We start from the raw sequence: 72,089 nt of genomic DNA, 5'->3' as shown, positions 1-72,089 counted from the left end.
CGCAAGGTGTATCTTTGTTATATGAAGGCTTTTATTCTTCCTTGACGAATGAGGAATAACCCAAAATAGTTTTGGTGTGTGTACGTGTGATTATTCTTTGAAACCTTGCCCACCCATGTAGTTGTGTCGCCTTTTTTATGGCTTTAGCTATTCTTTGCGTTCCTAAAACTCATTTGGTTAAGGGTTGTTTTACAATATAACACATGAATCAAGGGGCCACCTCAACCAAATGCACACGAGTAACATTAGAGGTTACTTTTTGCCTTCATAGTACTCCTATATAGAGAGAGGTTGTTTGGTATGTGAACGTAAGGTTTTTCTGTCGTACCTAGAGACCCAAAGATGACTCTTTGTCCTGTGTGAGGTAGTGGAAAATGGGTCCTCTTCACTTGTGTGAGGTAGTGGAAGAGGATAGGTTCAAGTGTTGCACTCTCTCACCTGTGCGAGATAATGGGGAGGGGAAAAATGTTTCGATTTAGTTTGGGCTCGTTACTAAATATAGTGCCTGGTGTGCGATGGATCAAAGTTGTTACGCATAAGTCCTTGAGGAATAAGGGAGATATCCGGTGCTGCGATGGTAGGACGACTCGAACCTGTTGGTTATAAGAAACTAGATGATGTGATAGGGTAAAAGGTGACAGGAAAATCAAAGCATGGTTTGATTGCTGTGCTTAAGTATTTTACTTGGATGTGATGCTGAGTATTACGTAATTTATATTTTGTTGAAATTCGTTTCTATATCATTATTTATGGTTAGCTTACCCCTATTTGTTTGTTTGTTGTGTGTGAGATGATTGTATGACATGTGTGTTATATGAGAGCAGGTGATAATGTAGATGTCTCTAGCGTGGAGTAGATAGACGAGAGGATGTGATGAGCTTGTGATTTTATTCATTTTTATTAAGTTCTTTTAAAATAAGGGCTAAAGATGATGTGATTTCTTTTACTTGATGTTGTTATTTGGAAAGTTTTAGACAATTCATGTTTTGAACTACGCAATCTTATAATTAAATTTGAAATTTTCACTCAAGTACATTTTGTTGATAATCTTTTTCTACTAAAAGTGTACGTTTTATAACTTTCCATGATATCCCAATATGGGGTGTTACATTTTGGTATCAGAGTCAGGTTTTTGAAAAAAAACTTTGGGATTGTGGGGAGTGATGTCGTTTAGTTAATGTTGTGTGACTTTGAATTATGTTATGATTGTACTAATTTGTTGTTGTTGTTGTATTATATGAAATATAAATTTGATAGTTTGTTTAGTTAGTAGTAGTTGTTGGATCTATGAGGTTTGTAGTTGGAAATATGGGTCACACAGAGTTGTTGTTTTGCTGATTTTCTTTGGTTTGACTTTTTTATTTGTTTGGTAATATTTACATGGTAGGTAAAGTATGATTGGTGATGTTGGTATGATGCATGTTGGAATGGAATTATAGTATTAGTTCTCTCATATATGTAAAACCAGGTTGAACTTTTACCCATAGTGTTGACATGAGAAGCCAAGGTGGTTTGCTTCTTGAAGATTTGATGAAGATTGAATGAAGCTCTTTTGAACTATCTTGAAGCCATAAACATTGAGATGAAGCCTACATTGATGAAGGAAAGGAGATTTGATGATATCCATGGTGATCAAGGCTGAAACATGTGCTCTCCATGTAGTTACATCATTAAGAAAGTGTACTTGTAGTTTGTAATTCATGTTGTAGACCTTAAAACATTAATTAGATGTAGTTTGGTCTTTGGTGTGTTTTTAATCTGTTGAATGGTTTTTCAACAGGTTAAAATGTCTCTTTTAATCTGTTGAATGACTTTTTAACAGGTTAAAAGGTTGGCTGCAGTAGTCTTAAACTGCAACAAATTCAATCAGTAGATTTAGTTTTTAATCGACTGATTTCACTTAAGTCAAGTGAAATCAACCGATTGATTTGAAAATCAACCTGTTGAATTTCATAACAGTTTGACTATAAAAGCCATGATTTTCGAAAGAGAGGTATGTTGATCATTTTAGAGCACGAATTGGTTATGGAAACTTGTGGAAACTCTTTCCTTCGTGATCATAGGTGTTGCAGCTGTTGAAGATTGATCTTGGATCAATTCTTGAAGCTTTTGGCTTGGTTTAAAGCTTGGAGAAAGTGGTTTGTGGTAGGCAAGGTTGTGCTATCACTGAGGTTTGATCTTTCTCAAGCTTTGTGTGTGTGCCTGGTGGTTTTCCAGGTCTGCAAGAGGGTTCTTGCTGTGCTGGTGTGATTCTTCTGTGATTCAAGAGTCTTTTGTGGTGTTTTTGCATATTTTGGAAGTGTAAGGGTGAAGTCTTTGTAAAACTTTTGAAATAGTGCAAAGTCAAGCTCAGGTTGCCTTGACAAACTGGATGTAGCTTAGGTTTGAGTGAACCAGTATAAAAATTCGTGGTGTCCTCTCTTCTCTAACCTTTCTCTCTTGCATTTTCATTTTAAAGTTTCAAGAACTTGTGCTTTAATAATCTTTTTCATGTTCTTGGATTTTTCATAGCATTTGAAGCATTGAGCATGTTTGTATAATCATTTGGAATTGATCTTGATCATTCTTGAGCATTGTTTCTGGTTTAAAATTCAAATTCACATTTCTGCATTTTTCCCAGTATTTCAGTCGACTATTTTTCAGTTTCAATCGATTGATTATACCAGAACAAAATCTGTTTAGTAAAATCAATATGTTGACTCTGTTTTTGATCGATTGAAAGTGTATAGTTCAGTACTGTTTGCATCCTAACTTGGTGATCTATTTGATTCAATTAAAGGAGGTTTTTAGCTTGTAAAAATAGCCTAAAGTTTTAACTAGCCAATTCAACCCCCCCTTCTTGGCTTTTCAACCATTTCAAAACTAACACAGTACTTTGGTAAGTTGGGTAAAAGGGGAATTTTGGTCTACTGTAAGACTTTGGCCTAATCTTACCAAGAGTGCTTTTACCTAAAGCTTTGGTCAGCAGGTAAGGATTGTTGCTTGTAAGTCTTAGGGAAAATAGATGAGGAGTTCTTTTCAAGAGGCATTGGTGCGTAGGAAAGGAAGTGGTTGGGTATGAGAGAATGGTATGTGTTATGTTTTTTCATGGTAATATAAGTTGGGTTAATTAGGTATTACGTCATGATCATGATTTAAGTTGTATGATATCAAAACATTGTTGTATATCGGTAAGGTAGTGAGACTGCAAGGAGTACCCTTATTGTTTTCGGAATAGAACAATTTTCGAGGACAAAAATTTTTGAAGTTAGGGAATAATGGCTTGGGTGAATTTCTAAGAAAAATAATTAGAATAAAGAGAAACACATGAAAGAAAAATAACGACTTGATTAATATTATTGGTTTATTTAATTATTTTAATGAACTATGAAATATGGAATAATTATTTGAGTGAGTGAAGTTATTTTTTTATTTATTTTAATTATTTAATTATGAAATATAGAATATATATGTGTTATAAATTTGTGGTGCGCATATGAACATGAGAAAAGTGTATGTATGCATACATTGTGTTTTGGACACATTTGGTTTAATAAATATATGATTTATTATTGAAAAATTATACTCTGTATATTAAGGTTAGTATATTGATCTCATTGAGATAAAGTAAAGATCAGTTGAAAAATAGACGTGTACATGTCACCTTCACGTAATTTTTCACACTACACATTTCATGATGAGTCTGTGTCATTTGGTTCTGTCAGCATTAGTGATCATTGTCATGTTTAGTTATGTTTAGTGCAATTAAAACTGTTTTGGTTCTATATGTGGATGTAATCAATGGACGAGATCTTTTGAATATACTCAAGGTATATGTAACGCCCTTACCGAATATTACTTATTTAGAATTAAAATAACAAAAATATTAACAAAATGCATTTATTAATGAAGTACTTTCCCAAAAATGTGGGAAAAATTAAAACTTTAGTTTATAAGTGCCAAAAGATAAAATCTATAAATGTGTTCAACGCTTACAAATATAAAACCGCATTAAAAGGTACATTATAATAACAATTTGAAACCCCTAACACTTCTCTACACTAAAACCTCAGACCCAAACTTTCACATTTTCCTTTGGACGCCTCTTAATTCTACACTATTTGATGATTACATTGGCCGATACTTACTTCCACGAGTGTTTACTTGCCCCTCCGACTACAGGCCACCAACTATAGTCCACATGTGAGAATGATCTTGTCACGACCACAATCCGCAACACCAAGTCGAGTTCCCCAATACGAATCGCAATCTGTATTTGTCCCAAGACTACCAAACTCGTCGGATAATACCGATGAGGGTAATCTTTCAGAACCCATTTGTACGAGCCACAATCTCGCACACTCCACTGGACTTCCAAAACCACCAGGTTACAACCTCGAACGACCATGTGTTACCTCAATACAAGCTACACTCGTAATTGGATCCCCAACAAATCATCGCCTCAAGACCTCAATCCAAAGCCTCGTAGAATCCTCCTCACTATCCAATTCTGCGCATGGAACTGCCTAGCGCATCGCTCTCATCGCTTGGCAAAAACTAGTTCTAGACCGCTTGGCGGAACTCACATGCCGCCAGGCACCAACACCTTCCAGTGCCTCTACTAGACCATTTCTGCCTGACGGGACCTGCCCTTCCACCAGGTGCCATACTAGTAGCACAAGTGCTACTAGTTTTGGCACTTTTGGCAGGTTCTAATGAACCCCAATAACTCAACACACAATTCATAGAACAATTACAATTATCCAGTCATATCTTATGACTGAATCACAATGCACACATTCATGGTTTTACAATTGAGGTCATGCCCTAAATCAATTATGATGCAATTCACCATGCACTCATCATTTTACCAAATAATACATACCACATTTAACTTTTACCAACATCACAATTTGCACATAAGGACAATCTCCAAATAAGTACTGGACAACATCGCAATCAAGGTAGAACATTGCTTTTACATTCATTTAATCCCAACTACCACCTATTCATACATATAATTAATTATCTTACATGCAATTGTGTCCTTTCCATACCCTTTACAAAATTAATCAATTTTAAGCACAATATTTCCTAGATAATCCACCCAGAACACCCTACACATAACAAAATCACAATGCACCCACAAATTGATGCGTCGCTTGGCATCAGATTACGTACCACCAAGCGGTGCGTGCAAATTTTGGGAAAATACCAGATTTTCTTGCACCTACGTGAATCCTGAAAACCCCAATCAGTTAGTTCTAACATGCAATTCGGCCCTCCTTCAGTGTTCACTCAAGCTTATAGAGTTCATGATTATTCAGTTTGAGATTATTATCATCGAATGTCATTCATACACAAAATCATGCATCTTAATCCCCATCCCATCATGAATCCTAACTCCCAATTATACCAAGATTCATACCCTTCATCATTTAATACAATCCCAAACATAAAATCATGATGTCAATCATACAGTTATACACAAATAGTCAATTCCAAGTATCGCAATCAACACAGAACTCAGGGAAAACCAGCAAACTGGACAAGCCAGTTCATGTCGCCTGGCGGACAACACAGCCATCAGGCGATTCATAGGGAAAACCTAGAAAATGGATTCTAAAGCATTAGTCGCTTGGCGGGCATTCAATGCCGCCAGGTGGTTTCTAGAAATTTCCAAAAACATGAAGAAACTCAAAATGAATTGGCAGGAAAAGGCATCCCAATCCTCAAGCATAACACACAATCATATAATTAACATTTACATAACAGAGTGGAACTCCCCTAACCTAGATTGCTCATTAAAATATGTGTCTAGTTTTTCCTTGCTCTAAGTTGCCCTCTCTTTGATCTCCCACTATCTCTTCCTTCCAATTCACCCTCAATTTCGTTCTACTATGCAGATTGATGGCTAATACTCTTCACTTTTCCCTTTTCCTATCCCTAAACTAATTTAATTAAATTTAAAATGCAATTAAATTAAATATCCACTTTAATTTGGTCTTTAATGTCTAATTAAGTCCAATTAACCACTTTGTCTATGTCCAGATTCGTAGAACCTACCACCAACTCTTCATCTACTCAATTCGTTCCTAAGGCAAAAAAAGAAGAAGAAGAAGATATTATGATTTTACTCTAGCCAAGGTTTGAACACACCACCACCCAATTACCAAGCCAATGCACCACCAACAATCCAATTCATGTTTCTTGACAATTCATACTTATATATTATTTTATCACAATACTCTAGTTTAAAGCACATATGCAAAACAATAAAACTATTCAATTAACAAATAATTAGCATACACAAGACTTGAACCCAAGTCTTCTCAAGATGAATAAGTACTCTCAACCATTTGAGCTAGTATTATTTCTTGTCTTCTATCTCCACATTTATTAACTTAGGGGGTTCCTGCCCCCGCATTAGTTAAATAAACATTTATTTATTTAATTTTATCGGGTCTTATAATATATATAGCATTTTTGAGCTCATAAAGTCCAACACATTTACAAGGATTTATAAGGATATATAATTGTGACTAGTGGGAGATTTTTAGCAATTTTGGTCATGCATATATATGATAAATAATTACATATGTTAGGATCGTTATATTTTATTAGCCATGGTGCTCAATAGTTGGAGGACCAGATACAAAAATTTATTATCTATTGTTTCCAATGGCCAATCCAGGCACGCTTGCGCACTTAGTTCTTTGGATATTGGGAACTGTTTAATTAACTGTGCGATTTATTGCTCTATTTTATGTCTTCATAAACCAACACACCTTTAAGGGTTCAATAATATATTTATTTCTAACTAATTATGTTATTATGAAATTTAATTGATCTCACTTTTTACACACACACGTGTGTGTGTGTAAGTGTGAAAAATATACTGATTTTACTTGAGAAATAAATTGAATTAGTAAACACTTTGATTTTTTTTAACATAACTTAATTAATTCAAATTTGTAATGAACTAATTAACTTAAGAAGATGTTTTTTAGTAAAAACTTTGAAATGTATCACCAATTTTTTTCTTCTTTATATTCAAGCTTACCAAGGAATAATTGTTGTATTAATTCAAGTATAGGACATTTATAGTTTTCATTATGTTTCTTTTTTGTAAGAAGACAACTTTGTATAAGAGTTATGTTTCCGATGTAAAGTGTTAGTAATCAATAATACTCTCTCAGAAGCATTGATACAAAAATATAATGTGCATATTTATGTGTGTAGATTCTCTTACCTATTTGTGTTAAAAGAGTGTCTTCTCCCTTTCTCTACCAACAAGTGGTATCTAGAGCAATGTTGAGGCTCTATAAAACTCTACTATAGTATCTACAATGGCTAGCAATGGCACTAGAAATTTCTTCTCAAATCTACCAATTCTTGATGGAAGAAATAATAACCACTAGATTATAAGAACGGAAGCCATTCTTGGCTATTAAGAACTAAGGGAAAATATGATAGAAGGTGCTAAAGAGAAGGATGAAGCCGCAAAAAAGAAGACGGACTGTAAGGCCCGATGTCTCTTGCATCAATATGGGGGCATAGTGAATTTTGAGAAGATTTCAAAAGCAAGAACAACAAAGGAGGCATGGGATATACCGTAACGAGTAGTCTAAGGTGTAGAAAAAATTAAGAAGGTAAGATTGCACTCTTTGAGGAGGAAGTATGGACTGTTGTTCATGGAAGAATCTGAGAGTGTAGCAGAGTATTTCGTTAGGTTGTTGTTACTTGTTGATCAGATAAAGGCTTGTGGAGAGTCAGTAATAGATTTGAGTATAATGGAGAAGATTCTCCGTACTCTTCCAAAGAAATTTGACTACATTGTGGTAGCCATTGAAGAATCACAAGACACGGGAAAATTGTCAGTGGAAAAGTTGCAAGGCTCGTTAGAAGCGCATGAGTTTAAACTTCTATCAAGAAATTCAGAGAAGGTTAGTGAGGAGCAAGCCTTGAAGGCCTAAGTTACAAAAAGAGGAGGAGGATTTTCATGAGAGAAGTAGAAGAATAAATCTGGTGAAAAGATTTAACAAAGAAAGTGGTTCTTTGATCTATCAAGTATTTATTCAAATATATCAACAAGGGTTAAGACAAAATAACAGCAACTATCGCACCTAATTCTGATGAATCCAATATGAATGAAGAATTTATTGATGAGATTAAGAAATATTTAGACTGCAGGTATATCTCCCCATGTGAAGCATGTTGGAGAATTTTTTTTCTTTTCTTATCCATGGAAGAAATCCTGCTGTTAAAAGACTATATTTCCATCTCCCTGGTGACCAATGTGTATACTTTAAAGATGATGATTGCATTGATGATATTAAGGGTAAAACAATAGTTGCAAAATCAATGTTTATAAGTTGGATGAAGTGTAACAAGGATTACCAAGAAGCAAGATGTTTAACTTATTCACAAATTGTGTCCAAATTTGTCTATGAAAAAAAAGAAAGATGTTGGAAACCTAGAAAGATGGGAAACACTATCGGAAGACTTATTTGGGTTCCTCTAAGTTCAGGAGAACTGTACTATTTGAGGAGAATGCTAACTCATGTAAAGGGTCCTTTAATATTTGAAGACATTAGGATAGTGAAAAATATAGTGTACCCTACCTTTAGGGAAGCATGTTTAACTTTTGGAGTCCTATCAGATGATACAGAGTATGTGGTAGCAATCAAAGAAGCCAAGGATTGGGGTTCAGGCCATTTTTTAATAAATTTGTTTCTAACATTCTTATTGTCTAATAGTGTCAACAGACTAGATGACCTATGGAACAAAACCTGGGAATGGTTATCCAATGGAATTCTATACAATGAAAGAAATATAGTTGGTCGTCTAGGTACTATACACAAATTATTTGTTATTGAATTTCAATATTGGTATTGTACAATAACAAAAAGTTAAAATGATGTAGAATTACAACTTAGCACTGAGATCCTGCAAAATTAAACTTTACTAGAGATAGAGAAACTGATGCAACTAAACAGGAGCTCATTAAAAAAGTTCCCATCCATCCCTTACCCAATTTCGTTTGTTGATATGTATAATAAAAACATATTGATATATGTAGACCTTGACTATGACATTCAAAAAGAACGAAGTTTATTCAAATCTAATTTCAGTTCAATGACAAGTAAATAACATATTTCTTTGTTGGTAAATTTTTTCAAAGTTCTATTATTCATTGTATACTCTCCTTAATAATAATTATGTAGGTGAAGAAAAAGAAATATTCAACAAAATAAACAATGTTGTTGTAGAAAGAGTAGGAGGTGTATTCTTCCTTTATGGATACGGTGGAACATGAAAAACATTCATGTGGAAAACAATAGCATCTGCCATAAGATCTCAGGGAAAAATTGTGCTAACAGTAACATCAAGTGGAATAACATCTCTTCTTTTGCTTGGAGGTAGGACAACACATTCAAAATTTAAGATACCAATCCCAACACTTGAGAACTCTGTTTGTAACATTGAACAAAGTTCATAAACTACAAAAATTTTAAAACAAACATAGTTGATTATCTAGGATGAAGCTCCAATGGATCACAAATATTGTTTTGAAGCTTTAAATAGATCAATGAGAGATATAATGAAAGGACAGTCCAATGACCAATTAGTATTTGGAGGAAAGGTAATAGTCTTTGGTGGTGATTTTAGACAAATTTTACCTGTTATTTCTGGTGGTACACGATTTAATATTGTACATTCAACAATAAATTCTTCCTACTTATGGGACTATTGTCAAGTTTTAAGGTTGACAAAAAATATGCATCTGTTACAAAAGGGACTACAAAGCCAGTAGTAGAAATTGAGCATTTTTCTCAATGGATTGTTAAGCTAGGGGATGGGTTGTTGGGAGAAGCTAATGATGGTTTGGTTGAAATCAATATTCCTAAAGAATTATTGATTTCAGATTTTATTGACCCAGTACAGGCAATAATTTCAATGACCTATCCATCAATAATGTCAAATTACAACAATGATACTTTTATACAACATAGAGTAATACTGACCAGTAGAATACAGACAGTAAATGAAATCAACGAATACATACTATCTATAATACCAAGTAATAATAATATAACCCTTACCAGCATATAACTATGTTTGGTTCTAATACAAATGTGGATTCATTGTAGGTGAAGCAAAGGAATATCATAGTTCAGAGTCAATTGAAGAATGTGAAGATGGTCAAACTGATTCTTATAATCTTATTACTTATGAATTTCTCAATTCATTGACAACATCAGGAATTCCAAGTCACACAATTAAACTGAAAATTGGAGCACTTATAATGTTGTTGAGAAACATAGATCAATCTGAAAGGTTGTGCAACGTAAGCAGGTTAATAGTAACAAAGCTTGCAGACCATGTCATAAGAGCAAGAATGATTAATAGCAACAACAATGGCAATGAGATTTATATCCCTAGGATGTCTAGTCACCATCCCAGTCTCCTTAGCCATTTCAGCTAATAAGAAGACATTTTCCAATCATTTTGTCGTATACAATGACAATAAACAAATATTAAGGGCAATCTTTATCTTCTGTGGGTTTATACTTACCAAAACTTGTCTTTAGCCATGGTCAACTTTATGTAGCAGTGTCTAGGGTGTAGAGTAAATGTGCTCTAAAGATCTTAATTCATGATAAGGAACAAAAATCTATGTCAATAACAACAAATGTTGTTTTCAAATAAGTTTTTGACAATCTTTAGACAAATTTGTACTAAAAAATATATATAGTTTTTTGTAATACGTCGACAGAAATTATAAACTGAATTAACTATTGTGTCTTGGTGTAAGAAAAACAATTGTTTAACATTTTAATGTATTAAAACCGATAAACATACATGACTTCTTCATGTGTACCAGGTATTAACATTTTTTTGTAAATCAAGCACAACACATCATAGAGATGACAATTCATGATTGTAGAGCGAATCTATTCTGTATAGGTAGGGAGACTGTTCCATATCTACTTTAGGTCCTTCAAAACCTTTATTGAATACCAATAGAGAGATACACATACCACCCAATTTGCTATTTTTATTGACAACCCTTAATGTACTACATACACCTCCATGTTTTAGTACAAATAAAATAATAATGATATAATAACTTTACTTATCATAAAACCGATTTTAATTGTTTCGCAGTAGATTTAACCATATGATTAGTAAAGACTTAAACGTGATTCACAATTAAAGCGTTGGTCCTTAAAAATTATAACTTCTTATAAACTACCATTTTTTCTAACTACAAAGCATTATATTAACCACAAAATCCAAATGGCTATGTACATTATACTTTTTTCTTGTGAATTTAGTACATAGGAATATCAAAATAAAAAACCGAACAATGTAATAATAGCACGTGACCAATTATGATACAAAAGCACTTTACTATTTTACTAAATAGAAGTCAACAATAGAATAATATGAAAAAAGTTAACCAACATCATATATGTCTGTAAAGTGAAATGTACACATACATCTTATGTTTTTAAATTAAATTTTACAAAACAGACCTGCTAGTAAATTTCCATCAGTTAACTTTGATTATTGTAATGAAACCATCCTTCTTGGATGAAACTCCAATCTTGATGGTATCTCCTTCTTCAAAACCATTGCTCATGCAGAACAGTTTCCATCCAGGACCTAAGTAACATTATGTTTTGGATGGACCAGCCTACCTTATATTGCAAAACCAAACCCCTCCCTTCTCATTGTATAAATATATCTTAATCATGTTCTTCTTAAGGGCTTGCCTTGCAAAGTCTGCTTCCAAATATTGACATGAAAAACTAAAATAGTTACATATTACTTATAGTTCTACAAAACTACTACACTAAACATATGTGATATCACAAAATTATTTACCAATGATGATGACTTGACATCATTTGCAGACAAAGTTTTATCTGCTGAATAAAAGAAATCCGCAGGATCGTACTCCTCATTAAAATAACGTCGTTGAACTTCCTGGTGGATTAGAGCAGTAAAAAATATCTTCGTATACATCAAAATATATTCTAAACTAAAAACTATTATCTCCTATATATTTCAAATGAATAATATGAGGATTTTTCAACTTATAATAACCAGCCATTTGCAAAACACCTCTGCCAATCTGTAAGGATCCAAATTCATTTTCTTCTACCATCACAGTCAGATCTATCATTCTTCCTTCTCCTACTACCACTTCATCTTTCCAAAAATGAAGAAACAGATCATTCAGAGCAATGAAATCCTGTAAACAAGTCATCAACGTTAATCAAATCATCTATATAACAGTGAAATGAGCAATATATAACATATTCGATAAATTTTTACCTCCTTTAGTTTGAGGGCACTTCCAAAACAGTTGAAGAAGTTTATGGAAAAAGCAACAGACACTCCAAAACTGACACCTTTTCTGGCAGGACATTGTATCCCTTCCAAAATCACACTAAAAATTCTAAACTCAAATAAACTACTCCCCACGTATCTAGTAACTATGAAATGATCGCCTCTTAGATTATACATTTTAAGTATATCTTTACCTCTGGCAAATGACTTGCTACCCACGTTATTGTCATGCACTCTGATAGTAACAATGTTTCCATATCTATCCATTAATTTATAACAGCCCATTTTAAGATATGTACCCCAATACAAAATAAAGTTATCCTCGAAAATGACATCATCATATTACAAGACATATTTACATGTTACATTTTCCATTAAAAAAAGATGTATCATAAAGACAAGACCTTTGGCAACAACAGAGATACACCCAATGTAGTTATTCCGAAAAACAACAGATGTCAAAGAACATCCAATATCCAATTAAACAACAAATAAAAATGTATAAAACCCTAACCCATCAATATACAACACTGATAAAACTTTTTTTGTTTCCAAACAAACCCTAAAAAGATTAACATATATACCAGTACAAAGTATAAAAAAACATGTGAAGGACCACATAAAGACCAATAACCCTAGACAACTAATTTAAACATTCACAGTAGATGATGAAAGAAGATGGTGACAAAACGCATTTTCAACAAAAAAATAGAAACTTATTTCATCAAGACGAACAACTCCAATAGAGGTGTGGAACCAATCTTTGAAGTAATGAGGATTGCTGGACACCATGGTTGAGAGAGGATATCAGAATATCAAGAGACCTCTTCTTAGATTATGTTTAATGTAAGACCCGAGAAAATTAAATAGTTAATTAAATAATTATTTAATAAATACAGGTAGTAGAAGCCTTTAAGACATTTAATGCAGAGTGTTATGATGTGGGAAAGTACTAGCTCAAGTGGTTGAGAGTACTTGGTTGTGTGAGAGGACTTGTGTTCGAGTCCTATGTATGCCATTTGTGTTATTTTAAATTTGTGCATTCTTTTAATGATATGTTTGGATGTGGGTAGTGATAATATAATCCTAAAATTATAGGAATTATCACTAAACATTAATTGGTTGAATGGTTGTGTATTAATTTGGCATGGGCAGAGTTATGGGTTTGAACCTTCGTGGTACCAAATTAAACATTCTTTTTGCCAATTTTCCTTTGGGCACGAATGAGAGGGTCAGAAAACCCTAGCCACCAACAAGGGAAATCAGAAGGATTGTGAAACCACCAGGTTAATGAGAATTGATGCTCATTAACTCCCATTATTGATAAATTCGTTTTTTTATTTAAACCCATGGAATCAAGCTGGAAAAAGTTTGGTTAGAAGAATCTGGAATAATCATTGAGCAAAGGGTGTTGAGAGTGAGGGAAGGAGTGATTCGTGCACGTGAGAAGAAAGAAGGAAAGTTGAAATCGTGGAGCAAGGAAGGAAGGCTTTTGGACATCATCAAGGAAGGATTGAAATACCAATTGGAGCACGAATTTCCAAGTAAGAGGAGTTGTTTCTATATGTGTTTGAATGGTATTTAATATACCATGCCTTGCTTTGATCGAATTGCTTGAAAAACCACTTCTCGCACTATTTTTCGATGTTTTTGGGTTTTTGCCCAGAAACCGCCTGACAATAAGAATGGTGCCGCCAAGCGACACATCAACTGTAACCCAATTTCTGGGTTCTATCACGAGTTGCCTGACGGTGGGTTGGAATCCGCCGGGTGATGCATGAGGTTTGATGCTATTTTTGTTGGTTTTGTGAATTTCTTAATATGTTGGTATTCCTTATTGTTTTTTTTTTGTATGTTCCATAAAATTAAGCTATTATGTTGTTCGTGTTATGTGTTGGTGATTACCATGGAAATGTGAACATGAAGGGTTCATGTTAGAATTATTAATTCCTTTAATGGCGGAAAAATTTGTGGTCTTTTGAGTGTTGTTAGAAGGGTTTGACTATAGGAATATTGCATTCAGAAGTCGAGTTATAGTATTCGAGACAACAGAACCCGTGAGGAGTGGAAGAGGATTCATAAACGTGTAGATGACCTGGGTTTTTTACCCATGAACTGATGTTCCGCTTGGCGGCACATGTGTATGTGCCAGACGATAGGCAATCAGGGAGGTGCTCTACAATGAGTGGCGCCTGGCGGCAAGGCGTGTTCCGCCAGGCGGCAGACCCTACAACAATGGCTCTGGAAGTGACTTGCGCTCGACGGCATAGAGTGAACCGCCAGGCATTCTGTGCAGGATTTGCCTGGCGACACTTAGGCTACGCCAGGCGATAACGTTGTGGTTGTGACTTGCGTGCGTTGCTTTTAAGCGGTAATGCTATACTTGGATCAGGGGATGTTGTGTCATGAACGGGTAGGTTCATGGATGGTGGTGAACATGTGATGATATGAGGGGAGAGGTTCATATCCAGTTACTCTCGTGTGGGGATACGAATGAGGTAGGTTCGTATGTTCCGTGCTCACACTTGAGAGATGCTACGTGCGGGGAGGTACGTAGCTGGTTGATCATATGTGTTGGACTATGGGCGGGCAGGTCCGTAGAGTAGGACTACGAGCGGGGAGTTTCGTAGAGCAGGACTACGAGTGGGGAGATTCGTAAAGGTAAGACCACGAGCGGGCAGGTTCGTGTGAGCATTATAAATCCTAAGTACAAGGCTAACTATTGGCCTGTTATGAAGGCTAAAAAGCTTTGGGGAGTAAGGTTTGGGCTAAGAACTAACTAGGATGAATAAAATGGGTGTCTTGCTTATATTCTGTTATTTTATATGTTGCTTCTAAATTTTATAAGCTCACCATTTCTGTTTGTGATTGGCGATGATCGTGTGATTCGTTACACGAGAGTAGATGATGATACAGGTGATGATGTGGACGCGCAAACGACGGAGTGAGGGCTAGCTTGGGATTAGAGCTAGGGGATTGATCATGTTTTCATTTATTTTATTTGGACCTTGGAATTTGTAATAACTTTTGGTTTAATTTCATTTGAATTTTGTCGCATTGGATATTAATTTAAATTTCCCGCATTTGGGAATAATAATATTGCGACGTTTGAACTTCATTTTATATATTTATTCATTTAATTAAGTAATATTCCTTAGGGATGTTACATTTAACAATGAAGATAGAAAGTTAGTTGTCATTCCTTAAATATATCAGTTGCCCGTTTTGTTTTGTCGAATTCTTTTTTTGAAATTTTAACTTTTTAAATTCTTTCAATATTTTCATTACTTGAATTAAGTTATTTAAAAATTATTTAAAAAGACGGGTATTGACTTAATAAAACTGACAAATATATAACGAGCACTACTTTCAAATTTTACCTAAATTCCATAAAACAATTATAGCAAATTAAAAATGTTAATGAAAACTAATTATTATTGTTACATCATTAAAAATTAAAAATAACTACAACAAATTATAGATAATGATTCAAATAATCCTTATAATTTTTAATAATTAACAAATACTAGCTTTGTAATTAATCTGTTTTGGGATGTAATATATATATATTTTAAACCAACTTCATTGTTAAACTGGACATATCATATACGTAGTTTTCTATAAATATTGAAGAAAAGGACAATGTTAAAATATTTTATCAAATAATTTATTACACAAACAAATTTATATCTAAGCTAGTTCAATTTTTATATATTATATTAATTATTATAACTTATATAATATCTAGAGGAAGTTTGTAAATGTAGATAAAGACTCTCATTAATAAATTGTTTTATATGTTAACCTTGACAACGTATATAATAACATTAAAAAAATATACATAATATTCATAATTTATCAAATCAACATTACATGAGTGGGTTACAAAATAGATGTTCCCACTAACATCATAGCAGAAATAGAAATACTAATGTTCAACAAAAGTAAAAGGTGCAAATACTACATAGATATTCAAATACGTATTACATTGATATACTTAGTCCTTTTCCTAGAAATACAAAATTTTAGAACATCTCCAACTTGATAGCCATTATCAAAACAAAATTTCTTCCACCCACTTGTGAGATAGCATTATGTCCTACTTCTACATGCCCATTTGATCTGGCACGATGAACAAAACTTCTAGCACTATTGACTAGATAAATATATTTTGTACGATGATCCAAACCACCAACAACAAAAAAAAGCTTCCAAATACTAATTCAATGGACAACAAATCAAACGAGAAAAGAGTCAATATCCAAAGGACAAAAAAGGTCATATAGAAATACTAAACAACACTTAATTGTTGACAGATACTTACAAGTTTTGAACTACTAATATCATTCTGAGTAAGTGTCTTCACCATTGCAAAGTAGTAGTCCTCTTCATCATGTGCCTCTTCATCATCAGACTGATTAAAATGTGAACTACTACTATAACTCAAATCTTTACTATAGTCCACCTCTTCGCTAGACAAAGAAAATCCTATAAACTCAAACTTATATGACATAGTGAACATGCAGGATGTGATTTGTTTCCAATTCATAAAAATCCATTAGTCCAATACCAAATTTATATAAACATCATTCACAGTTCTTTCAATAGAAAGCGTATGATTTTCCTTTTTCAATACCAAATATTATGGTTTAGAAAGAAAAAATAATGATTTTCCTTAACACTTTGTTATAACTTGTTACCAAAAACTTAGTTAAAATATCAAAATCTATATAAATTATTTGAAATTTAATGATGCAATATTCTTAATAGTTCTAACAAATATATAATCCAAACTCACCATTCCAAATGGTAAAATCACACGACGCACGAGTCTAAAACTAGTTAACTATAATAGATATAGGGGTGGCAATTACGGTTTGGCCCGTCGGGTCGGCCCCCAAGCCTACAAGAAAAAATGCAGGACGGGTCAGGGTAGTGAGCCCGCAGACCCACAGTGGCCGACCCGCAAGTCCAAAGGTGTTGTCATGCATGTGTTTCATATTTTTTAATTTTTATAGAAATTTGAATTGTTATCAATAAAAAATATATAATTAATTTTTAAAATAGTTATTAAATGTAATAGAAAAATAAGATATGTACACCAGAATAAGATTTTAAATAACTGATAAGGCAAAATAGGTTAAAGGTAAATTATTTATAAAATAATTAATTTTAAAATTATAATTAAAGACAAAACTAGAATAACGAAATGTGGATATAAAACATAATATTTTCTTTTTTATATATTGTTAAAGATAGATATATTGTTATAGATACTACAAATGTCAAATTTATGTCAAATTTTAATAAGTTAATTTATATATTGGCTCACTACAAATAACTTCTTATTTAATATGATAATCTCATATAAAAGAAACTATAATTTTTTTCCTTAAGAATTTCCAATCAAGGTCATAAGTTATTATTAATCATCGGGTCACATTTGTACTTTGTTACGAGAATAATGTAAGGAATCTATATTCAACACCTATTTCTAAATATTCTAAATATAGTTTGGGCCAATAATAGAGATATGACAAAACTATATAAAGACAAAGGTAAAACAGTTTTTTATAACAATGAATTAGAATTACTATGGCAAGCTATTATTCGAACATATAAAATTTAAGCAGCAGTTTAAACAAAAAATTGACAACACAACGTTAGAATTAAGTTTCGAAATCAATTAGAGTCAACAATTGATAATTATATCTAAGTTTAGAACAACTTGGAATAACATTTAACTCTCTTTAATTTCAACTTTAACTTAATTTTGGTTGTTAGATGACCTTTAGTTTTTTATCTTTTCCTTCATGTATTTGCGGATTCTGATAAAACTTACATACGATATTTCTATATGATTCAAATAAGAAATGAACATTTGATTCTTCTGTTTAAGTCAATTCATTGTTTCAAACTAGAAATAACATCAGACTTACACGTTAAATGGGGTTTGTTGTTACAGAAACTATTCTTTTTACAAAAAAAAAAAATGTATGAATAGAATAAAAGGAAAGATAACTTCAAAATAATAAAAGAAAATGAGCATTCGTCTGAAAGAAACGTAGATAAAAAAAAAAAAGTGATTATCGAGTGGCTGAATTAGATGTAAGAAAAAAAAACAAGCATAATTTGTAATTCAAAACAAACTGTTTGAGTACTACATGACTGAACTCATGAGTCAACACAGTAACAATATACGAGTCAAAGTACACAGAAAAACAAGAAGAAGCGAACCTAGTTGCTACCTCAGCCACCACATTGAGCACCGCCTCTGCCTCTTCCCGGTGCAAGAACATTGTCGTTGGTAGGATCAAGATTAACTATAGCCCCGAGGGGAGTCTGGACCATATATTTCTTGAATTATCAGCAACGATTCAAGATCAGAAACAGTGGCATCTTCACGTGAATGAATGATGCTTCGCAAATACTGATACTCCTCCGGCATCCCATCCAAGATGGCGTCAATTTGTTCTCGTTCAGGCACATCATCTCCCAACTCAACCAACGTGTCAATGTAATAACCGATCCTGCAAATGTAATCTCTGACATTTAGATCTCCTTTCTTTGTGTTCTTCATCTCTTTCCTAAGGGCAATCTTGATCTTCTCTACCAACTCACTCCGACAGATTTCGTGCACTCCACTCCAAACCTCCCATGCGTGTTCCCATCCCGTCACAAAAGAACGCATGAATTCAGATAAAGAAGATAGCAGCCACATGCGTATCGTTCGATCTTTATCAGCCCATAGCCAATACTCCCTCGTTACGAAATCAACCGAACGAGCCACTTCGCTTCCATATTTTCTAGGGGGCACAGTTTTTGTGATGAACATTGTTAAATTTTCTAAGATCAAGACACACTCAACTTGTTCTTTCCATGGAACTAAATTGCTCACTCCTTCCAGTTTTATCGGTAACTCGTCTTTGAGTGTCCGTGGCATCGACGATGACGTGGATGCTGATGCTAATCCTGATAACAACGCCAACGCTGACGACGCAAATATCGACTTAAAAGATGAGGTGGAAGACGACGCGGGTACCGGATCAGAAGGAGAAGTGCAAGAGGGGGTGGAAGACGACGCCGAAGCTCCTTCCTCGACTTGGACTTTCTTTTCCGCCATGAAAATACTGAGAAGGTTCTATTTTGAATTGAAGGAAGACTGGTTATGGTGAGTGTGAGGTTAGAAATGTTAATATATAGACTATACAAACCTAATTGTAACCGTTATCACAGAAAACTTCACAATTAACTGCTAACTGCCCACAGTTATATTATTCAACCAAAAAGATATTTTTGCACCAGCATTTATTTTTAAGCCAGCTTTCTTCTATTTTTTTTTAATGAAGTCGTGCTTTCATTTCCCGCCTCTTGTTTAAAAAAAACCAAGTTTTTTATGAAAAAAAACATGAGTTAATGAATGTATACACTAAAAAAAATATCAATGACAAGATGTATATATTCTTCCTTATTTTGAACTCGTGTGCTTTCTTAAAATTATATAAAAATTACATTATTTTTTAAGAATGATTACATTCAAACACCTCATTACTAAAAAAAAGTGAACATATGTGACTATTAAAATTACAAGTTTTAAAAATTAAAAATAGCCACAAATAAAATTTTTGATGATTTAAAAAACCATCAGAATTACACGTGTCAAAAATCATTTTTGACAAGAAAAAATTAATCGCTGATATTGATTTCAAAAAAGAAAATAGAAATTATTAGTGGTTAAAAACCGCTACAAATTTTTATTTTATTTTATGATATTTTATCATATTTTGACAATTAAAAACTAGCACAAAATGTATCATATTTTAACAGTCAAACACCGCTACAAAATATATCATATTTTAATGGTTAAAAACCCCCACAAAATATATCATATTTTGACGATTAAAAACTGCCACAAAATATATCATATTTTGATAATTAAAAATCATAAAAAAATATATCATAATTTTACAATTAAAATCCATAACAAAATGCCTAAAATATTTTTAAATTTTTTAAATATTCTAAAAGTATTTATTAATTGTATTTCATTCATATGTTGTTGTAAATAACTGACAAATCACGAACAAAAGGTACTTCCTGAGGCATGTAAAATCACTACCCTTAAGCGCAAGCCCCCCAAGATACAACAGGAACTTCTCGGATCTTCCGAAGATCTCAGAACTAGCAAGAAAGTACTCTTGAAAGAGTAAATAATTAGATCCAGAATAAGGAGGGAAAAGAAGAACTAGAAAATATAGTAGAAGATATAGAAGAGAAGAAAGAAAGCTCAAGTGGTGTGTCTTTGGAAGAGGCAAATGACATCTATTTATAGATGGGGGAGGAGCATGCAAACCCATGGCCAGTTGAGAAAGCAACGGTAATCTTTTAAAACCACAATCAAAACGGTTCTTAACATTATGGCCAAATCCAAACTGAAAAATGCAAATTTATGAGTGCAGTAACATAACATTAAAATGTTGTTTCACATCTTTTGAAATGGAATAATAACGTTTGTATACAACAATCCCCTACACATTGCAAAAGATAAGAAAAGAAAGATTGAAAGAAGAAAATTCTGGGTCTCATAAGATGTAATGCATCGGAGCTGGTATAGCAAGCTATATGAACCAACAACACTTGATGTGTGTTAGTGGTTTATTAATCACAATACACCCCCACAATCCTTGTTGTTAACGCTGTGTTGTGCTTATTAGGCCATGTGCTTGTTCGGTATTCATGAGTGCTCTAAAGATCATGCCAAGATCTCATACAAGCGGCCCCACTTAACACTCATATAGGTGATTTCATCAAGTGTATGATGCAAATCATACACCACTCGTAAGGGATATGAAAAACATTAAAACTTTGTTTAGACTAAAATTCTTACACCACATAGAATTTTAATTTACAAAGTTTAACCTCTAAAAAATGTAGCCTTTAGCACTTTCACGCACAGCATAGGAATGGACATAATTGATTTAAAAATCGATTTAGTGCTATCAGAACTAACAAGTGACTTGTTTTTACCCATATGAACCTTATTCATGGGATCTCCAATCACAAAGGTTGGGTTACCATCACTTGTTTGTTTGCAAGTGGCTTAAGTCCCATTCCCCTTGATGTTTCCAAAATCATATTTCTTCCCAGGGGTTTTGTCAGAGGATCTGCTAGATTCCGTTCTGACTTCACATAATCAATGAAAATAGTTCCACTCTTTAGCAGCTGCTTAACCAGATTATGTCTCAATAGTATATGTCTATTCTTTCCATTATAGTTTTTGTTTTTAGCTATAGCTATTGCCGATTGGCAATCACAATGTATAGATACAGATGGGGTTGGTTTCATTCCTAAAAGAATGTTTGCTAAGAAGTTTTTCAACCACTCAGCCTCACTACCAGCCATTTCGAGAGCAACAAACTCAGATTCCATTGTTGATCTTGCAATAATTATTTTCCTGGTTGATTTCCATGTAATCGCACCACCCCCAAGTGTGAATACATAACAACTAATGTACTTTGTCTCATCTGAATCAGAGATCCAGTTAGCATCATTGTACCCTTCTAGCACAGCGGAAAATCCACTATATTCAATGGCATAATCCATTAAACCTCTTAAGTATCTCATAAGCCTTCCAAGTGCATCCCAATGCTCTTGATTAGGACATCGAGTGTATCTACTCAGTCTACCTACTGCATAAGCAATATCAGGTCTTGAAAAGCTCATTAAATGCAGTAAGCTCCCAATTCTCTGGGCATACTGAGGTTGAGAAATAGATTCTCCTCTATTTTTCATTAATTTAGAGTTAGCATCATAAGGGGTACTCATAGGTTTAAAGTCATAATATCCAAACTTCCTAAGAAGTTTCTCAATGTATTGTTCCTAGGATAGTAATATACTATCTCCCTTCCTTATGATTCTAACACCTAAAATCACATTGGCTTCACCCATGTCTTTCATTTCAAACTTAGATCCTAGAAACAATTTAGTTTTAGAGACTATATCAATGCATGTACCAAAAATTAACATATCATCCACATACAAACATATAATGACACATTCACCATTTTCAGATTTAGAGTACACACATTTATCAGCATCATTAGGTGAAAAACCATCACAAAGTAACACATTATCTAGTTTTTCATGCCATTGTTTTGGTGCTTGTTTTAACCCATACAAAGATTTTAAAAGTTTGCACACTTTATTTTCTTGACCAGGGATAACACACCCTTCAGGTTGAGTCATATAAATTTCCTCCTCTAATTCACCATTCAGAAAAGCAGTCTTAACATCCATCTGATGTATCACTAGCTTATGGGTAGCTGTTAGAGCTAAAAAAACTTGAATAGAGGAAATCCTAGTCACAGGGGCAAAGGTATCAAAGTAATCTATGTTGGGTTTCTGAGTAAAACTTTTCGCTACTAATCTTGCCTTATATTTATCTATGGATCCATCAGGGTGATACTTTTTCTTAAAGATCCACTTACAACCAATGAGTTTTGCTCCTTTAGGCAAATCTACTAAGGTCCAAGTATTATTTTTCTCAATTGATTCAATTTCAGTCTTAATAGCCTTATTCCATTGTTTTGCATCAAGAGCACTAGTAGCCTCTAAAAAACTTGTTGGATCATTTTCAACTAGATAAGTATAAAAGTCATCTCCAAAAGAAGTTTCTTTCCTTCGCCTTTTACTTCATCTGAAACCCTCACTCATGGCATTACTATGAGTATCTATAGGTTGTTCAGATGTATCACTAACCTTTAAAGGAAATATATGTTCAAAAAACTCAACATTTTTTGTCTCCACAATAGTATTATGTTCAATCACATCACTTTTAAGAACAAGAAACCTATAGGCAGCAGTATGTTCAGCATAACCCAAGAACATACAATCAGAGGTTTTAGAGCCTATTTTCCTTTTCTTAGGATCGGGTAACATTACTTTAGCTAGGCACCCCACTACAAGAAAATTTCTATTTTGCTAGGAAAATTAGCGAGAATTTTTTTTTGTAGCTAATCCCTCACAAATTTGCGAGGAAATAGCGAAAGAATAAATTTGTAGCGTGTTTGTAGCAAAATAGCTACATATTTATTAGAACATATATTTGTAACTAATCTCTAACTAATTTGTGAGAGAGTAATGAATGAAAAAATTTGTAGCTTCTTCGTAGCTAAATAACTACAAATTTACTAGAATATATATATATGTAGCTAATCCCTCTCTAATTTGCAATGAAATAGCGAAGGAATAAAAATGTAGCTAGTTTGTAGCAAAATAGCTACAAATTTACTAGAAAATATAATATATTTGTAGCTAATCCTTCTCAATTAAATTCATACTAAAATTATTTTTAATTTTAGTATAAATATATAATGTTTTAATTTAGATATTCTATTTTTTTTATAATTTAAATATCTAAAAAATATTTATAATATAAATATTTTTAATTTATTTTTAATTTAAATATTTTAAAATTATCTTAAATTTAAATATTTTAAATTTATTTTTAACATTAATATTTTAAAATTACTTTTATTTTAAATATTTTAAAATTACTTTTAATTTAAATATTTTTAATTTGAAATATTTTTAATTTTAAAATTTAAAAAATATTTTTAAATATAATTGTATATATTAAAATATAAATATAGATATTAATAAATTAATTAAAATATATAATAAATAAAAGAGGAAATTAGATATATAAATTTTAATTTTAGTAAAAAAATTATAAGTTTAATAAAAATATAAATCAAAGAAGGAGATAGCTTATGTATACTTTAACAGTGATATTTTTTATTTACTAAGATAGTTTAAAATGAAAATTAGTAAAGCGGTTTTCCTTTTTTTTTTTATAGATTTTTTCTATTTAGAAACTATCTTTTTTAATTTTTTGAAAGAGACCAACGGGCTACTTTTTCACATCTTCAACTTTTGTCTCGTTTCCGTGCTTCTCGTTCACATTTACAAACCCTCAAATGTTCACTTTCTTCTTCACTCACACTTTGGTCGTTCTTTTCCTCACTCATACTCTGAATCCTTCGTCTTTGTGTTCTTAGTTCAGCTGTGCTCATAGGTACGTGGTTTCCTCCATTTTTTTTTCAATTTTCGATTTTCCTGTTTCATATACTCTCTTTCATCGTCTCAATCTTCCAAGGATAACACTCTTCTCGGTAAATGGTCTAGATTTTTAGAGATTGAAAGTGAAAAAAGCTGACATAAGGTATTTTAAGTTTTAGGATTTTGATTGATTAAACTATTTTAGGGTTTTAGGATTTGAATAGCAAATTCCATTCAAGAACAAATTGGATGTTTCCATCAAATATATTTCAATGCAGTGCTTTCGATGTTACAAGTTTATTAAGAAGATATGCAATGCTTAATTTGGTTGGTATAAAGAAAACCAATGCTTAGAATGTTGTCAACAGTGTACATGCTATAGCTAGGCATATGAGCTTCTGGAATCCATTTCATGTTCATTTGAGTATATGTTATATGGCTGTCGAAGAATTTTCAACAATACCTCTATGTTTTGAATGAAACTATTTTTAAAATTTGACATTAGAATTACAGATTTATTATTTAATTTCACTCTATTATTTATTTCATGTTAAAATATATAAACCACATTTCATCCTTTAAAGATGTGACCATGCTCACAATGAAGAAGGTAGCACATATATGTTCGTCAAAATCTCTTACACTTGGTATAGGTTTCTTTTCTATAGTTTTAATCAAATGTTATTATCTTATATTTTATTTTTAAAAGTGTATTTTATACATTAAACGAGAGGAGCAGTGAGAAAACTATGTTCACATTCTAATTTCCATTTATATACAACAAATCATTTGACACATTAAAGGAATCATTGGATAGGAATTGTACACTTTCAATTCAGATTAAGTATGATTTACATTATTGAATATATTGATAATTGTTTGTATTTGTTTTTTCCTTACTTTCTGGTGGATGTCCCTCCCTGCAGGTGCTATCAAATAAGCAATCAATACATTACGGATAATGTTAATGCATTTGTTTTGGACCTAAGAGATAATAGGTGATTCGACAATGAACATTTCCCATTATGTACTTTCAATCACTAGCTTTCTGAAGTCTTTTATTTGTTGCAGTGGTGGTTTTTTCATATAAAGAATTGAGATTGCCAAACTTGGTAAGATAGGATTATTAACTATTGGCAAATTTACACCTATTATGTATCATTTTTCTTTGGTGGCACTTGAAAATATGCTTGATGGTACGAGTTATAGACATTCCATGTCTGCATAGGTCACTCCATCATTCTTATCTTTTATATATCAGAAATGTTAAAAACCATACTATTAGAAAGAACTCCCAATATTTCAATAAATATAAAAAACACCTATTCAAGCTTTCCATGATAGGTTTTGATTTTTCAATAAATATATTGGAAAGGTTTAGTTTCACTGTAATGCAAATTTGCATTTTTTTAAAACAATAAAAATGTAGTTACATGAATTATTTTGTTTCTTTTTCCTATTATTTTGTCCCATTCCCGTTTTATTTTAGTTTGTTTTGAGACCCATTCTCATTGCTATGTTATCAAATATTATTTATTCTTTTACAGGTAGATTAAATAAAATGCATAAGTATACATTTTGGGATTTTGAACTTGTAGGAAACTTCCGTTTTGTTTTGAACTTGAGTGGTACTTCTACGTCAATTCTATGATATTTATTCTTTCTCTTATGGCTACTAAATAATAGCATGTAAAAAATGTTGGTTTTAGTTTTTATAGTCATCATGATTCTTATTGTTGGAGTGTTTTAGCTTTGAAGAGAGTTTTCCATACAACTTATTTGACATACAAAGTCTGTTCTAATGCTCGAATTTTGTGAGTGTAGGAGTTTTTAGCTTTGCCTAGGGGTGATGCCATACATTTGCTTGCACAATACAACAGAAATGTCGTGACAGTCATTCAATTGATATTTTCCTAGGTAAAGTTATTTTTTAAATATTATTTTATTCAAATTTGTGATTTTTTTTATACCCTTGTACATATAGCTGCAAAAGAGAAGTCATTGTAATGTTTGAAATCTTAATTGATGGAAGCTATTCTCATCTACAGAATATCTTGATTATTACCTCTTAGTTTTAATATGAGAAATTTGTAATTAATAAAAAAATCATTTGTGTGATAAGAGTCATATACTTTCATTTTATCCTTTATCATTTTAACATGTTACATTGATTAACTCTGATTGTATTTATCTCCTATTATCTAAATTTTATGACGTGTGGCATCAATTTGGAGTAACTTGTATCTCTCTACTGAATTTTTTGATACAATTCTTTGGAGTAGATTTTTATTTTGAGACCAACTATAAGGACAATGAGACCTGATAGAGGATGGATGTTGCGAAGAAAAGATCAATTTGGTAGTGTTACTGAGGAGTTCAGAAATGGCATTGATGGCTTTATTCAAGTAGCTAAAAGAGATCCAAAATTTGCTGATGTAACAGGACGCATTCCTTGTCCATGTGGAAAATGTAGGAATCGTTATTGGGATATATCATTTAATGTTGAAAAACACTTGTATCACCATGGATTTATGGATGGTTACACAAATTGGACCCTTCATGGTGAAGAAAGATGGGCAGATGTTGTGTCTTCTGGCCAAGATCGTGTTGAAGAGAATACAAATCCATATCATGATATGGTTATGAATGCCTTTTCCATTAGATCAAATCCAGAAGTACAAGAAGTGGAAGAGGATCCAAATCCATCAGCTAAGAAGTTTTTTAACTTATTAAAGAATGCTGATGAACCTTTATGGGATGGTTGTAAGAATCATACAAGATTGTCTGCAGTAACACAACTCCTAAACTTGAAGTCAGAGTTTAACATGAGTGTTAGTTGTTATGATCGAATGATTGCTATAATCAAAAGCATGCTTCCAGAGTCAGAAAGGTTGCCTGAAAATTTGTACAGATCAAAGAGAATGGTGAGTGAATTGGGATTAGGATATGAGAAGATAGATGCATGTCCTAATCATTGTATGCTATATTACAAAGAAAACAGTGACAAGAATGTTTGTTTGGTGTGTAAAGAACCACGATTTAAACCCAAGACAACAACAAAAAACAAGGATGTGCCTTACTCAGTGTTAAGATATTTCCCCATTATTCCAAGACTTCAACGCCTCTTTATGTCTGTTAATACTTCAAAATATATGCGATGGCATGCAGATGGAGTACGCCAACATGAATTAATGATGACACATCCAGCTGATGCAGAGGCTTGGAAAAAATTTAATGCAACTCATCCTAAGTTTGCTTTGGATCCACGAAATGTCAGGCTTGGACTTTGCACGGATGGTTTTAATCCATTTAGTAATTCAAGTAGCCCATACTCATGTTGGCCGGTTTTTTTAACACCTTACAATCTTCCTCCAAGTATGTGTATGAAAAGGGAATACATATTTCTTACTCTTATGATTCCTGGACCCAAATCACCTGGTAAAAGTTTAGATGTTTATCTCCAACCTCTAATCGATGAGTTAAAGATCTTATGGGATATTGGGATTAATACTTTTGATGCATGGAAAAAACAGAATTTCATTATGAAAGCAGCATTAATGTGGACAATAAGTGATTTTCCAGCTTATGGAATGTTGTCTGGATGGAGTACTCATGGAAAATTTGCTTGTCCCTATTGTATGGGGGATATTAATTCATTTACTTTGAAGAATGGTGGTAAACCTTGTTGGTTTGATTGTCATCGTCGATTTTTACCTATCAATCATTCATTTCGTCGTGATCAATGCTCTTTTAAGAAGTCAATAGTTGAGAACTCTTTACTACCACAAGAATTTAGTGGCATAGATGTAATAAATCAAGTAAATCAACTTCAAAAAGTTACGTTTGGCTTGAAATCAAGCAAGCAAAAGCAACCCGACTTTGGTAAAACACATAATTGGGTTAAGAAGAGCATATTTTGGGAATTGCCTTATTGGTCTACTAATATGATTCGTCACAATTTAGATGTCATGCATGTTGAAAAAAATGTTTTTGACAACATCTTCAACACTGTGATGGACATAAAGGCCAAGACAAAAGATACTGCAAATGCAAGACAAGATTTGAGGTTGATATGTAAACGTCCCAAGTTAGAGTTGGTGTTGGAGAATGAGAAGTATAAAAAACCAAAGGCAACATATGTCTTGAATTCTGACCAGAGAAAAATGGTGTGTGAATGGATAAAACAACTAAAGTTTCCAGATGGCTATGCGTCTAACATTTCACGTTGCATTAATGTAGATGAGGGGAAAATATATGGGATGAAAAGTCATGATTGTCATGTTTTTATGCAAAGACTTATTCCTTTAGCATTTCGTGATATGTTGCCAAAGCCTATATGGGGTGTTTTAACAGAGGTCAGCTTGTTTTTTAAAGAGATTTGTGCAAATGCAGTGCATGCTTCTGTCATGGAGCACGCTAAGATTTCTATCATCGAAACAATTTGTAAGCTTGAAAAGATTTTCCCACCAGCATTCTTTGATTCAATGGAACATTTGGTTATACATCTCCCACATGAAGTTAAGGTCGGAGGACCTGTGCAATATAGATGGATGTATCCATTTGAGAGATGCATGTTATATTTGAAAAGAAAGGTTCGAAATAAAGCAAAGGTTGAAGGGTCCATTTGTGAAGCATATGTTTTAGAAGAAATTTCTAATTTTGCTTCTATGTATTTTAATCCATCCATTCAAACAAGGCGTACTCAAGTTTCTCGTAACGATGATGGTGGTGAAGATAAAAATACAGAAAAGTTATCTATTTTTAGACACCCATGTCGTCCTATTGGTAAAGGCCATAATAGATTATTAACAGAGGAGGAACTCCATATTGCTGAGACATACGTCATTGTAAATTGCAAAGAAGTAGGACCATACCTATAGTAAGTTTTTCTTTTTGTTATTTATTTATTCATAATTAACTTAGTTATGATATTAATTGTTGTCTGTATTAGGAAATTTGAGGATTCATTAAAGGAAACAAATCCTAATATCTCTGACGATGAAATATTGATATCTCGAGATAAAGATTTCAATAGGTGGTTGAAGCACCAAGTGAGTTGTTTCTCATTACAGTTTAAATGTTAATTTGATATTTGTTTTATTAAGTGATATAATTATATATTTTCTTTATGTAATCCTCTATAGGTGCTTGCTGGTCAAGTTGAGGATCGATTGATTCGAGAGATAAGTTACGGTCCGATTAAGATTGTAACTTCCTATAATGGTCTAATAGTAAATGGATATAGATTTCATACTAAGGAATACAGAGCTAATAAATCTACCATGAACTATGGGATATGTGTTAGAGGAAATATATACGGTGAAAATGATTTGGACTATTATGGAATTATTGAAGAAATATTAGAATTGTCATATCCTGGATATCAAAACAAAATAATTATCCTACGGTGTCATTGGTTTGATCCTTTCCATGGTGTTAAAGTTGATAAATATGGGTTGGTTGATATTAAGCATAAGTCAAAGCTTCAGTCAAATGAGCCATTTGTATTAACTGGACAAGCTCAACAAGTGTACTATACAAGGTATCCACATAATAAGGGTAGAAATAATGCTGATTGGTGGACAACTTGCAAGGTTAGACCAAAATTATTTATGGTTGAGACATTAAAAAATGATGAGGATTTTTCAAATGAGAAAGTTGTTAATGATTATTTTCAAGATGATGGATCAATGGGAATGACAAATATTGTTCTGGATGACGAGGAAATACAATTGTTTGATGATAATGCCCCAATGGAAGAGGTAAACATGGATGATGTTCATTATCCGATACACAATGTGCATAATGATCAATTTTTCAATGACAATGATGAGCTTCTGGATGAAGACATAAAGTTAAATGATTTAGACGAGGAGTTGGATGATTCAAATTATGATTTAGATAACTCAGACGATGAGTGGCTATGAATGAATGTACGTAAGTTTATTTAATAGTAGTGATATTGTGTTTTCTTATGTGATTACTTATGAAAGTATCTTTTACATTTCATAAGGTAAGTAGATGTGCATCAATCACCAAGCACTTGCGTTTTGAATTATTAAGCTCCATGAAGAAAGACATTCTCAAGTTGGTTTTGACTTAACCCCTGTTCTTTAACGTCATTATCTGAATACGCTTGTGATGAATCGTCTTCAATGTGCTGCTTATGTTATTATGTAAGTTATCTTTTCCTTTGTAGTTTGAGTGTAACAAAGTGGATACATCTAAACTGGGGAGATGGCAGCTTAATTATTTTGTTTTTAGAGATTTGGAAACTGCTCCGACCTGTAAGTATTATCTCCTTTCATCATCCTATTGTTTTTATTTCTACTAAATGTCTTGACCACTGAAACTGAAAAAAGGCATATGATATATTGGGACCTATTTGGTCAGATAAGGTTTTTATGGTGAGATGAACATCATATTAAGGTATATGGTTGCACATGATCTCTTCTGCAAATCTACTCCCACCCCTTCCTTTCTCTTTATCCTTGTAGTCATGGATGTTTTCTTCTACTCTCTTTCTCAAGTTCCATCTCCTCCCTCTACTCCATAGACTTTTTACTTTTCTTTTTGTTCCAGCTTGGATTAATCTTTACTTTTTTATTTAATAATGGACATGATGTAATTATATTTTGTTGTATGTTAAAAATATATTCTTTCTTTTATGCAGGGTAGCATTTTTGTGGTGGAACCTCAACCATGGAAGTCATATGAAAGCAATCGTAATGTCTCAGAGGTGATAATTTGGTAGCCTTTATTTTTGTGAAAGTGGAAAATGTTTTCTTGAAATAAAAAAATCCTTACAAATGAAGCAACAAATCCAAACATTTTAATTTAGCTCTTTGTAACTCATTGGTTGATCAATTTAAATTTCCTTGCTAATGTTGCAAAATGTTCAATTCAGAAAAGCCTAGCTTCACTAAACATGCTTAAAACTAGTTTATTTATTTTCTAAATTTTTTCTGCATGGAGATATGGTTATGGACAGTGAAGATAATATTATAAGAGAGAGAGAGAGAAAGAGAGAGAGAAGTGAGGGAGAGGGTTGAGTTTTGGATTGAGAAATTGTAAGTTGCTGGAGGGACAAGAAAAGGCCATAAATAAACAAACTTTGTATGCATTTGTGTTTTGCTTTTATTTGTTAATTAATAATAATTGAACACAGAAAAATTCAACTAATTTTTTCTGTAATATTCAGGTTTGAAATATTATAACAAACTTATAGTGTGGTTGGTAGAACAGAGAAAGGAGGAGGGTATAGTAGAACATAGTAGGAGGAGGCAAAGCATAGAATTTTTTTCTTGAGTAGTGTAGCATCTGTATGATTCATTGGTCTTCTTTCGACATGTTTAATCAACTTTCTCTCTCTTTTTTATAAGAAATTCATCTGCGGACACAAGGCTTGAATGACATTACTAACTGACAATCCTTGTTACAAGCTAAGTTACATTTGGTTCACTTGATAATCTCAAAATGCCCCGAGGAAGAGGAAGAGGGAGAGGTCGAGGTTTTATTACTCCATTCCATCCTACTCACTCTCTCATTAACTCTTTAGACCCAAATCCTTGTTTGCATTCACCAGGTATAGTACAAATACTTTAATGATGTCTTATTTATTAACTTTTTTTAAAGTTTTTTAAATACAAGGTATTGTTTCATTATTTTTTTTCTTAGGTGCTACTTCAATCCATGAACCATCAGATGATGTTGGCCATTCAACCAATGGTGATCAATCAATAGACACCACCCCACCAATTGATGCTAACCAATCTTGTGTTGCCCCAACATGTGCTAACCCACAATTTCAGGAGGAGCCTTCAAGTGAAAATTCTCACAATGAAGTTCATAGGAGACCTATTATATCTGTGCAAAAAATTACTAACCCGTAAGTTAAACTAAACTTAATTATCAATTCTTTAACTTTTATTACCAAATCATAATTTATATAAACTAAGTGTATGAAATTATAGGAGGAGGTTTGTTCCAGATTCAGTGACTCGAGATATTATATCTGAGTTGCTCATGAGGATGCCTAATCCAGCACCAAATTGAAAAAAATATTCTGTTGATATGAAAGAAATTCTGTTCAATGAGTTTATGGTTAGTAATCATTTAGTTAACGTAATGAAATATTTTTGTATCAATTATTGTATTATAAATTAATCATTATATTGATGTAGGAGAAGTATCGTTTTTCATCAACTTATGATCGTTGTATAGCAAGAAAGGTTTGGAATTTAACATGCATGGATCGATATTCTGACTCTTTATCTAAGGCGAGAAAAAAGGCGAAAGAAAGGACAAATTCAGACAATATTCAAGACTTAAAAGGTTTTGGACCAAGAGGTATTAGGACTGAGATGTGGGATGGATTAGTAGACATATGGGCAACAAAAAAATGGAAAAAAAAGTCTACTGCAGGTAAGAGCAATAGGGCTGCCAAGCCTGATGCCATGATTCACACAGCAGGATCACGAAGCTTTGGACAACACTTGAAAAAAATGGTACTCTTACTTTTCACATTTGAATTTATAAGTCAAATATAATGCATTGTAATTTGTCACATTCAAAATGTAATATCAGATAGCAATTGTCTGTCAGATAGAAATGAGTTGGTCACTTGATAGAAAGAAATAAATATTTTGGAATTGGTTAGCTAATAACTTACTAAAAGGAGATATGATACAGAGAGATGGAGTTATATTGTACATGTTTTGATATAAACCAACTTCCACACTAATATGGCAGAAAGTAAGATGAATATGTCATTTTACTGTCATTAAGGAAAGTAATAAGTTTTTATACATAAATTGCATTATTTTTACAGGAAGAAGAATACAAACGCCCAATTTCTTATGGTGAATTATACAACAAAGTTCACAAACGAAAAGATGGTCAATATGTGTCCAACAAAGCAAAAAGCTTCATTGTAAGAATATGTTTATTTTATAAATGTTAAACTACTTATTTATATAATATTGCTAACATATTGATTTGATGTAGGAATCATATGAAAATGCTATGACTGAAAAATATGGGGAAGACACGTCAAAGCATCCTATAGTTGACTCTGGTATTTGGATAAAAACAGGTGGTGAAAATAGGAAAGGTAGAATTTATGGAATTGGTCACAGTTTGGATCTTGGCATTGGCCCACATGTTTCATCCTCAACAGTTGAAGGTCCCTCTTCCCAAAATCTAAATCCAACAACTGAAGAAATCACTACACTGACTACACAAATATCTAATTTGCAAGAGCAGGTGAGAACACAGTTGCAAGCACAGACTGATATGCAAGCCTTAATGCAAGCACAAATGAAGGCACAAGCAGAAATGCAAGCAACTATGCAACAACAGATGCAAGAGCAAATGCAATCTTTTAAGAGAGAATTATTGTCTGCTTTGAAGAAACAAGAATGAAGACATGTCTTAAAGAATCCAAAACTTTGTTTGTGTTTTAATTGTGTTGATGCATTACTTTTTGTTGATACCCTCCAATGCTTTTGTGTCCTAAAACTATTATACATTGGTGGAAACTTTTATCTTGTTTTGTACTGTTGGATGGATATACTTTGATCATTGTAGGATTGATTATCTATCCTTTTTAAATAGGTATTGCAAATATTGGAGGTATTTAGACACATTTTGTGAATAATTTATTTTCTTTGTCTTCTTTTTTTATTATACGCATAAGTTTATGGACATGACTCATAATAGAGAGTGAATAACAATTAAGTAATTGCAATTAACAAAATAATATTTATAGGAGATTAATAGAATTGCAATAAATTAACTAATCAATTGTGATACAAATTAGTGATAAAAGAATTGCGACAAATTAGCTACGGATTAGCGAGAAACAAATTGAAACAAATTAGTTACAGATTAGCTACGGATTATCGGGGAAAAAATCGCGACAGATTAGCTACCGATTAGCGAGAACAAAATTGCGACAGATTAGCTACAGATTAGCGACAACAAAATTGTGACAGATTAACTACGGATTAGCGAGAACAAAATTGTGACAGATTAGCTACAGATTAGTGACAACAGAATTGCGACAGATTAGCTACGGATTAGCGACAACAAAATTGCGACAGATTAGCTACGGATTAGCGACAATAGATTTGCGACAGATTAGCTACGGATTAGCGACAATAGAATTGCGACAGATTCGCTACGGATTAGCTAGAAATTTTAAAACTTTTTCACTTCAATTAAAGATGGAATAGAGAGGGATTAGCTATGAATTAGCTACGAATTAGCTAGAAATTTTAAAACTTTTTCACTTCAATTAAAGATGGAATAGAGAGGGATTAGCTATGAATTAGCTACAAATTAGCTAGAAATTGTAAAACTTGTTTACTTCAATTAGAGAGGGAATAGAGAGGGATTAACTATGAATTAGCTACAGATTAGCTACGAATTTTATCCCTCTCTAATTAGCTACATGTATTTAGCTACGGAAAATTTCCTAGCAATTTGATAGTTAATCTGTCGCAAAATGGTTTAGCTACGGATTAGCTACGGATCAGCTACGAAATTTTCTGTAGCTAATATATAAAATTTTTGTAGTGCCCCCACACTCTCAAATATTTAAGATTAGGTTGATACCTTCTCCATAACTCATAGGGAGTTTTACTTGTTTTCTTATGAGGTATCCTATTTTGTAAAAAGCATGCAGTAAGAAGGGCTTCTCCCCAAAGGTTATCTAGTGCATTAGAACTAATAAGCATGGCATTCATCATTTCCTTAAGAGTTCTATTTTTCTTCTCAATTACTCCATTAGACTCTGGTGAATATGGTGGGGTTACTTCATGGATAATACCTTCTTTCACACAAAAGTCATTAAATAAAACATATTCACCACCTCTATCTGATCTAATCCTCTTAATTTTCTTATTCAATTGATTTTCTACTTCTACTTTATAAGTTAAAAACACATCAAAGGCTTCATCCTTACGTTTGATTAAGTACACTTTGGTATATCTAGAATAATCATCTATAAAGGTTACAAAATAATTTTTACCACCTCTAGACATGGTTTGTTTTAAATCAGCTAGATCAGTATGAATTAACCCTAACAATTATGTTTGACGTTCTACAGGATAACATGTTTTCTTAGTTATTTTGGATTCTACACATACATCACATTTACCACTTTGTTTATCATGCATATTAATTAATCCTAGTCGTTGCAATTTCATAACATACGAGGAATTCACATGTCCTAATCTAGCATGCCACACATCATATGAGTCAACGATATAAGAAGAAGAACATGATTCATTTATAATTTCTAAAATATTGAGTACAAAAAGACCTTGATCACAATATCCCTTCCCCACAAAAATATTATTTTTTGTCATTACAATCTTGTCAGATTTGAATGACACTTTAACCCCCACTTTTCCCAGTAATGCTACAGAGATTAGATTAACTCGGATAGAGGGTACATGTAGAACATCACTCAAGGCCAGAGTCTTCCCAGATGTGAGTTTTAGAAGAACCTTTCCTTTTCCAAGGACTGGAGTTGTCCTAGAATTACTAAGGTAAACATGTTCTTCTCCATCCACTACACTAGTGTAGGAGGTAAAAGCACTCCTGTTTGCACAGATGTGCCTGGTAGCACCAGAGTCTACCACCCACTTGCTCACATTGGTCGTCAGATTTACTTGAGAAATGACCGCAACTATAGTATCTTCCCCTTGGGCTATATTTGCCCTAGGAGGATTGTCGTTTCTTGCTCTGCGCCTACACTAAGGTGCATGATGGCCTGGCTTCCCACATACAAAGCGATTACCCTTTTTCTTAAAGACGGGGTTAGATCCATTGGGACGGGAATTTTGAAAGTTATTTTTTCTTTTGTGATCAGGTTTGTTCTCGTACCTTTTTGAAGTAGGTTTGTCTTCTACCACGTTTGCCTTTGTAGATAGTGCTTTGGCCCTTGCAGTAGCACTCTCTTTCCTGTTGGTGTCTTCTATTATGATGTGTGTAATGAGCTCTTGAAGCGTCATTTGCTTGTGTCTATGTTTCAACTGTTGTTTATAGTCAGTCCAGGATGACGGCAATTTCTCTATCAAAAGTTTTGAAACAAACTCATCAAGCAGAAGTATGTTCTCTACTTTGATATCTTCAAGTAACATGTGATATTTGTTGATTTGAATCTTTATGTCTTTATCTTCGATCATCTACCAACGCTATATTTGAGAATCAACGAATCCCAAAATTTTTTCGCTTCCTTATATGAGCAATACACATCGAATAAATCATTAGACAAGGCACTAAGTAAGGTGTGTCGGCATACCTTGTTTGCATAAGTCCAATCTTCAACTTGTTTGGCACTGGATTCGTCAGGTTTTGAAGTTGAGAGAGCCATAGCTACTCCATACATGTCTAGAAGAGTAGACACACGTTCTTGCCAGCGTCGGAAGTTCTGCACAGAGAATACCTCAGTTTTTGATACATCCGTAAATGGTTTCACAAAGACGGTCGGAGTTCTAGAACTATTTTGATTCTCCAGCGTAGTAGGGTTGTTGTTGTTGTTAGCCATAAGCCCTTAAGATTGTTGTAAATAACTGACAAATCACGAACAAAAGGTACTTCTTGAAGCGTGTAAAATCACTGCCCTTAAGGACTTATCCGCGTTGTGTTGCGCAAGCCCCCCAGGATGCAACAGGAACTTCTCAGATCTTTCGAGGATCTCAGAACTCGCAAGAAAGTACTCTTGAAAGAGTAAATAATTAGACCCAGAATAAGGAAGGAAAAGAAGAACTAGAAAATATAGTAGAAGATATAGAAGAGAAGAAAGAAAGCTCAAGTGGTGTGTCTTTGGAAGAGGTTAATGACATTTATTTATAGATGGGGGAGGAGCATGCAAACCCATGGCCAACTGAGAAAGCAACGGTAATCTTTTAAAACCACAATCAAAACGGTTCTTAACATTATGGCCAAATCCAAACTGAAAAATGCATATTTATGAGTGCAGCAACGTAACATTAAAATGTCGTTTCACATCTTTTGAAATGAAATAATAACGTTTGTATACAACATATGTTAACCAATATTTCATTTATCAATTTTATTTAAAATTATTTTTTATTTACTTTTTTTTATCGAAAATATTCTATTTTGCCAAGTTTTATTATTCTTTATTTACTTATTTATTAAATTATTAAATGTATGTGAAAGTCTTTACACGTGGGTATGATCAATGAAAGAAGCTTGAACAACATGCTCTTTACAAATATTACATGCATAATAAAAAATATTATGTTCTCTTTTCTCCATAATTAATTTCCTTTTATATACATAATTAATTTAATATAAATCAATATCGTACTTACTAGATTTATAGTACAAAGTATATATATATATATATATATATATATATATATATATATATATATATATATATATATATATATATATATATATATATATATATATATATATATATATATATATATATAAACATTATATTTTTGTATAACTAATATGCTACACCTAATAGAATTATCCTGCAGCAAGACCCCTTTAAAAAAATTAATTACAACCTAAAAATTTCATAACTAGAAAACTTGAAAATTCAGAAATCATCTCCTTACCATTATACATAATTTTAATTAAACCAAATTAGTAAAAGTGTCACTCTTTAACGTTGCCAACCCTTAAACCACAAAACTTCCTTTTCATGCCAAAAAGTTATAAAAATCATTTTAGCACCCCTAGCTAGTTATAGTTGCTACTGGCGGTTATACGAAGAAATCCCAATAATAATTATCAATCATTCTTTTAGCGTAAAAAAAAAACAACCACAGTCATAACATAACATTAATACTATAATAGATGTAATTTCTACAGTTACCAAAAAAATCAATGATTACCTTTCATTTATAAAACAAATCTGCACCTTTCCAAATTATTATACATGATAGATGGAATATTAACACTCCCACGTAATCAATTTAATAACATATTTTGTTTCTATATAAAAAAATCATATACATTTTCTTTTCTTTTATCTACCCCGATTCATTAGTTTAAATATCTCCAATTAATAATATTTATATATATATATATAAATATATATATATATATATATATATATATATATATATATATATATATATATATATATATATATATATTACCAAACCTGTTGCAAAACTAGTCCTACCTATATCTCCAAATTCACTTACCATCTAATTAGAATTGTTTCCAACAATTTAAATTCATACTCTACACGCATATATACATTTCCGCCACATATATATTATTATAATACTAATATCTATGCCAGAAAATATATTCAAAACTTTCACGTATAATTCAATTATTAGTATTCTAAAAAAAACATCACACCACACTTTTTACCAAAATTCTACATCACTTTATAAATCAACCTATCATTGTTTAAATAAAGAACGAACACTTTGCATCTAGTAATACCAAACTGTGATAATATTTTTTCTTTCTGTTAATTGCTCGACATTTTGGTTTGTAAAGTACTATTCACATCTAACAAATTGCATAGAATATTTAGGACAAGATAAAATCACCCACTATGCATTCAATCCACAAAATTATACATCTGCTACAAAACACTTCACCAATAAAACAAATAAACATTGTCTTCTAAAGAAAAACAATGCAATTTGTTCAAAACTATGGTTGCACCATAATGACCAATTTGGTTTCGAAAACTTCCTCAAAAATAAAATTAAACAAGCAGCCAAACTGTACCACAAATAATTATAAAGATAAAGTGAGCTCCCCTTACCCGATTTCCTTGTTCCAGATGCAATTATAATGATTCGCGCTTGTTCTCCAAAGACTTCACTCTTTGTATCCTCTCCAACTCCCTTTCAACCCTCACTCTTTCCCTCTATGCCACGTTTTCCAGTCCCCTCTATGATTCTCCTTGCTACCACACTCTATAACCTTTTGCTTTCTCACTCACTCTTTTCCCTCACCAATTCAGTCCAAAATAAATAAATAAAATGATAAAAGCGAAATTAATTCAAATTTAAAGTTTAATAGCCATTACTACACCTAAACTACTACCTTTCAGGTTTCCCATAGAATTTCTACAGTTTCTAGATCATTTAACCACTTGGAAAAATAGTAAAATTGACTATTATCTAGGAGAATTTGAGAATTTGAGAAATTGTGCCCTACATTCACTACAAGAAAATTGACTATTATCTAGGAGAATTTATCTACGAAATATTTTTCGTAGATAATTTTATTTTATCTACGAAGAGTAGTCGTAGATAATTTATACATTCATGGGTAACAGAAAAGTCAATTACGTACGAAAAACTAGCGGAGATAATAAGTTGATTTCTTGTAGTGATTACTAAATCTAGTCGTGTATAGAAATACAACACTATGAAGACCTCCTAGTCCTAAGCAACATACACAACCAGAATGATTCTTTCCCAACACTTTACTAACACAATCATCAATTGAGATTTCATTAGAATTAACATTTTGACTCATTTCCTGTGTCATTTTCTCCTGTAAATATAAAAGTAGATGATGAATATTGAAACTAAAACTAAAAGATGAATATTGTAATCAACTTGAATATTGTTTCTGTAAAAAAAAGGTTACTGAATTCACAATGAAAATATGGACATTTTAAACATATTGAGTACCCCAAGGAAGGTACACGAAGAAACCACAATTCTATAATGTAATCCAAGATACTCAATATTTTAGGACTTTTCGTGCAGTAAGTTCTTCCAACATCAATCATTTTAGAACTTGTTTAGAAATTTAGTAAACAATTGTATAAACCAGTTTGTGATCTAACCAATATTTTATCAAATAAATAGGTTTGTTGCATTCGACTTTATCTAATTGCCAATCATAGAATACAGATGAAAAATCATAATATTGTAACAGTATATAAAAATCAGAGTGAAAACATATTGCAAAATTATACGAATTTATAAATACTTTAACTAAACTTACCGCAATAGACTTTGTTTCTTCATTGACATAAGACCCATTTCTTTTCTTATGAGTCTTAATATACAACTTTCCTCTACCCATAACACGTCCAAGGTTTACTTCCTAATAAATATGAGCATATAAGAACAATAAAACACTCTATGAATTTTAATTAAACTCAACAATGAACAAATAATTACCATCTCATGTTGTTTTGTAGACAAAAGCTTTGCACCACCAGTATGAGGAATTTTTTGCGCTTTTCTAACTTTAATATTTCTCTTGCTTAATTTCTAAGACAAGTAAGTTATTAATTAAAAGAAAAGACAAAAAAATAGTTATTCATAACAATCATTTGTGAAAACTACCTTATACTCTTCACTCAGATGATAATCAACAAATGAAGACCGCTAATCTTTTTGAATACCATCAGGGACATTAGCAATTAATTGTTCTCTTGATAATGAACTATCATAAACACGGTTCCACAAATTCATCTTTTCATTTCTAAACTTACTTGACATGCAAATGGAATAATAACATTCAGCAGACTTTCTAATGCCTGGAAATGAAATAAATTCTAAAAAAGAAAAAAAAGTTAGTATATAATCTTGTAGAAAAAAGAAGAAATGATGAATCTACAAACATGATAAGAATTAATAACCGAAATGAAAAAAGAATAAATGTCAATCTACATTCTAATTGGTGCAAATTGTTTCAAGGAAAATTCTAATTGGTAAAAAGCATAGAAGAACTAAAATCAATCATATAAATGCATTAGGGCTAAAACCAAATTCAAGAATAGCAAAGTTAAACACATTATACTCAACATGTACCTTTAAAATGTTAAAACAATCATCCTTGTATGACTTTGGAACCTTTGGCCAACTATCAAAGTTAATGGGAACATTGTTTGAATCTATAGCAATACAACCACATGCTGAAGAAAGAAGTGAAGTTGTAAGACCCGAGAAATTTAAATAAATAAATAAATAATTATTTAATAAATGTGGGTAGTAGGAGCCTTTAAGGTATTTAATGCGGATTATTATGACGTGGAAACGTACTTGCTTAAGTGGTTGAAAGTACTTTGATTCTATGAAAGGACCTAGGTTCAAGTCCTATGTTTGTCAATTGTATGATATTTTAATATGCATATTATTTTAAGATTATGATTGAATGTGAGTAGTGTAATGTAATCCTAAAATTACAAGAATTATCATGAAACATGATTGGTTGAATTGGTTGTACACGTATTTTGTGATTTAGTGGTTGTGGGTTCAAACTTTGCTAAGAATGAAATTAACTTTTTTTTTTGCCAAAATTTTATTTGGCATGTAGATATAAAGGCAAAGGAACCCTAGCTGCCAAGAGAGGTAGCCTAATGGGTTGAGAAACATTTTGATAATGGTTATTAAATAACCATTAAGCAAATTTTAATTAATTTTTCGTTTTAGTAGTAAAGGGTGATTAAGGGAGACATTAACTTTGAGAGAGAAGAGAATTAAAAGTGGAATTAGGACTGCATTTTTGTGGTGCTGAAGGGGGAGGTTTCAAAGACAAAACGTGCTTGTGGAAGAGTGGAAGCTGAGAATTTTGGTACAGGAGAGGGAGGTTCTTGGACTTCTTGAAAGAAAGGCTTGGGAAGACCACTTGGGAGCAAGGATTTCATGTATGGGGAGTTGTTTACGTTGGTTTTATTTGAATATAATATATTGTGCCATGTATAAACGAAACTACATGAAATTCCTTTCCATTTATGCTGTTTTTCATAGATTTCTGGGCTTTTACCTAGAAACTGCCTGGCGGCTCATCCCCTACCGCCAGGCAACGCATCGTTTTTGCCCAGCTTTCTGGGTTCGTCCTTGAATTGCGTGACGGTGAAATAGAACTGTCAGGCGATGCATGGTAGTGGTCACTATTTTATTACGTTATTCAGCAATTTGTGATGTACTGATCTCCAAAATACTCCTATGTATACGTCATTGCAAAATTTTCTTGCTAGTGTTATAGTGCCTGTGAATTATAACTTGTGGATGTAAAAAGCTGAATTACGTTCAAATCAAGGAACTCCATAAAGTTCTGGTTTTTAGGGTATGGAGATATGAGTGATAATTTCATGGTGCGTAAAGTACAATAGGATCGAGGTTTTAGTTAATAAAATTGTGAGGGGTTATTGTGTACTGATGAAATGGAACTTGGATCGAATTAGGGAAAATTTGTGGTAATCGTAAGTGTAGAAAAGGGAGTTTCTGAACCAGGATCTGATACGAGAGCAGAGGCAAGGTCTGTGGTTGGAATTGGCTGGTCGCGAGGGAGACTCTTGTGAATGGATGGAAACAAATATTAGGAAAAATAAAACTGGAAGAGAATAGGGCATTAGAATTCCTTGTGATCGAGACAATGTGGGAAGTGGGATATTGTGGCTTATTAGAAGTAAATTGGTGAGGAATGTTGATTCTGCATTAGTGGTCTAACCGTGGAGATGAGGTGCGATAGAGTTAGAATATCATTTAGGAAATGTTGAGAATTTAGATCCCTTAAGGTGGGATACGTACATGTTGCTTAAATGCATGGAATGGTCAATATGGGTTGTGATCAGAGTTGGTGCCTTGGATTTGGTAAGTGGTGATGACTTGGTGATGTTAGTTTGGCCAGTTTGGGTATAATTTGATAAATATGTGTTGTATGACATAAGATGGAAATGCAAGAGAGGTGTTCATGTGTCAGGGGTTAGGTAATAACTACGGATATATGACATGGTATTGGGATGAATTGGACTAAGTATAATACATTTTTGGGTGTTAAAACTAGAACTGGTGCGCTACTGGTATAACGCCTGGCAGCACGGGTGTGGCCGTCAGACGATAAGAGCAGTAGGGAGGTTCCTGCAACGAGCAACGCTTGGTGACGAGGATGTCCCGCCAGGTAGTATGCACAGGTTTTGCCTGGCGGCGTTTACACCGCGGCAAGCGATTGTGTTGAAGGTTTGACTTATGTATGTTGTTTGGACGCAATGATGCGGACTTGGATCGGGAGATGTTGTGCCATGAGCGGGTAGGTTCATTGATGGTGGTGAACACCTGACGATATGAGTGGGAAGTTTCATATCCTAATACTCTCGTGTGAGGATACGAGCAAGGTAGGTTTGTATGTTCTGTGCTCACACTTGAGGGATGTTGTGTGCGGGGAGGTACGTAGCTGGTGGATCACGTGTGTTGGACTACAGGCGGGCAGGTCCATAGAGCAGGACTAAGAGCGACGAGGTTCGTAGAGGCAGGACCACGAGTGGGCAGGTTTGTGTGAGCATTATAAATCCTGAGTCCAAGACTAACTAATTGTGTGAAATGAAGTTTGAAAAGCCTTGGGGATAAGGTCTTGGCCAAGAACTATCAAGGATGAATAAGATGGGTGTATTGCTTTTACTCTATTACACTATATGTTATTTTCATTTATAAGCTCACTCTTTCTGTTTGTGTTTGACGATGATCGTGTTATTCTTTACACGGGATGAGATGATGCTACAGGTGATGCTGCTGACGTTTAGAGACAGAGAGAGGGGCTCGCTTGGGAGACTATGATCTAGGGATTTTTTCTATGTTTTTACTATTGTATCGGATTTTGGAAAATTGTAATAAGTTTACTACTACTATTAAATAGTTTTTGGGACGTTGAATAATATTTTAAATTTTCCCGCGTTTGGGTATAATAACAACTATGACGATTGAATTTCAATTCTTTATTTATTTATTTATTTAATTAAGTAATTTCCCATAGAGACGTTAAAGAAGCTGCTTCTCCTTAGGCTCGTAACTGTCTATCAAATGGTACAATTATACGTTCACCACGAGGCATCTAAAATACATCTAGCTTTGTCAACTAATTTTATTTTTTTTATTTCCTTGGTACATAGAAATGGTCAAAACTATACTTGGGACTAAATATTTTAATTTCTAAAACAATTGTCTTCAAAATCATACGAGCAACTTTCTATAATAATTGACAGTATATTTTATTTGTCAGATAGCAAAGTACATAACATATATGGTGATTTTCCTTTTCAAATTGATTCCTCAAATCCATAATGGATCTGAAGCTATAAATATGTCTTATTGAAAGATACGCACCACCAAAGTTCTTTGTTTTTTCAAGTCAAGTATGTAAGACCCGCGAAATTTAATTAATTAAATAATTAATTAATTAATAAATGGAGGTAGTGGGAGCCTTTATGACAATTAATGTTAGCTTGTATGATGTGGAAAATTATTAGCTTAAGTGGTTGAGAGTATTTGGTCATGTTGAAAGGACTTGTGTTCAAGTCCTATCTATGCCAATTGTGCATTATTTTGGTAATATAATTGCTTATGATGAGTGATAATAAAATCCTAGATTTATAGAAATTATCACAAAACATGAATTGGTTGAATGGTTATGTGTTGACTTGGTAATTGCATGGGTGTGTGTTCGAAGCTTAGTATACACAAACTAAGCTTTTTTTTTTTTGCTAAAGCATTTTTGGCATGAATGAGAAAGGTAAGGAACCCTAGCCGTCAAAAGGAGTAGCCAAGGGGGCTGGAAAACCACCAAGGAATAGCCATCGAATGACAATTAAACATAATTTTAATGTCATTTTCGTTTTTGTAGTAATTAGGATTAATTAAGTGAGTTAAGGGAGGAGAGAGGAGAGACACTAGAGAGAAAAGATAAGAGCAGTCTCTGTACACTTGAGGAGGAGTTTTTGGAGAGCCAAGGGTGGAAGTTAGGAGCTTATTAACGTGTGGAAAAGGAGTGGATTGTTTGTTATCACCAAGGTTCCAAGCTTTTGCAATTGGAAGCAAGGAGTACCATGTTAGGCGAGCATGAACCGTTCATTTTAATTCGTATCGCTTAATTGTATGAAATGTATGATTAACTGGATGCATATACTCTTTCCATTCTATGAAAATTCGTGTTTATGGAAATTTTCTAGAAACCGCCTAGCGGGCTATTCTTAGCCATTAGGCGACGCATGCAAATTTCAGTGTATTTCTAGGTTCCTACGAGGAACCGCATGATGGTAAGAACTACCCGTCAGGTGTCACACGTCTGCCACCTAGTTTTCTGGGTTTTTGGATGAAGGGCCTGGTAGTGATGAATACCCGTCAGGCAACGTGAGCACAATGATTTGATTTCTTTGTTGTTTTAGGGTGTCTGGACTGATTTTGATCGGGGAAAAAAGGGAATTGCATATGTGGATTGATTTTGGATGTCAAAAATTGGATAATTACATTGTGATTGGGATTTCATTTGAGGAAATTGTATAGACACATTGGAAATTAGGGTTTTGATGTTATAAGGTTAATAGATAGTTGAACTTCAGTGGAAAAGGTGTATGGAATGGGGTTAATTTGTATAATTAATTAATTGTAAGCGGAATAAATTGAAGTGAGTGAAAATTTGACAGGGAAAATGAAATGAGTAATGAGTTCGAGGGATCTGCAGGTGTAGGAATTGCTGAAAATCTCCAGAATTCTATACGGGGAGAAAAATGAGTAAAATTGAGTTAAATGAGTAAAAAATGGATATGTCAGGCATTGAACCTTAAATCACATTAGTGATAGGTGAGCATATGCATATGTGATATGTATGCATGCTTGTGCATTTTTGCTTGTATGTGGATTTGTATATTGGAATCTTGTATGCAAAATCTTTTTCAGGTTTCTCAATGGATCTTAGCTCATCAATTCAACTCGATGATGGTTGCTTTATCAAATTAGGGAGAGATTGTTAGAATAAGCAACCTTGGTGCAAGGATTTGATAAAGCAAAATGCATGAGATCACATGTGGTAGATGTAGATTGATGAAGATCCATTTGATGATCATGTTTCTATTGTGTTAAATATGGAAATAAAGTGTAGAATATGATATTTACTTGTACTTTATTTGTAGTCTATATGACATAGGTTAGATGTCTTTTTAGTCTTAGTGTGTCCTTTTATATACGTTAGTATAGGTTTTAACTAGTTGAAGGGCTTATTGTATATAGTTTTTGGTATGAATCTATTCAATCAGTTGAATTATTTTCAATCGACGTATTTCACTTAAGTCAAGTGAAATCAACAGATTATATAGACAAATCAACCTGTTGAATTCACTTAAGACCAAACTATATAAGTTGGTTCTCAGAGAGTTAGGTCACGATTTTTGAGTTTTTTAGCACGGAAAATAATCATTTATCTTTGGAAACTCTCTCTCTCTCTCTCTCAATCACACAGCTGTAAGTGGTAGATAGAAGATCTTAGTTGATCTTGGAGGCATTTTGGCTTGGTAGAAGCTTGGAAAACTCGAGTTGGTTGGCTAGGGAGAGCCACCATCCAGTTATGTAGTTCTTGTGTCTCTAGTTGTGTTCCTGGTATGATTCCAGATCTGTACGTGTGTTTCTTACAGTGGTGTGGTTGAAATTTGTGTCATTCAAAAGTATTGGTGTTTCTATTGTTCAAAAGTGTAATCTAGGTGTGATTTTTGTAAAACTTTTGATAATAGTGAAATTCTCTGATTGAGTGAACCAGTATAAAAAAACAATTGTGCAATTCTCTTTCTCTCATCTTGTTCACCTTTAAATCTCAAGAAAACCAAGCAAATAAATCTTTGTTAAGTGTGCGTGAGTTTTTGTGTTATCTGGTAGTATAATCTAGTTAGATATATTGATTAGAACGAATATTGTTTAAGAAAGCATGTTATTTCAGTGAGATTCGTGAATTAAGCATTTTTGCATAATTTTTCATAATTTTAGCCGATTGATTTCATATTTTAGTATGTTGATTCATAGTGTATGGACAAATTAACCTATTATTTTTATTTTTAATCAGTTGAAAGTGTATTGTCCTGCAACTCTAGTATTCTTATTTTGTGGTCTAATTGATTCAAAGAAAAGGGGTTTTAAGCTTTCGAAAAAATTTATACAGCCAATTCAACCCACTTTCCTTTTCTAGACTTAACCTACCATTTCATTACTTACAAAAAATGTAATAGAAGAAAGATTTGATTCCTTGTGAACTTGGTAATATTAGTTGCAGTTTTATTTGAAAGGATGCTCTTCCTTTTTTTTTTCTCAGCTTTGGAATCATTCACATCCATCTTCAAAGTTGAATACAATTGTGTATTGAAGAAAAATGCTATTTGTTGAGAGATACCATTGTTCTTTGACAACATTACAAATTTGTGAAAATAAGTTCTAGTTCAATTTGTGGTGTATTTGGATATCCAAATATGTTTCATTTTAATTTGTGGTGACTTTGTTTAGCATCCAAGTTGCGTTCACAAACAAAAAGTGTTTTAAACTACTAATACAAAAATAGCATAAAGGTAATTAAAACTGAAAAGTGAATTGAATATAAATAATAATGTAATGTAATACCTTAAAGGATACACATTGAACAAAGAAATAGAAACATTGAAACTAAAATGGTGTCAACATACATGCAGATCTGCTTTGTATGTGGTAAGAAGCATAAACGAATTTTTCATAAAAAAACAAAAAATCATTTTTTATATCGGTTAAGGCCACAATCAGTTAAAAAGTTAAAATTTTTTATACCGGTTAGAAGTATAACTGATATAATAAAAAACTTTTTATTACAAAATTTTCCCATCCCAAGTGGACTTTCTATACTGGTTTTAAAAAGTGGTATAAAAATTGATTTTTTTATACCTGTCATAGAAGTGATATAGAAAGTTAAGACTTTTTATACCGTTTGTATCTATACCGATTCCATAACTGATATAATATTTTTTTTCTTAACTAGTATGAAAAGGCTTTTTTACACAGGTGAGAGTTGAAGAACTACATGCATTATACCCTTAATTTCTTTAGTAGACTAATAACTTCTATGTGCAGAAGAACAAAAGAATCCTTTACATGAAAATAAAAAAACGTTAACATAGCATATCACTTGTTGAATAACGTTATTGTTAATTGAAAATTGACCTATCTACCTCCCAAATCATGCTTTGTAGATATTATTGACTGCTCCACTGCAGATTTTTCGTGCATGGTCTTTGTTTTAGTTGCAGTATGCTTCAATAATAGTAAGCCTTGAAAGTAGACAGTTCTTTAACATCTTTTGAGGATTTGACTTTATTAAATCGTTACTTTAAAATAATAGACAAATAAATGAACATTTCAAATAAAAGATTATAAATATTTTTTATTCAATGCTTTTGTTTATTTACATATATATTATTTTTAACACTCAATTTCATCCGCTAAATAAAATTGTTTTTAAAAAAATAAAAATAAATTTTCTTTAATTTTTTTTATAATAAACAGGATTAAAAAATGTTTCTTTAATTTATGTTTAATTTAAGTAAAATAAGATTTTTTTTTAGATTAAAAAAATTATTATTAATTATTAATTATTTGTTTTGTTTAATTAAAATAAAAAAATCAGAAATAAAAAATTAAGAAATTATTCTTTAATTATTTTTCGTTTTTATTTTATTTTATTTTATTTATTAATTAAATTCTAAAAAATAAAAATTAAAAATTAAAAAACACAAAAAACAGTTTTTGAAAACAACGGTTACTCAAGTTTCAACTTTTTCCAACCACTGTGTTCAACTTCCTCCAACTGCCGCCCAGAGTTCGTGTGGTCTCAACTCCCCAAATGCTCTTTACACCGAAGAGCTAGAAAGTTTTTTAAAAAGAGATTTTTGGAAGAGATTATTTTTTCATTACTGAATTACATTCGTGCAAGCTCTATCATCTTTTTCTCTAATATTTTAAGCCATCATCAACCATTCTCTACAGCTATTTTCATGCGCTTTCATCCAAATTATTCTTCGTACAGATACAAAAAAGGTTAAAATACTTTTTTTTGTCCCAATTTTCGTCAAGTTTTTTCAAATAAGTCCTAATTTTGGTTTTATGTTCAAATAGGTCCCAATTTTCGTCAATTTTGTTCAATTGGGTCATTTTTTTGCTAACACCGTTTAAATCATTAACGGCCATGACTACCACGTGTCACTTCGTGGTTTTTTTGAATTTTTTTATTTTTATTTTTATTTTTTTAATATTTTTTAAATGTACACGTGTCAACCCAAGAGCGTGTCACGTGTCGCTTCGTGGTTTTATTTATTTTTTAATTTTATTTATTTTTGAATTTTTTTTAAATGTCCACGTGTCAACCCAATAGTGTGTCACGTGTCAAAGTCAATATCCTATATTCAATTTGGTCCCTATATTTGTTATTTTTGTTCAATTAGGTCCCAATTTTTGTTAACATTAATTAATTTGGTCCCTATCGAAGATATGACCAAATTTAATTTTTATATCAAAGTTATAATGATGTGAATTTTAATATATTATATAAAAATATTTAATAAAAAATGTGAATTTTAATATAAAAATTAAATTTGGTTTTAATTTGGAGAGGGACCAAATTAGTTAATGTTAACAAAAATTGGGACCTAATTGAACAAAAATAACAAATATAGGGATCAAATTGAATTTAGAACATTGACTTTGACACGTGGCACGCTAGTGGGTTGACATGTGGACGTTTGAAAAAAATTTAAAAAAAATTAAAAAATTTAAAAAAAAAATCAAAAAAAATTTTAAAAACCACAAAGTGACACGTGACTCACTCTTGGGTTGACACGTGTACATTTAAAAAAATTTAAAAAATTTTAAAAAAATTAAAAAAAGAAATTAAAATAAAAAAAATTCAAAAACCACGAAGTAACATGTAGCAGTTACTGTTCATGGCCATTAATGATTTAAACGGTGTTAGCAAAAAATACTCAATTGAACAAAATTGACGAAAATTGGGACCTATTTGAACACAAAACCAAAATTAAGACTTATTTGAAAAAACTTGATGAAAATTAGGACCAAAAAGGTATTTTAACCTAAAAAAAATCAAAACAAAGAATGTAGAAGAAAATCAATAAGTCACGGTGAAGAAAGGGGAAAAGGATTGAAAGGCTTCGAGAAGGGAGAGTAAGTGTGGCGGCATTCGGGATTCTTGTCGAAAAATTCATATTCGAAGCAGAAGCGAAAACAACTCTGATTGGCGCGGGAATGGCATCCTTGGCCGCTTTGACTGGCAGAGGATTCGTGACAGGATTTGGTGCTATCTCCTAATGATTGATTCGTGCGAACGAAATGAGGAATGAAGAGGCATCAGTGACAACCTGACGACGGTATCTTTGATGGAACAATGGCTCCGACAATGGTTATGGTGACTCGAGATGGATACATTAAACATAAGGGTTACCGTTTAGTGATATTTCATGCAGAGGCAAAACTAAAATGGCGCTGGCAAGGCTGTTGAGGGCGACTAGGGCCGTCGGCGGCGACTTCACGGTGAACAGTGGAGACGACAGTGATGTTGTTAGTGTGTACTGTGAGTGTGGGATTGAAATTGGAGAAAATTAAGTTTGGTATGTTAATGAAGATGGAGATAATGGACTAGGGTTTTGCTGCTGAGACAATATCACTTCGTGCACCCTCATAACTTCATTTCCATACCTTTCCTGATTTGCATAATAATTGGGTTATTTGTTTTTTGTTTTACTTCATGCACTCCCCCAATGTAATAAATCCACACCCCTAATATTTAGTTTTATTTTATCTCTTGTATTTGCGTTTTCACTAAGCACACACGTCACTCCTTTATTTTCCTTTTTTAGGCTAGGATGCCTTTACTTTGTGCACCACGCGTTTCTCTATATGCACCCCATTCCCATGTGTGTAGTTTTTCTCATTGCACCCACATACTCACTTATGCACTCTCATTTTCTATTTCCAATTTTACCTTTTTTCTAATTAAATCTCACATTTAAATCACATAATTTTGTAAAATAATAAAAGTTTTTTTTTAAATTGAAATAAAAATTAAAATAGTTTTCAAAATGATGAAAAATAAGAATAAATAAAAATTTAAAATTATTTTCTTTATTTTATCTTTTAGTGTCTAATCGACCGTTCGCATCGCACGACACTCCTTTTAAAATACAAAAAATATAAAAATAGTTTTGATGTCTAATCGACCATTCGCATCGCACGATACTTCTTTTTAAAATACAAAAGTTAGAAGAATAATTTCAATGTCTGATCGACCGCTCGCGTCACACGACACTTCTTTTCAAAATATAAAAATTATAAAAATATTTTGGTGTCTAATCGACCGCTTGCGTCGCACGACACTCCCTTTCATAAATACAAAGTATAAAAAAGGATTTTGGTGTCAACCCGGCTGCACGCGTCGCATGACACTTATTTTTTAAAAATGTCAAAAGACAACTTTAAAAATTAAATATTCTAATCAAGTTTTGTCAAGAACTACGTGATCCTTGATTCTCCATTGTGAATGGAGATACGTAGGAGCAGGACAAGTCCTTGTCAGGTTCACTTTCCAAAAATAAAAGGTTTTCCAAATCATTTTCAAATAATTTTATAAAGAACTACGTAGCCCTGATTTCTCATTTGTAATGAGAATACGTAGGACGAAGGTTTTAGTCCTTGTCGGGTCCCTTTCACTCAAAAAAATAATTTTTGTTCAATATTTTCTTATTCGTGGGAAAAATAAATATTTAAAATAAACACATCTCTTTTGCAAATTTAATTAAAGGTACCACCTTTGTGCGGGCGTTGTAGGGTGCTAATACCTTCCCTACGCGTAACCAACTCTCGGACCCTAAATTTGATTTTCACAGACTTTATTTGATTTTTATGGTTTTCCATAGTTTTCCAGAATAAACTATGGTGGCGACTTCTAAACTCTTTTTCCAAAACTATTTATTTTTAGTTCGTCATCCCGTCGCGATTTAGGTTGCGTCAATTATTAAGTTTGTTTGCTTTTCATAGTTTGATTGAATAAATTCATGAATTGTATTGATCATATTCATTGCATAATACAATTTCAATTGATTATTTCATAAAGTAATTTTTTCATTACAAATTAAAAATGTGTACTCTTAAAACAATAAAAAATATGTGTGTTATGTTAAAGTAATAGATTGGTAAATATACTTTGTTGTTGTAAAGCCCCTTTTTCTTACTACCTTAAAGGTTTAGGGCTTGGCCTTTTAAGTAAGCCTAAGATCAGCTCACTTGGAGGCTTTAGGACTCTAAGCTGCCCTTTCGGCTCCCATTCTACTTGTACTTGGCAAACAGCTCACTCTTAAACACTCTCTCTTCGTTACAAAGTTTGGCTAGGGCTTTGACTTCCCCTCATCCTCAAGCTAACTACTCGTCCTTTTTCCTATTCCACTATTCCATGTAAGTTCTTTTAGCTCATCTTCGTTCTTTCCCAGCTTGCTTCCGTGAGCCAGCAAAAGTTCGTCATGATAACCTTGTTTCCTCTCCGTTTCACTTTATTCCAGCTCCCAAATCTGCTCCTAGATTTGTTGTGCCCAGTTGGTTGGGTGTACGAGTCTTTGATAGCCTTCTTCCAGGTAAGGAAAGCTAGGGTTTACAGTTATTTATGTTTTTCATATTTTTTCCGAGTTTAAGTCATATTCTTGAGGTGTGCTCGCGATTTGATTGCTTGGTATCGGTTAGAATGTGATTTTGGTGTTGTTTATGCATTTTGCACGAGTGAACAGTGGTGAGCATTGGTTTTCTCAACCAAGCAAGCATGTCTCGCCTAGGCGAGACTAATAGAGGGTCGCCCAGGATCATCTGCTTGAATTGTCGCTCATGCGACGAGTCTCGTTTTGAGCGAGACCCCCTCGCCTGAGCAAGAAATCGCAGAAGCCATTGTTCCACTACTCTAGCCCTCGCCTAGGCGAGAAGGGGATCGCCTGAGCGAGAGGACCTCTCTCACCTGAGAGAGGTCTTCTAGCTTGAGCGAGACTAAGGCAGGTTTTGTGCTGTAGTGTGAAAGGTTCACTGATGTGATTGCTTGCTCGCCTGACTTAACTGCTTTACTATAAAAGTTTGATGGATGATGTCATGATTATTGTATGAGGTGAAGATGAGAACGAGATGTTGCTATATTGTGTATGATTTGGGAAGTATGAGTTTGTATGGTTGGTTGTTTATATATATATATATATATATATATATATATATATATATATATATATATATATATATATATATATATATATATATATATATATATATATATATATATATATATATATATATATATATATATATATATATATATATCGACATGATATTGGTATTTATGAAAACTTCATGATTGGTTGGTGAAACATGTACAAGGTATGAGTAGGACGTAATAACATGACTCTTGTAGTGGGAGCTCATAATGGTGCATCATCTAATGGACGTAATCCCATGGACCCTCCTAGGGGGAGTTCATGGTGGTGTCTCATTAGATGGACGTAATCCCATGAATCTCGTGGAGAGAGTTCAGGTTGGGGCCTTATGTAAGGATGTAATTTCACGAAGGTTTCGTGGTGATGCCTTAAGGCCAGGACGTAATTCTATGAAGGCTTCTGGTGGTGCCTCATGTAAGGACGTAATTCCACGAAGGCCTTGTGGTGGTGCCTCACTACTAGGACGTAATCCCACGAAGGTTTCGTGGTGGTGCCTCATCATATGTATCCGGATAGTCTAGTCTTGGAGTTTTAAATGGTTTATTTTCACATTTGTGGATGACTGATATTTATGCTTGACTTTGAAATTGCATGTTGAGTGTTATGATATAAGAATCTTTTACTCTAGCTTACCCTTTTGCTTGCTTGTATGCTTGCTTGTATCTTTTACTCTAGCTTACCCTTATACTTCAAAACATGGATGATCCACATGTGGGAATTCACAAAAAAGTACATGCTAAAGATTAAAATTGAAATGACTTATTAATAGTTACTTCAATATTCATATCTCAGATTTGTTTCTCAGCTTCAAACAAAACAATGTCACCATCCTTCAATTCATTCAAATGACAAAACTCTTTCTAGCCTTTGCCTATCTCGATCGACTTCTTTGTTGAATTTCTTATGAGTAGCTTGCATTTGATACTATTACGAGATCCATGAAGTATCAAACTGGTGAATCTACGTTGCTGAACATATTTAGCAAAAGTTGCAAGTAAGTCCTAAAGAAATATATTTCACAATCAGAACAATTCATATTTTTATTCAGTCACATTCATATATAGCAATTAAATAATTTTAGCAGATGACTTGCTTTGTTTTGACACTTTGTCAATTTTGCCCTAAAGATCACTTTTCTATCAAGTGCGGCTACTCTGGCCAAATATCTTTCCATAGTGACGTCCGTTGAAATACCTTTAAAAAGAGTTATCTGAAAAAACTAATTTCCTACATATCAGAACAAAATATCATGGTTACCTTTGAAGTTATAGAAAATCCTAAGATGAAGCCAACCTTCGATTAGTTTGGGCTTCTTGACATCCATATTGTACATGACCACATGAGTGTTCCCTTTTAGGCCTTCCACGTACCATGCGGGACCTAGTTCTACGTGAAAGCAATAATGAAAATTCGATCAACATAACTAAATTCCTGTATTTCTATAAAAAAATCTTAAAATATACATACTTACTTATCGTTGAAAAATATATTTCTTAGAAGTAAGGGAAATAATCATTGTAAGTATACATGTCGTGACATTTTTTAAACAAACTGGGAACATAAAGATTGAAGGGCGTCATTGAGAGAAGTAGCAAACCAATGAATGTGGTCATAAACAAAAAGTTAACATTCAATTTTGAAAATAAATAAATAAAAACTTACTTCAGTTCTTACAGACAAATATCAACACAAAAGAATAAACACCAGTGCAGTAAGGGCTTTCTGTCCCGGTTATTTTCCTCATTTTGCCTCGGGTCTGGAACCGAGGCATATTGGGGCGAGGCCAAAAGGTACCCCTTTTGGCCTCAGTTATCACCTAAAGCCATATACCCCTTTTATGCCTCGGTTGTTTAAAAACTGGTGCCATATACCCCATTTTCTGCCTCGGGTCAGATAGGACCGAAGCCATAGGTTAAAAATATTTTTTTTAATTAAAATTTTTGTAGACTATTTGGCCTCGGTTATGGTAAGAACTGAGGCCATATGTGACCTTTTTGCCTCAGTCTTGGTAGCAACCGAGGCATATTCCACTGCTTTTTTTTTAAATAAATTTTATGTTTTATATTGATTCCCACATTTAAACCTGCATATTTTTTTCACACAGCAGTACAACCATAAAAGAATATTTTCTCAAACATCCACAATCCAAAAACATTTAAAAGATAATTGAAATATACACAATCCAAATACATATATCCTAATCAATATTATTGTACATTTGAATTATGAATTTTGCACATGCTATCCTACCAAACTTTATGAACTTCGCGGGAATTGGCAAAGGACTCTTGAATGTCTGCAAAATAAGACATTAAGTTAGTATATAGAAAGACAACTTTAGTATACCAAACTTTAGAATATTGCAAAGTAATTGTTTTAATTCAAAAATATATTATTGTTTCTCAATTAGTTGTAATACGAGCACGCACAATTGTTGTCATCCATTGCATTATACAGTAACCGCACTCATATGAGCCGGTTTGCCTATTACACTACATTATATCAACAACATTAAAATCAATTAATGAAGAAAATCAAATCAAACAATTATAAATATATGGATAGAAATATCAAACCTGGAGGGAACACCATGCAAGACATTTTGCCTTAGTCGTTGATCTCCCTAACAACATGTTATGTCCAATAATTGAACTATGATAAAGGGAATAAGTTAGGATACTTTTATATAACATGTCATTTTCATAAGATTGAGATTAGGTTTCTTACCAATCTATCACTTGTCTAAGATGGTTAGGGGGAGGGCGGTGCAAAGAGCAAAACCACATAGCAAGGTTCTCCCTTAGGGAAACCACAAGTAATTGCCAATGATGTATGAGAAGAAAATAAATTTATTGTTATGCATTAAAATGATAGGTTATATTCATAAGTTAACAAAAATGACTTACCCAGCAATATAAGGGACAAAATAAATTTCTTTTTCGCGTTGAAAGCATCCAGTCACATATGATTGGATGTCATCAAACTTGTTGCCTTCATGAGTGAGTTGGGGGTCTACAAACCCATATACATCATTCAGTCCCATAGTTTCAGTGACACCAGACAAATACCTAAACATAAAATTGATTTGATATAAGTAAATAGATAAATATATCATATAACTATATATAATGATTGAAAGACTTACAACATCCATAACTGAATAATGGTAATATTCAGTTCCTCTTGTCCTCGTGCAAGCTCCAAGACATCTTGGGAATGCAAGTAAAGTGGGATGTCAAGATCTCTCCCAAAAATGTTAGCGTCCCAAGGAACCTGCATCGGGTTATCAGCTATGATTTCTGCAAGTTGGAGCAATGCACCAAGAGGATCATCCAAAGAGAGAATAATCTTCTTTGATTGAGGTTTTTCCTATATTGATGCAATTTCAGTTAAAATGGAATATAATTTAAGTTTGAATATAATAAACATGTAAACTTAAAAATGTAGTATATTTGTGGGTTTAAGAGTCTGTACCGGGGGGTCAGTAACAACCAAATCTCTAGGCCAGGTGAGGAAACACTGGAATGCTTGTGCCACAGTATACACTGCATCTGTTGGCACAGGAACTAAAGCAAACGACATGAGAACCTCTTCTACCGTGACCTTAACCTCATCCTCTGATAACTCTATGCCATGAAGAACCGTGGCTGCCTCAAATACTTTTCCACGAGCCACTAGTGTCTTCTTTGTACCATCCTAAATATATAGCTAACATGGATGAGTGTCATCCATGTCATCCCCGGGTGGAGCTGAACAACTCCCCTTTCCGCTTCTACTTGTTAGAGTAAACGATTTATTAATGTTATTCAATTACTTTATTAAATATCATTTATTCAATTCATAACTTATAGAAAACAAATTTACCCATGGGAGGCACAAATGGGTCTAGTTCTGGCGGATGATCCACTAGCAAACGAATGCCATAATGCTCAAATTGGCACATAAGTTCTTCTTTCACCTGCGTCGTGATCATTTCCTTCATTCTTTGTTCATAATCAGCACCATGACTGCATGAAGACTGAAGAGAGGAGGAACCAAAAAATTGGCATATGCCGACTCCTGATCCAACACCACGCACACGTCCAGGGTGCTCAGGTCGTCCAATTGCAGCAGCAAGTATGTCATGACGACCTTCTGGAATGAATCCTCCTTGGGAGGTCTGCTCAACCAACGAATCCTACAATGTAACAAAAAAATTTATATAAAAAAATACAATATAAAACATGAACGAGCTATTTAGATAAGAATTGTATCTTACAATTTTCTCAGAGATTTCTCGTGCAGATTCAGAAGTGTAGTTGCCCGATGAACGTAAACGGGCAAACTTCCACTTTTGATGACGTGATGGTGGTGGAGGAGGCTCAGTATCTTCACCCTCAGAAGGTGGGGGCCTAGATTTTTTCTTTTTTGTCAATATCTTCTCTTCAAGTTTTCTATACCCACCACGAGATAATATGTGCAGGTTTTTATTTTGAGCACTTATGCTTTGAGCCTTTTTTCTCTTTACCTGTAACATATAAAACCCACTTTACGAATTAGTTAAAATTTTACATAATTATCAATTGTGTTATTGATGATTTCAAATAAACATACCTACCATCCCTCAGATGTCTAAAGCTCAAGAAACTGACGCCATGTGTCTTCATCAATCCAAGTGTATTTCAACAATGAATTTTCATTTTTTTTATGTCCAAAGACACCCCTAGACGTCAACTTGGTCTTAAAACCACGAAATTTCTCAGCCACCGATGACAAACATTTTTGTTTAAGCGTCGCCACATTTGGAATATCAAATGTTAGCTGCACTATAGAAAATGTCATCAACAATATTTATCATATTATCAACAAAATCAAAGTATAACATTAATAACATTAATATTAGTTACCAATAAATCTTGCCATATCATTTCCTGATCAACTTCAGTGACATGATCAAAAAATGGCGTAAGGATTGATATTCTCTCTCGTGCCAACATTCCTAAATAACTTTTGAAGACATCCCCAAAACGACCACTAGGCTCACCAATGTCGATTGGTCATATGTATATTCCTTCATCGTGATCTTCTCGAATTGCATGTACATCATCAACTAGATGGATTTCATCAACGGTTGTCGTTCTTCTAAATGGGTGGGCGACAACAATATTAAGATCACTCATATTCTCTTCATTAGGATCAATATGTTTTTTTCCATGAAGAGCGACAAGCCAATGTTGATGAGATGCCTCTAACCAAGGGACCAACAACAAGAGCCATGGCTAGGAGAATACAAGAGGAATGGGCCTTAAATGCGCATGCAAGGCCCAAGATGAACTTCACATGGGCCAAGGAAGATGTGAAGACCTAGCCTAGGACACTTTGCTTGTAAATATTAGAATAGGATTTATTTTTAGGCTTTGTATTTTGCACCTAGTAGAATAGGGTTTTCTTTGGGCCATGTATTGGGCCTTAGAGAAAATTGGGCTTTAGAAGTAATTTTGGACCAAAAAGGGGAATTTGGCCTAATGGGCCAAGAGTAATGTGTCTACTCTAGAAAAGCCTAGAAGCTTCTCAAACTTGCTCTCCAAGGATGAGAGTTAGCTTCCCATGGCAAGACAAGTGTGACTTGCTTAGGTGGCAAGTCACACCTCCCACATGCTCCTTTTTGGCTCCAAAATTCAACTTTCTAGACTCCTTCTTTCCCTCCACTTTATGGAGACTCCTTGGTCTTATTTTAGCCTATAAATAGAGAGCTTAGGACCCTTGTATTTTCATTCATGAATATAGTAGAGAAACTTTGTTGAGATGACTCCAGACTCCTCTCTTTTTGTGAATCAACTTAGGCTAGAGTTCTCCTTCTTGGTTTCCTCTAGCCCCCTTCCTTGAGTGTTGGCCCAACCTCACTTGAGAGCTTCTCCAAACACCATTGTCGCACCACTTCTCCTCTCATCTTCTAACTTCCGCACCTTCATCCTTCTCCATGGAAGCTTCATCAATTCTGCATGGCTTCTCCTTGGCTTCCTTACCTTTGAAGATGGACTCATCATGTGGTATCTAGAGCCTTGGTTGATTAAGCTTGACGTCAAGAGATAAGTTCATCTTTCTTGTGGTTTTTCTTTCAATTTCTGTGTTGTTCATTACTTCTTTGATATTCTTGTTGTTTTTCTTCTTTTCACCTCATTGGTTATATGGTTCTTATCATTGCTCCTTTGGAACCATTCGGCCATTGTGCCTAAGAACTCAACCATGGTGAATTTGTGTGCCTTTTACATTTTCATTTGAGTCTTGTTCATTTTCTATTTCATCTATTTGAGTCATTTTAATTTTCTCATCCATATGTTTTGTTTAGAGTAATGTGTAGTTCAATTATGTCTTAAAATCCTTTGTTTAGCTTTCCATTTTGCTATTGTATTGGTACTGTTTTGCTGCTATTTTTGGTTCATAAATACACCTTCTCTTCTCCCTTGGCGCCTTGGAAATGAACCTTCACATCTAGATAACCTTTGTTATCTTAATGTCCAGTGGAAATTTTCCTTGTGCTTGCTTAATCACCTAAGTTTCATTTTCGTTTCTAGTGTGCTTTGTGTGCTTTTAATTTTTGCATTTGAGTTCATACTTGTTAATTAGTTCTTGGCAAGTTCTTTAGATTTAATTTCCATTGTGTTTCCTTGAGTTTCACAATCTTCTTTTGATTCCTTTAAGTTTCCTTCTCTTTTGTTTCTATTAAAATGCAAATGATCAAGCATAGTGTGGTGGTGATTCTAATTTGTGGTGGAAACTAGCTGCTGTAAGAACTATAAAAAGAGAAAGAAAAAGAGCACAAAAAGAGTACAAGCAAGTGCCAAAAATAATCAAAAGAAAAGATCAAAAGAAAGTGGCAAAAGAAGTACACTAGAATCACAACCATCACTTGAGTTTGAGAGCATTTTTCTGTTGTTCCAGTGTTGTCTGTCTGCACACTTTCTGTATTTGTTTTATCACAACAAATTGGCTATTGAAAATCTAGATCTGATTTTTGCCTCTTGTAGCTAAAACATAGACGAAAAAAAGAAAACAAAAATCATTGAAAAATGTTGAGAAATGAAAAAATGATAAATCCCTAAAGTAGAGGCTGAATTTCACGTTTTTGGACTGGCAGTGGCTGAAAATTCAAATTCTGTGCAGATTTCTAGCTTGTTTTTGGTTGTTTTTAATCCATTCTAGTGTCATTCTTTAGGTAATTCATTTGAGTGCTTAACTTCTTTCTTTGCCTTATTTCTAGTTTGTCTTTCTTTGTTAAATCTTTGAGTATGTTTCAACTATATTCCACTTGAGTTTAGCTCTTCTTTCATTTAATCTTTTCTTGTTTTTCCTTATTGGCTTCTTTGGTTTGGTGTTACATTCTTGGTAGAAGATTTCTTTGGAGGTAACCAAATACTCAAGGTAGCATCCTAGGAGGTGGAAACCAAAGTGGAACTCCAAGCTACAAGTGAAGTTCACAAAGGAGAAAATTCAAAGCAAACACTTGAGGGAGACACACTTTGGAGGCTGGACCGAGAGCTTGAGAGACATAGCTTGGCATACCATAGTTTTATTTTGGTTTTTGCTGTTTTGATGTCACAGATTTTGTTGAATTTTCTTTCTTTCAGTTTTCTCCTTTTATTTGGCTTAGGTGGGAAAATGCTTTAGAGCAAGTCCATCCTTAGCATTTAATTGTAATAGTTTAAGGTGTAGTGTGAGGTTCAAGGGGTTCCAAAGGCCACTTGAATTTTCACTTAGGATTTTCGTCTAGTTTATGTTTTCAGTTTTTATGTTTTCTGCCTTTATGTTTTAAATGTCCAGGTTTTGTGTAATTTGTGTGATTGCTTCTATGTTTTAGGTCACCGTGATATCTAGGTGCAAATCTTTAAACACTTAGTTGACCTTTCTTTGGTCATAAGATTTCACACACTTTGGAAGTTGTTTTTCACAATTAAGATCTGTCTTGTTGGAAAATTTTATTGAGAATTTTTGTGAAAGAAATTTAGAGATTTCTGGCTAGGAAAGGTTTGGTTTCTAAGCATGTCCATGAGACTCACCTCCCTTTCCTGGGAACATCTCTAGAAATCTTTTCCTTTATATTCTCTTTAAAATTCCTAAAGTTTCTTTGTGAAAAGTTGTTTAGATAAGTGTTTCAAAAGTGTTTTCCAAAATGAGTTATCATTTGTACAATGGATTGCATTTAAGTAGTCATAGTGAAGATAAAATGCATCATACAGATGAGAGTACATTCCCTTTCTTTGGTGAGGACATAAGTGCATTATCATACACATCTTGGGAGAGGGAAATAGATGATTTGGTGCAATCATTCCATCATAGACATAGTAAATACTACTTTCTTACTTTGTGCATTTCAAGTTTTGTAGGACATGCAAGAGAGTGGTGGGATTATAGGGAGTTTAGAGTGGAAAAAGGAAGAAAATCTCCCATCCAAAATTGGAGTGAGTTGAGAGCATGCATAAGAAGAACATTCATACCACCTTCCTTTGATTTTGATCGTGAGATAGAGAAAAAGAAAATTGAGATAGCAAGAAGGAAGGAGGAAAAACTCACAATACTCTTAAGAGAGATGAGGGAGTTGGAAGAAAAAGAAAAAATAAGAATTCAGAAAAGAGAGCAAAAAGAAAGAGAAAAATTTGAGCAAAAATTGAGAGAAGAAGAGGAAAAGTTGAGAAAACAAAAGGAGGAACAAAAGAGAATAGAATATGAAGAGGAAAAGAGAGTAAGACAAGAGGCAGAGTTTAAAAGAAAAGAGGAAGAGATTGAGAGGAAAGAAATAATGCTTAGGGAAGTAGAGATACAACATCCTACGGCTCCTTGCATAGACTTCAAGGGAGTAATTCCATCTTTCAACTCTTCTTTATTAGTCATTAATACTTTTGTCTTAACTCCCCCTAAAATTGTTTTTCCATCTTCACCAATCATTCCATATTCCTCAAAAGATTTGCAAAAGTCAATCTCTAACTTAGAATTACCTTTTTGGACTCAATTAGGTCAAAGTGAAAATCAATGTTTTAGTGAAGTGGGTTTCATTGAAAATATTTCCAAACATAAAATCCCATTGTCATGTGTCTTCGGAAAACATAGTCTACATGATGTCCATAATTTTAATGAAAATTTATTTGATGATTTTTGTAGATGTGTTTTTGATCTTGGAGGAATCAAGCTTTCAAAGTTGTGGGCCTTAAAGAATCCTCTAGATCTGAGGACATATCCTCTTCAAGAGGGAGGGGATGATGAATATCATCCTACAGGGCTTTTCAGCTTGGGCCAATGGCCTGGCCAATTTAGTTTTTTTCTTTGTCATTAAATAAATACATATTTTTGAATGATTTAATTTCAGTCTAATAAATGGGCTTTATTATGTAGTGTATTTGGGCCTAGACTACAATATCTGCCAGCAGCCTACTAATGTTCTTAGTGTGGATTCATTGTATCCAGCAGCTTGCTTAAGCTAGTTGGACGTGTAAAGAGAATCAGCCCAATATTTGAAATCAGCCCAATATTTGAGTGGTACAAATGATGAGGCAGAAATTTCAGATTTGAGGACAAATCCTTCTCAAGAGGGAAGGGATGATGAGATGCCTCTAACCAAGGGACCAACAATAAAAGCCATGGCTAGGAGAATACAAGAGGAATGGGCCTTAAATGTGCATGCAAGGCCCAAGATGAACTTCACATGGGCCAAGGAAGATGTGAAGACCTAGCCTAGGACACTTTGCTTGTAAATATTAGAATAGGGTTTATTTTTGGGCTTTGTATTTTGGGCCTAGTAGAATAGGGTTTTCTTTGGGCCATGTATTGGGCCTTAGAGGAAATTGGGCTTTAGAAGTAATTTTGGACCAAAAAGGGAAATTGGGCCAAATGTGATGGACGTCCTTGGTGTAGGAGAGGAAGGAGATCCATGGAAGACACCAAAAAGAAGATGAAATGCAGCAGAAATGAAGATAAGAGCAAGAAGAGCTCTAGGCAATGGAGGTTTTTGGTGAAGATGAAGAGTAGAAGTGAAGCTATGGTATGGAAGGTGGCTAGAGGAGATGAAGGAGAAGATTAGCCATGTGTGCTCTCAAAATAATAGAAGAGTGGAGTGATCTCAACACAAACATTCTATTAGAAATTTCAAGAGTTAAAATGTACAAATGGTCTACTTTTGGCTTTTATATGTGAGCCTAAAAGCTAGACTAATTCTTGGCCCTTAAATTAAGCTTGGAGGAGAAGCTTTAATCATCACCCTTGGATGGTGGCTTGGAGAAGGAGGCATCTTCCTAGCCTTTGGATGAAGGCTTGGAAAAGAAGACACTCTCTTAGCCCTTGGATGAAGGAGGCACATGGGTGGAGTGTGGACTTGGCTCCATGGGATGCATGATCCATGAGGTGTAGGAAGGAATGTTGACTTCCACTTAGTCTACCTTTGACCTTTGGTAGCTCATGGCCAAATCTCCTGTTAGGCTTAGTCAAGCCCAATTTTATCAATTTTACTACACAATGTTTGACTTATTATTCTAGAAAAACAAGGCCTAAACAATGGCCCAATTTAAATCTATACTACTTCCTTCATGCATAATCTCATATTTTAGAGATTTCTTTAGACCATGTGAATAATGTAAAAAGCCCATGATTGACTTGATCATCTTGTGAGAGGCCCATGTGAATCTTTCTCATCATGCTTCTAGTGATTGGGCCTTGATGTGGGCTTGGGCTTGTTGATGCACTTGAGCTTGGGCTTGTTGGGTCACATCATCCCCTCCCCCTTGAAGAGGATTTGCCCTCAAATCTTGGTGGTCACCCTCTTCATCAAAAATACCTACAAAAGGAACCAAATCAGTAATGTTGAAAGTAGGATGCACACCATATTCCGGAGGAAGATCCAATTGATAAGCATTATTATTGATCTTCTTGATGATTTGGAATGGACCATCACCTCGGGGACTAAGTTTGGATTTTCTTATATTAGGAAATCTTTCCTTCCTTAAGTGCAACCAAACTAAATCTCCTTCATTAAAAGACCAAACTCTCTTGCCCTTGTTTTTAGAATGAGCAATCTTTTCAACTTGGGCTTGAATTTGGTGTTTAACCTTCTCATGAAAATCTTTTATGAACTTGGACTTAGAAACCCCTTCTTTATGAACAAAATCAAAAGAAGTTGGAAGAGGTAATAAGTCCAATGGTGTGAGAGGGTTAAAACCATAAACTACCTCAAAGGGTGAGAGTTTGGTGGTGCTATGGACCACTCTATTGTAAGCAAATTCAATGTGGGGAAGATACTCATCCCAAGATTTATGATTCCCCTTAAGCAAAACCCTAAGCAATGTGGAAAGGGATCTATTGACTACCTCGGTTTGCCCATCAGTTTGTGGGTAACAAGAGGTAGAGAAAGAAAGTTTTGTTCCTAGCCTAGACCACAAGGTCCTCCAAAAATGGCTTAGGAATTTAGCATCCCTATCAGACACAATTGTTTTGGGTAAACCATGGAGGCGAACCACTTCTCTAAAGAACAACCTTGCTATGTTGCTAGCATCATCTACTTTGTGGCATGGTATAAAATGTGCCATTTTAGAAAAACGGTCCACTACCACAAATATAGAGTCAACACCCCTAGAAGTCCTTGGAAGCCCTAGGACAAAATCCATACTTATATCCTCCCAAGGGGTGGAAGCAACAGGCAAAGGAGTATACATCCCTACAGGCATTGCGCTAGACTTAGCATGCAAACAATTCAAATAACTAGCGCAATGGTTTTGTATTTCCCTTTTCATATGGGGCCAAAAGAATTTCTCTTTAAGCATGGCCAAAGTTTTGGCGACCCCAAAGTGACCCATAAGTCCCCCCTCATGCATTTCTTTGATCAAAAGTTTTCTATGAGAACCTAGAGGAATACATAGGCGGCCTTCTTTGAAAAGATATCCATTTGAGAGATAAAAGCCGCCTTGGGACTTAGTGAGACAATCATGATAAATGGTAGCAAGGAAGGGATCATGAATATACAATTCACATATGTTGTCAAATCCAAGAATTTGGGACCCAAGCTTGGCTAAGAGAGTATATCTCCTTGATAGTGCATCAGCCACCACATTAGCTTTCCCTTTCTTGTACTTGATAACATAAGGGAATTGTTCCAAGTACTCAACCCACTTTGCATGCCTTTTATTCAATTTGTGTTGGCTCTTCAAATACTTGAGAGTTTCATGATCACTATGGATAATAAACTCTTTTGTCACAAGATAGTGTTCCCAAGTATGAAGAGCTCGCACAAGAGCATATAGCTCTTTGTCATAGGTGGAATAGTTACGAGAAGGACCATTTAGTTTTTCACTAAAATAGGCAATTGGATGGCCTTCTTGTAACAAAACCGCACCTATTCCCACCCCAGAAGCATCACATTCTAGCTCAAAAGTTTTCTCAAAGTTTGGAAGAGCAAGAATGGGAGCTTGGGTGAGCCTAGTCTTGATATCATCAAAAGCCTTTTGTTGTCTTTCACCACACTCAAAAGACATGTCTTTCTTAACAAGTTCATTGAGGGGTGAAGCAATGGTGGAGAAGTTGGGGACAAATCTTCTATAAAAACTTGCTAATCCATGAAAACTTCTAATGTCCCCAACATTCATTGGCACAGGCCATTCTTGGATGGCCTTGATTTTTGCAGGGTCAACATGCACCCCACTCTTATTGACCACAAATCCCAAAAAGATGACACTCTCTACACAGAAAGTGCACTTGTCAATGTTAGCATAGAGTTGGTGGTCTCGGAGAAGAGATAACACAACTCTAAGATGACCCACATGAAGCTTAGAGCTTGTACTATACACCAATATGTCATCAAAATAGACAACAACAAACTTGCCGATACAATCTCGCAAGACATGATTCATTAGGCGCATGAATGTACTAGGAGCATTGGTTAGGCCAAAGGGCATGACTAACCATTCATATAGACCAAATTTTGTTTTGAAAGCAGTTTTCCACTCATCACCTTTTTGAATACGAATTTGGTGATAACCACTTTTGAGGTCTATTTTTGAAAATATTTGTGCTCCATGTAATTCATCCAACATATCATCTAGTCTTGGGATTGGATGCCTATATTTTATGGTGATGTTGTTGATAGCCCTACAATCACAACACATACGCCACTTTCCATCTTTCTTGGGCACCAATAACACAGGCACAGCACAAGGACTTAAAATTTTTTGAACCCATCCCTTGTCTAGCAACTCATTCACTTGAGTTTCTATCTCCTTGGTCTCAATTGGATTTGTCCTATAGGCGGGTCTATTAGGAAGACTTGCCCCTGGGACAAAATCAATTTGGTGCTCAATCCCTCTAAAAGGTGGGAGACCATGAGGGCCATCCTTTGGAAAAATATCTTTAAATTCATGAAGGAGAGCACGAATGGAAGGAGGTAGATCCTTAAGAGAAGGATGTTCAAGACAAGTAAGGATTGCTTGACAAAGTAAGAGGAAGGGAGGTTGCTCATTATGAAGAGTGTGCAAAAGAGTTTTATGAGTTAAAAGAACTTCATGAGCAACATCCTTAGAAGAAGAAACTTCCTCTACCTTTGTCTTGTCCTTAGAATCTTTAGAAGCATTAGAGTTCTTGGAACTCTCTTCCTCTCTCCTAGCTCGCATTTGAACTTGATCACTAGCAACTTGGCTAGGAGTGAGGGGATGCAACACAAAAGTTTTTGAATGATTTTGGAGGGTGATCTCATTGGTGTGGCCATTGTGTAAGGTTTTATGATCAAATTGTCAAGGCCTCCCCAAGAGAATATGGCAAGCTTCCATTGGGATTACATCACATAAAACTTTATCTTTAAATTTCCCAATGGAGAACTTGACTTTTACTTGATGTTCAACTTTGAGATCCCCATCTTCATTAAGCCAATGAAGTTTGTAAGGTTTGGGATGGGGTAACAAAGTCAAATTCAACTTCTCAACCAATCTTGTGCTACAACAATTGCAACAAGACCCACTATCAATGATCAAAGAACAAGTGTTTTTCAAAACCTCACATCTTGTGTGGAAAATATTTTCTCTTTGATCATTGAGAGGAATGCTAGGTTGGTTATTGAGAAGCCTCCTAATCATCAAAAGTTTCCCTTCATTTGGATATGAATGTTCTTGAGAATCACTAGAATGAGAAGTGTCGGAGTCACTTGAAGATGACTCCTCTTGGCTAGTGTAGAGGTCTTTGCCCTTAAGCACAATGGTGCGTTTGGTAGGGCATTGAGCGGCCACATGACCTCTACCTAGACACTTGAAACATTTAATGTCACTACCTCTTTTGTTGGTGGAGGATTCACCCTTGTCACTTACCTTTGTAAGGCTCTTATGAGTGGACTCTTTTTCTTTTGAAAAATCTTTCTTGTGAAAATCACTTTTAGAAAAAGAGGGAGAATCCTTGCGAGAAGGACGTCTCAAAAGTTGTTGCTCCACCTTGATGCTCATTTGAACAAGATCATTAAAATTGCAGTAGGGGAGCAACTCAACTTTATCTCTTATGTTGTAATTGAGTCCACTTAAGAACCTAGCAATGGTAAGTTCCTCTTCTTCTTCAATTTCGGCTCTCATGATGTAGAGCTCCATCTTTTGTCTATACTCTTCTATAGACATAGATCTTTGTTGGAGCCTTTGGAGCTTGTCCAAGAGCTCCCTTTTGTAGTAGGAGGGAACATGGCGGGCATGAAGGGCTTCCTTAAGATCATTCCAATACTCAATATCATGTAGCCCTTTTCTCCTTCTTTGGAGGACTAAGGAAGTCCACCAATTAAGAGCATGCCCTTGAAAGCTAAGAGTAGCTAGAGACACACGCCTCTCTTCCTCCACAATCAAGAAAAACCTCAACATTATCCTTTCCATAGAAATGAGGCAAATCAATTTTGACTTCCTTTGGGTGAGGAGGTATGCGCCTTTGCCTTCGTACACGAGGCGATTGTCTAAGGTTAATGCGCTCATCTTCCTCCTCTTCAAAATCATACTCATGCCTTGAAGGGGCATGAGAAGGCCTAGGAGAGGCACGGGTATTATGGTTGGGAGGGGTAAGTTGATTGGCAATTAATTGAAGATTGGCTTGCATGGAAGCCATTTGAATTTTAAGGTCCCTAACCTCTTGAGAGAGATTATTTAGGAATCTAGGATCAACCTCAACCTCCTCATCACCACTTGTGTGGAGGTTGTTTTCATCATGTTGTTGATGTTGGGTACTAGCACGAGTAGCCCTTCTAGTGCTCATGGTGATTAAAAGAACTTAGAACTTTAACAAAATGATGAAAGAAGAAACCAAGCACAAGTAGACCTCCAGGTTAGGCGAGGTGAGTCTAAAAGACTTCTTAAGTACCAAGGCCAATCCTTGCCAAGACGTACTTGCAAAAGATTTCAAAGATCACATAATTGTTTAAGGCTAAGTAAATAGAATCACTTGAGACACTAAGCACAAACAAACACAAACAAGACTCAAAGAAAAGAAAAGACTAACACTAAAAACGGACCCCTAAATGGCAAAAATTTTAGAAACTTTGGTCTCACAAATTTAAACCACTAAGCGTCTAACTATGCGGCCTAAAAGTAAGGTGAGAAAGCACTTAGAACTTTCAACACACTCACTTATTAAAACGTTGCACTATAATATGAAAAAAAAAAAGGTTCTACTTAGGAGATGGGATTGAACACCTTTGGTTCCCCAAGACACCTAAGTAGGCCATGGATACAATTGAGAACTTGAAAGCAAATTTGGTTCACTAATTTGGTACTCAAAATGAAGCAACCTCAAGCCACTTAATATCTCAAATTTTGATGCTCAAAAGATGCAATTTCACGATCAAGGAGGCTTCAAAATGGTACCAAATATATGTGCCAAAAAGAAGTATAAAGTACAAAGAAATAAAACCAAAAATAAGAAACAATGCAACTCCAAATGTGCTGCCAAAGTGCTGCCAATTTGCACAAAATCAAGAGCCAAGAGCTTGGCTTGTAGCCTCCTTTTGATTTGAACAAAGACCACCACCAAGTAAGGCACTTGTAAGCACCTTAAGCCACCAAAATGAAGTGCAAAACAGCAACTATAGCCTTGGTTTTAAGGCCAAAACAGCCACCAAACCTGCACCAAAAAACAAAACAGCAAGAAAACTATACCAAGCAATGGAGTTAGCACACACTCTCTCAAATGAATAGGTCCAAAACTCTCAATAGGTGAGGAAAAGGATAAGCACACAAGCTAAAATTCTACTTCAATATCCACCACCTAAGATGCTACCAAATCATAGAAACCATTCTAAACTTCATAGCATCATCAATCACAACCAATAACCAAGAGTCAAGTATATGAACCCAAACAAAGGAGAAAGCAAGAAAAGCTAATTAGAAATGTTAAACCAAAAGAGAATTGAAATGAAACATGACTAGAAGGAGATTCAAGAAGTGACAAGCAAGAAATTAAAGACTGGAAAGAAAGGCAAGCACTACAAAAAGGAACCTAGAAATGCACTAGAATAGATGAAAAAAAAACTGAAAATAGTGAAGAAAAAGTGCTCAAAAACAGCCATTGTACTCATTGCAATTTTGTGCCAAATTGAGGGAATAAATTCCACTTCTATTGAAGGCAAAATCAAGCCAATATAGAGTACACAATCAAGGAATCAACTAGAATAACAAAGAGCACTTAAAAGCACCACAAATCGCATAAAACAGCAGTAAAACATAAAATTCCCGAGACCACTACGCCAGAAAACGTGAAAATTTTCCTCAACTTCGCCGATTTTTCATTTTTTTTTGTACTCAACATTTTTGAATGATTCCTTTTTTGTATGTTTCGTCTGGATGTTAGCTAAATGAGGAAAAATTCAGATTAAAATTTGGACCAGGCAGTGAGTCATGACAAATCTCAAACAGTAGGTGTGCGTGCAGTGAAATCTGGAAAAACAGACTGGAGCAGAATTGCTCACGGAAATTGTAAGATGTTCTATGAAAATTCAAGATGAATGAACTTGATTATGATCTAAAATCAAGTATGAATCATAGAAGAACATCTTAAACACTCAAAAGCACAATCCAATCGGTGAAATGGACGAAAAATAGTGAGACCATTGCCTTACACATCCACAAGCATCACTTGAAGTTCATAGCTCATTTTGTGTGATGTAGGACTTGGTTCTCATCAAGCAAGTGCAGAATTCAGCCATATGAACGAAAATTAAGATGAATTAAAGTGCTAAAACATGACTTAAGACAAAACACAATATAAGGAACTGAAAATTGAAAGATGCACCGATTAAAATGAAGAAAAACAGCAAGGAAGAAAAGAACAAGTGCTGGAAAACGAAAATGGAACCTAAAAACAGATTTGCACCAATGAAGCAAGGAGTACTACAAGATGAATCAATGGAGATTCATGTAGCGTCAATGTCAAACGGTGGAGAGCATAAAAAACATGAAAAAACAGCAGCAAAAGTGAAGAAAACAGTGGAGAAGAGAGACAAAACGGAAATTGAAACAAGAGACAAGTATGGACCAAGAACCTTACCCAAACCAAGAGGATGGATGCACCAAAGGCTTGGATGGCTCTAGATACCAATTGATGGACGTCCTTGGTGTAGGAGAGGAAGGAGATCCATGGAAGACACCAAAAAGAAGATGAAATGCAGCGGAAATGAAGATAAGAGCAAGAAGAGCTCTAGGCAATGGAGGTTTTTGGTGAAGATGAAAAGTAGAAGTGAAGCTATGGTATGGAAGGTAGCTAGAGGAGATGAAGGAGAAGATTAGCCATGTGTGCTCTCAAAATAATAGAAGAGTGGAGTGATCTCAACACAAACATTCTATTAGAAATTTCAAGAGTTAAAATGTACAAATGGTCTACTTTTGGCTTTTATATGTGAGCCTAAAAGCTAGACTAATTCTTGGCCCTTAGATTAAGCTTGGAGGAGAAGCTTTAATCATCACCCTTGGATGGTGGCTTGGAGAAGGAGGCATCTTCCTAGCCTTTGGATGAAGGCTTGGAAAAGAAGACACTCTCTTAGCCCTTAGATGAAGGAGGCACATGGGTGGAGTGTGGACTTGGCTCCATGGGATGCATGATCCATGAGGTGTAGGAAGGAATGTTGACTTCCACTTAGTCTACCTTTGACCTTTGGTAGCTCATGGCCAAATCTCCTATTGGGCTTAGTCAAGCCCAATTTTATCAATTTTACTACACAATGTTTGACTTATTATTCTAGAAAAACAAGGCCTAAACAATGGCCCAATTTAAATCTATACTACTTCCTTCATGCATAATCTCATATTTTAGAGATTTCTTTAGACCATGTGAATAATGTAAAAAGCCCATGATTGACTTGATCATCTTGTGAGAGGCCTATGTGAATCTTTCTCATCATGCTTCTAGTGATTGGGCCTTGATATGGGCTTGGGCTTGTTGATGCACTTGAGCTTGGGCTTGTTGGGGTCACATCAAAATGGGCCAAGAGTAGTGTGTCTACTCTAGAAAATCCTAGAAGCTTCTCAAAATTTCTCTCCAAGGATGAGAGTTAGCTTCCCATGGCAAGACAAGTGTGACTTGCTTAGGTGGCAAGTCATACCTCCCACATGCTCCTTTTTGGCTCCAAAATTCAACTTTCTAGACTCCTTTTTCCCTCTACTTTTTGGAGACTCCTTGGTCTCATTTTAGCCTATAAATAGAGAGCTTA

General features: G+C 34.0%; 1 protein-coding gene and 2 pseudogenes across 3 annotated transcripts; 2 read left to right on the top strand and 1 right to left on the bottom strand.

Annotated features, from left to right (window-relative positions):
* Positions 1–24,268: 24,268 nt before the first annotated feature.
* On the top strand, positions 24,269–34,046 carry LOC114162826 (uncharacterized). 2 transcript variants are annotated; one of them, XM_028046804.2, is made up of 11 exons: positions 24,269–24,418; positions 25,329–25,400; positions 25,474–25,514; positions 26,227–26,319; positions 30,602–30,689; positions 31,076–31,987; positions 32,080–32,290; positions 32,376–32,505; positions 32,586–32,909; positions 33,233–33,334; positions 33,409–34,046. In XM_028046804.2, exons 8-11 carry the CDS (start codon positions 32,476–32,478, stop codon positions 33,823–33,825), a joined length of 873 nt encoding a protein of 290 aa, XP_027902605.1. In that variant the 5' UTR covers positions 24,269–24,418; positions 25,329–25,400; positions 25,474–25,514; positions 26,227–26,319; positions 30,602–30,689; positions 31,076–31,987; positions 32,080–32,290; positions 32,376–32,475; the 3' UTR covers positions 33,826–34,046. The 2 variants fall into 2 exon arrangements, with proteins under 2 accessions (XP_027902605.1, XP_085523181.1); XM_085667055.1 differs by lacking the exon at positions 32,376–32,505 and having other exon boundaries at positions 24,271–24,418.
* Positions 26,404–30,605, top strand: LOC114163475 (uncharacterized; annotated as a pseudogene). Its single transcript, XR_014984669.1, has 3 exons — positions 26,404–29,281; positions 29,354–29,453; positions 29,547–30,605. The product of XR_014984669.1 is annotated as an uncharacterized LOC114163475 (transcript).
* A 5,683-nt stretch (positions 34,047–39,729) lies between the features above and the next one.
* LOC146883576 (uncharacterized) lies at positions 39,730–40,889 on the bottom strand (annotated as a pseudogene).
* Positions 40,890–72,089: the final 31,200 nt, after the last annotated feature.

This window comes from Vigna unguiculata, chromosome 9, assembly GCF_037176805.1.
Source record: "Vigna unguiculata cultivar grain cowpea cultivar isolate G323 ecotype 2 chromosome 9, ASM3717680v1, whole genome shotgun sequence".
NCBI classification, from domain to species: Eukaryota; Viridiplantae; Streptophyta; class Magnoliopsida; order Fabales; family Fabaceae; genus Vigna; species Vigna unguiculata.
Note: the sequence above shows the minus strand (reverse complement) of the source record. Positions and strands in the feature narration are given on the sequence as shown.

Coding starts and splice junctions, on each gene's coding strand:
- LOC114162826 (XM_028046804.2), top strand. CDS start 32,476: ATGAAAGAAATTCTGTTCAATGAGTTTATG. Junction 32,506..32,585: donor TTCTGTTCAATGAGTTTATG/GTTAGTAATCAT, acceptor ATATTGATGTAG/GAGAAGTATCGTTTTTCATC. Junction 32,910..33,232: donor GACAACACTTGAAAAAAATG/GTACTCTTACTT, acceptor TTATTTTTACAG/GAAGAAGAATACAAACGCCC.